A 72,089-nucleotide genomic window follows, 5' to 3' on the forward strand; every position below is an offset into this window, starting at 1 on the left:
ATTGAACTCGCCCTAAAAATAGGCCTCTACTTTAATCTTCTCATGTTCATGTGCGCTTTCTAACTGACATACAATCATTAGGTTAACCCTAAACCTGTTTAATCTATGTTGGTTGATTTAATGCACAAATAAATCTATTATCAGCGATCACTTGAATTAAAATCATATTAGCCTAAATCACATTATTAGGTATCTTATTAGGCGTGAATTTAAGTATAAATTCCCTTTAAACCTGCAGAAAAGGCGTGATCAAGCAATGACAATAATGTATCAAGCAACATATAATATATTGACACAACAATCATCATCATAATAATAATAATAAAGCATATTAATATTATTAGCAAGATCCTTTGCATGATACTAATGAGACTAATAACAAATCCTAGCATGTCACTAATAATAAAGATCAAAGCTTTAGCCCTAACATGATACTATCATGATAGAAAGAGTAGGAAGCAACCTAAACATGATACTACAAAGCAATAAAAGCATTTTAACATGATACTAGGAATTAATAAAATCTAAGCATGCTTTCTATATTAAAACAATAATTAAGAAGTAATCTAGTTACGTACTTTGATGCCTCGTATCTCTTTCTTTCACGTCGAGGACGAAAGCAACGTCGAACTTGGCTAGGTGTGTCTAAAACTCGTGAATGCGGCATTGTGTTTTGAAAAAGGTTAGGCTAGAAAGCATGAAAGACAAAGAATAAGCTTCGCTTAAGAGAGAGAAGAGAGATGAGAGTTGTTGGTGAATTGAAAACGGGGAATGACGCTCCTATTTATAGAGAAAATTGTCCGAAAACGATAGAATAGAGTCTGACATCGATTCAGAGTAAAACTGCTCCAATCGCGATGCGACAGAGCGGCTATCGCGACGTGATAGGCTTGTCGCAGCGTGATGTCTCTGTTATGATAAAATGCCATACAGAGTCCTTTTCCCAATATAAATAGGTAATTAGACTCCGTAATTATCACAGTTAAAGTCAGTTTTATCATTAAAACACTTGTTTTATTCATTATCTTTTCTAAACAAAATAAAAGTATAATTATTAATCACAATTCCACTAGAATTTAAAAGAACCTTCTAGATTATTCTAGAAGATTAAAGTCCGACTTTGGGAATAATAATTAATGGGCACTTCACATGATCATTGGGTCGTATATAAAAATCATTTTGGGTCATAAAAATATTTCTTTTCACACCCTATTTATGAAAAATGTCTAGTTCAGTTTATTTTGGTCAATGAAATGGGTCCTATAATAGTGTACTTAGATGGGGCTTGAAAAGAGCTTTCCAACGATATATTATAAGCCTAATTCCGATGAATAATGAGTAAGTTGTGCCCTAAATAAGATATACTTGCCCAAAATCGAAGGAGTATTATTAGAGAGAATAAGAGAATATATTTTTGATATTTTGTATGTATCTTATTGAAGTCAAGGAAGCATGAATATATGTGTGTATTTTTTTTACACAAAAGGGAGCATTCATTATATTATATCATAACGGCCATCGCCAAGTTTAACAAAAGCAGGTTAGAGAGGCAAATAGTAGTAAGCCAACTCAAAACCTGAATATTAGTTACATAGAAAGTAGTACTAGAAATAGAGCTAAATATAGTTTTTGTAGTTAACCAAAAGAACCCTGCATGACACATTGAAGCGCTTAAGATAAACAGGAGGTAGCTGAAGCATGATAGGAACTAGTTCTGGGCTTGATAATCTGGGATTTCAGCAGCATATTGTTCGAAAATGTCAGCAGAAGGGTAGAAATAAGTTTCTTTCTCCCCTTTCTTCACCCTGGTTCTGCCAATATGAGCTAGAGAATCTGCAATCTGATTGACAGACCTTCCAGCATGAAAGATAACCACATCCTAGTCATGAGAGAGAAGAGAGGCAACATCTCTAATAATATTACCAAGGTCATGATCTTTAAAAGCTTCTGGATTTTTCAGCATTTTAGATAGGGTGTCAGCATCAGTTTCAACATCAAGATGCCTAATTTTTCTCTTCCATGCCATAAGAAGACCTTCCCTAATAGCAAGAAGTTCTGAAGCTGTAGCAGACATGGCATTGAAGTTGATAGAGAATCCTTCCTGCCAAATGCCCTTAGCACACCTCAAAACAGCACCTCCACCAGCATTCTCCAGACCCACCCAAGATCCATCAGTATTTAGCTTGTAATGACCTGTCTGGGGGGGGGGGAGCCCAGGTTCTGCTAGCTTTGGTTGAAGTTGAACCAGAAGAAGAACTAGGAATATCCACCTATCCATCCTTTAATTTGAGAGTAAACATATAATCAACCAGAAAATTGTTAAAAGTTGATTGAATAAACAACATTTTTTTCTCGAAAATGGCCATATTTCTTGTTTTCCAAAGGTGCCAAATAGCCACAACAAAGATAGTTTTCCATTGAGAATCATTTGAAAAAACAAGCCAATCATAAAGATTAGTATTATAAAACTTGTTGAGATCAAAAGGAAGAGAAGGTAATTTATTAAAAATTAGAGACCAAAAAGCTGAGGAGTTAGGGCAATCTCTGAAAATGTGTATCGAATCTTCTAAGGGAGCCTCACATCGAATACAGATAGGATCAAAATAGTTAATTTTATTTTTTAGGATACTACCAGAGGGAAGAATATCCCTTATCAAGTTCCAAGTTAGCATCTTATATTTGTAAGGCACCTTGATTTTCCACATGCTTTTCCAAGAAAAAGTAGAGAGAAAGGAAGGTATACTATAAATAGGGGGATAAGTGGAATTGTAAGTAGATTTTATTGAAAATTTTCCAGACTTATCAAGGGTCCATTTCAATCTATCAGAAATTTGAACAAACTTGGGAAGGGGGTAGGCAAGAATTAAAGAACATATGGATGAAGGGATGATGTGTATAACATCATTAAGGTACCAAGTATTATCCTAATAATATTAAAGACACGCCAGTGACCTCTAGAGTTGGGGATGTTAATATTTGGAAGTTTGTAGAGAGGGCAATCACCAATCCAATGGTGGAACCAAAGGGAGGTGTCTTTCCCATCTCCGATATGAGTAATAATCCCAGCCTTTAGAATATCCCTGCCAGTTAAGATATCTTTCCAAATGATGGAATCAGTAGGTTTACCAATGTAATCCATAAGGTTACTATATTTCAAATATTTAGCAGATAAAATTTGAACCCATAATTTAGATGGTTGAGTCAAATTTTTCCAACCTAACTTAGCCATAAAAGAAAGATTCCATCTCCTTAAGTCTCTTAACCCGAGACCTCCTTTGGCCATAGGATCACAAACAACACTCCAATTTGTTCTCGAAATATACCTAGATTTATTGACACGATTCCATAAGAATTGTTTACAACTTTTCTGAAGTTGACTCAGCACACTAATAGGAAGAATATTGGTTTGCATAAGATAAACAGGGTAGGAATTAAGGACTGATTTAATTAAAGTGAACCTACCGGCCATATTCAAGAGTTTAGCTTGCCAACCTTTAATCCTAGCACAAGTCTTATTTAGAAGGGGAAAATGGTCAAAATGACTTAGCCGTTTGTGACTAATTATGATGCCTAAATACTTTCCAAAGTTGGTAGTGTTGGTAATATTACATATATCACAAATTGATTTCCTGACATTATAGTCCATTTTCCTAGGAAAGACAGCAGAAGACTTCTGAATATTAATAGCTAATCCAGAAATGCATTTAAAATGATTAAGAACTTCCATCATGACACTTATATTAGAAGAAGACGCTCTACCGAAAAGAAAAACATCATCGGCATAAAAAAGGTGAGAAATACTAACATTATTAGAAATTTTTAAAGGCAACCAAGAATCACTAACTTTAGCTTGAATCAGGCAAGAAAGACGAGCAAGACAAAGAACAAAAATATAGGGGGAGAGGGGATCTCCTTGGCGAATTCCTCTAGAAGGAGAGAAAGACTCCGTAATCTCACCATTCCAAAGGAGGGAGATGGAAGGAGTGCAAATACAACCTAAAATAAGATTAACGAAATTAGAAGGGAGATTTAATCCACATAGAGTATCCTTAATGAAACTCCATTCCAAACTATCAAAAGCTTTCGAAAGATCAATTTTTAGGGCCATTAAGTTAGCTTTCTTGGAAGCCTTATTAAAGTGATGAGCAACTTCCTTAATAATAATAATATTTTCCTCAATAGTTCTATTAGGAATAAAAGTAGATTGAAAAGGGATAATCAAACTATCCATAATAGGTTTTAAACGATTTGAGATACATTTAGTGATGATCTTATAGATAGTGTTACAAAGCCCTATAGGTCTAAAATCTTTCATAGAGGTAGGATGGTCGCATTTAGGAATTAAAGAAATATAAGAGTCATTAATGGCTTGAGGAATACATCCTTTAGTAAAACAGTCACTAACAAAAGAAGTAATAAAATACTTTACAGAATTCCAATTTTTTTGAAAAAAGATAGGTTGTAAACCATCCGGTCCCAGGGACTTAATAGGATCCATTTGGAAAAGAACATTTTTAATCTCCTCCAAAGTAGGAGGCAAATCAAAACCAATAAAAGAGGACTGATCAATATTTTTAGGAAAAACATAGTTGTTTAAGAGAGAATGGTTAATAGGCACACTTTAGAAAACATTAATGAAATAATCCCTGGCCATCTGTCGAATTAGAGACACATCAGAAATCCAGTTTCCACTAGAATCTTGTAAAGGTAAGACTTTGCTTCTGGTTTTTTTTATATTAGCCAAAAGGTGGAAATATTTAGTGTTACAATCAGCATTTTTTCTCCAATCAAGGCCTGCTTTTTGAGCCCAAATGATTCTTTCAATTTTATAAATATGATTGAGCTCAAAAAGCAAGTCTTTTTCCAAAGAAACAAGAAAATTCGAATAGTTTCTAGATAAAGCAATTTGGATACCATTTATCCTAGCAACTAACCTTTTTTCTGATTAGTAATATTGCCAAAAATGTTATGATTCCAACTTTTAATGTTAGTTAAAAATTCATCTCTTCCTTTAAGGAAATCAAATTGGTGAATATTCCAATTATGAACAAAAAAGGAACTAAAGTCAGGATGTTCCAACCAAGCTGCTTTACATCTAAAAGGAAAGGGGCCACCTTTGCATTTATTAAATAAAGAAATAATAATAGGGCAATGATCTGAATGAGTTTGAGCAAAGTGGATTACCTGAGTGTTTGGATAGGTATTCAACCAACTCGGATTTCCCAAAGCTCTGTCCAATCTTTCTTGTATTAGATCCAAACCCTCCCTTGCATTATGCCAAGTGAAGGGATTCCCAGAAAAGCCTAAATCCACCATACAAGTGGCGTCGGCTAATCGATTAAGATCAGAACACTGAGATTGCCTAAATCTCAGCCCTCCCAATTTTTCGGATTGATTAGTGACCTCATTTAAATCCCCAAGAAAGAGCCAAGGGGTATCATCAGGAGGAAGATTATTTCGAAGTTCATTCCATAGCCTGTGTCTTTCAGAGGGAGAGGAGGGAGCATGCACGGCAGTTAAAAGAACCTCCTTACTATCCGGAGAGAATTTGAAAAGGGCATGAAAATAATTTCTAGAAATACCCTCCTGATAATCAACAAGTTCAATCGAATTCTTAAACATCAACCAAATTCCCCTCTAAGGCCATTAGGATTTATAAATTTAAAATCATCAAAGCCAAGTAATTTAGAAACTTGATTAGCACGAGTACCATCACTTTTAGTTTCTAAAATAATAAAGATGCTAGGATTATGAGCGGCAATAACCTCCCATGCATGCGGAATAAAATCATTCCTAGTTGCCCCCCTCACATTCTAGAGAACAATTTTCATATTAAGATTTGGATAAGAAGGTACCGGGTTTCCCATAGAGAAGAGAGGATCAAGTTTGTCCCATTCCTTCCAAGACTCTTCCCGATTCATCAATACAACATCGTGCATCTTCAGAGGAACTACCATGGAATTCACTTCCCTGATAGTGTTCGTTGTTTCCCAAAAGTTCAGCTCGACTTGCAATCCCACCACTTCTTTTTTGATGGTGAAGATTTTCATATGGTGTTCAGGACTTTCGAGGTCGTGCTCGCTGTTTCCCGACGAGAGATGGATGATTTGCGGATTTCGAGGAGGAGGAACCAGGTCTTGGTGGCGGTAACTCGGCCACTAGACTTGTTGTTGGTGCCAAGGTCGAAGAGTAGGCTGAGGGATTGAGGGTTGTGGAGTCGGAGTTGATGGTTGGGGAAATTGATTCGACATCAGCTGGGTTATTTGGAGGAGAGTATTGTACATCATTGCAATTTTCTCCGGGGTAGGAGGCGTCTCTATCGACGACCATAGGAGTGGTGATGAGAGCGGTGGAGTTGAGACTAGAGATCTGATTTGAGACGGGGTCATTGTCGGAGTGGGGGAAGGGTTGAAAAGGAACAGGGGATACGGTGGAGGAGGTGTCGGAAATGGAGTGAAGGGGTGGTGCATCGATAGAGGTTGTGCTTGAGAAATTGGGGTTCCCTGAAGAAAATTCAGATGGTCGAGAGAGAGAGAGAGGGGGGTGGAGTCGGTGTTCGATTCGGTGGTGGGGGCATCGACGTCCGACGGTAGCTCCGTTCCGAACGTCGGGGAGGGCGAATTGGGGTAAGTTTTTCCTTGTTTTTCTCCATTGAAAGTAGTATTCAGTGTTAGGGTTTCTTTGGTTTTGTTATTCTGTGAGTTTGAAAGCTGAGAAAGGAGATTTAAAGGGATGGAATTAGAAGTAGAAGCTTCAATTGCCATTGAAGGGGTCGACTCCATGGCTGCCAGGTGTACGAAGTTAACTGAGGGTAAGCTAATGGAGGAAGAGGAGGAAGCGTGTGGAGTAGAAGATGAAAGATTTGTGGGATTTGGTTTTGTTTTTTCAAGGTCTTGCTTATCATTGTTTTCTGATTTTTTAATATTATTTTCAATGGTAGTGGTGTCTTGGGATGAATCCAACAAGGCAAAGCTGTTAGAAATTTGAGGAGAAGAAGATGAAACATCCAAAACTGGAGCTTTATTTTTTTGATGGTAAAACCGAATTGATTTTGGGCTGTGTTTGGTTTTTCGGTTTTGGGCTTGGGCTTTGTTGATTTTTAGAGGTAGATTTGGATGGATTTTTCCTAGAATTTTTGACTTGGTTATTTTTTCTTTTGTTAGAAACCATGGTCCATGGACCATAGTCAGCAGTTGAGATGGAGTGGGGAGCTAAGACCCTTGAATTAGGGGGGGTAGGAGGAATTGCCATTTTTGAGATAGTGGGATTATTTGACATATTTGAGGTAGTGGGATTGTTTGACAAAGTTAACTCCTCTTTTGAGGTAGTGGGAGGGGAAGGTAATTTCTCACTTTGGACAATAGCTAGAAAACAACGATCTTTAGTATGACCTATTTTACCACATGAGAAGCAAAGACATTGAATATTTTCATATTCAATATTTTGCCAACTATTACCTACCCAAACTTTTGAGACTAGAGGTAAGGTAAGATCAATATCCAAACAAACTCTAGGATACCTTGCTCTGGTGAGATGATCAGTGGCATAATCCACCCGGAGAGGACTCCCTGCTAGAGAAGCAATGTCAAAAAGAGCATCTTTGTCATAATATTCAACCGAAAGTTCCGGAAATCGAATCCAAACCGTCATACGATCAAAGGGGTTCATAGATGGTCGAAAGTTAGGTTTCCATTTAGAAATCATTATGTAATGATCCAGAATAAACCAAGGTCCTCCAAGAAGGGCTCTTTCATAATCATCTTGAATTGAAAATCGAAAAAGATAAACATCCTTTCTTAAATCAATAACTTCTAGAGATCCTTTAGGCCTCCACATAGCCCTAACACGTTGAGTTATAAAGGATGGCCGAACTGAAACGCCAAGACATTTTCCCATCAATGTAAGCTTCCAAGGCTGCCTTAGTTTATCAAGAGTTTGTTTTCCAAAAGCAACTGCTTTAGATGTATCAGGTGGAGAAATGATATCATTATCATCATCCCATTCCATAGAGGAAACACAAATTTTCCTAGCTTCCGAGAACCATTGAGAAGAGTGTTGGACTGCTTCTCTAAAAGATTGTTTATGAGTTATAGCTTGGTCATTCATTCCCCCCATGGCAACATCCTTAATGGAGTTAGGACCAACTAAGACTGGTGGTGACTTGGACACAACTGTATCCTCAGCATTAGTGTCAACTGAAGTAGATGAAACAACAGAATTTTCAACACAGATAGTAGAAGTATCACGGATAGCATTAGCAGTATCCTGGATAGCATTAGCAGTATCCTCATTTGAAATAATAGCAATATCCTCATCATGGATGATAATAGTACTAGAATCTATCATCGTAGTATCACAATGATCAGGAGTAAATTCCTTAGAAGAAGACTCCATGATCAAACAAAAGAAAATAAAAAAGAAAGAAAGACAAGAAAGAAAAGGACAAAACAAAGAGAAGGACCTCGAGGACTGAATACCTGTAAAATAAAAACAATTTGAGAAATAAAGCTTAATGCTTCCTAACAAGGATTCCCAAGGCCACCTTGCCTAAGCAAGGAGGTGAATCCTTGATGACCCTTGAAAGAAAACAAGAAAGCTAGAGAGAGAAGTCATGAGACTTTGTATGAATATATGTGTGTAGAGAAGAAGGAAACAACCAACATGTTTACAAAGGGAAACGACCAGCTTTAAAAAAAATAAAAATAAAAAAGGAGTAGCATGTTGCCATTGACCAAAATCAAGGAGGCAACGACTATGCATTAATAACTGACTATGAGCGTAACCTCCAAATTAATGACATTCTCAACAACTCAATTCAAAAGCATAAACCTTGAATATTATAACATGTAAAACATTCCAATAACAATGAACCGTCAAAGAATAACGGGAACCAAAAGATAAGAAACCTATAACCCACTTACGGCTTCTCAAACAAGTAGTACAAAACTACTCCAAACAATAAACGACGCTAAGCTTTGGTAATTATCAAAGTGGGAATCTATCATTCATTTTGTCTCAGCTTTCTTTGTGTTTTACTCGAGAACTTCTAGACTAAACAGATAAATATAAATAAATTATATCAAAATAATATAATTCCAAAATTACTAATATTATCCTGAGACAATGAACCATATTGTCCAGCTAATTAATCATATCATCAAGGCAAGGAATTATATCATCATGCCTTAGTATTGGGTGTTTTCGAACAGCGAAGCTTACACCCATTCGCATTAGTTCATCCAAAGTTTTGTACCCTTATGCATGAATTATTGAATAATCCATCTTTATATCAAGGTTAAGGATTCAACTGAGCACCTCAGCGGTGAGATTGAATACCCAGATCAAATCAGAGTTCACGCCGCCCGCCTTGAACAAATAGGAGGCGTGGGCCACAAGTCTCATATAAGCCACTGGGTTGCAAGACAGAAGAACACCCAACATGAAGATGCACACTCCCCCATGTGAAATATTATCTGATCTTCATGTTCACTTTTTGGTAGCAGTCGCGACCAACAGCCATCAATTGTCAGCTTGTTAGTGTAGGGAATATTTCAAGCATTATGATAACCCCAAACTTGAACCCCACTGTGATCATACACTAAAGTACGGTGGCGTTCCAAAGGGAAAGACAAAGAGCAAAAAGAGTCGCCAACAAGTTTTAAGGAACTTGTACCCAAAAGACAATCCAAAGGACCGTCAACTACTCCATAAGGTCTTGAACCAAACAGGGTCCGGGGATGAGGGTACGAATCCAATCTACAAAAGAAAGGACCCGCCCTATAAAATAGGCCTCTACTTTGTTCTGCTCGTATTCATGCGCGCTTTTCGAATAACATACATACATTATATTAAACCTACCCTGTTTATCTATGTTGGTCGAAATTAATGCACAAATAAACTATTATTGGCGATCACTTGAGTTAAAATCACATTAGCCTAAACCAAATTATTAATTATCTTATTAAGCGTGATTTCAAGTACAAATTCCCTTTAAACCTGCATAAAAGGCGTGATCAAGCAATAACAATAATATATATCAAGCAACATAATAAATAACAATAACGAGGATAATAGCATGATGAGGCACAATAAAGCTTAATAATGATAGCAAGATCCTAGACATGATACTAACAAGATTGATAACAAATCCTAGCATGTCACTAAGCAATAAAGATCGAAGCTTTAAACCTAACATGGTACTAACATGATATTAGAAAGCATAAAATAATCCTAACATGATACTAGGAATTAAACATTAATAAACATGCTATCTACATTGTGAAAGAAATAGGGAGTAAGCTAATCTACTTACTTTGAAGCCTCGTACCTCTTTCTAATAACAAAATACACAAGTTAGTAAACTTCAATGAAAACAATAAAGAACAATTAAAGAATTAAATTAAAATCAAGTTAAATAAAGTTTAGACTAGTTTTGGACCAAACCCTCAGAAAATATCAAACCTTTCACGTCTAGGGCGAAGACAACTTCGAAATTGGCTAAGAGATTCAAGATCTTGTGAATGCGGAATATTTTATGTAAAAAGGCTAGTTTAGAAAAAGAGGGAGAAAGAAAGAATATAGTGCTCAAGAGAGAAAAGAGAGAATCAGAATTAATTGTTGTTGATGATTGATGAGAGATCCGGACACTATTTATAATGAAAATAATCCGGAAAAACACGGAATTTGATAAGGAATAAAACTCCACGCTGTCGCCAAGACTGGACTCTGTCGCGAGGCGACAGGGTTTGTCGCGCGGCGACAGAGTCTGTCGCGTGGCGACAGACTTGTCGTCTGGCGACAGCCTGTATAAGCGCGTTTTTATCTTTATACAGAATCCGATCTTTAATCAACTTGATCTACGGAATCCGTACAAAAGATGAAATACGTTTTTTAGGATAACAAAAGAATATTTTATTCCAAATAAAAAACCTTTAAAGATAATTAACTATTAATCCTATCAATATTAGAACTAAGAAGAACTTTCTAGAAACTTCTAGAAAACTATAATTAATCCTAATAGCTTTAGGAATAATAATTAACATTGGGCCCTCCTCTAGATCATTGGGCCGCATTAAAATAGAACTCCGGGTCCAGTTTAGTATTTTGGCCATAACTTCCTCAATATTCATCGGAATTGGGCTTATAATATATCGTTGGAAAGGTCTTTTCAAGCCCCATCCAACTACACTATTATTGGACCTTAATCATGGACCAAAATAAACTGAAATGGACGTTTTTATAAAATAGAGTGGGTTTTCGAAAATAGAAAGAAGGATTTTAATAAAAACTAACCGCAACACTTGACTTTTCACACTTTTACCTCATTCGATTATGGTTCGACGTGATAGGTATTCATCACTGGGTTTGGTTTTGGGGAGACACAAATGGGTGTCTACAGTTAGTAATAAGGCGGGGGATTCAAGCCCTATTTTAGATAGCACACTCCCCATGCAAGCACCACCTAACGAAGGGAGGATGGGGAAAGCTACAGGCATGGGCACTTTTTGTTTTCATTTCGTTGTTGCTCAATCCCGTAGGCCGAAGTGTTTGGCCTTTTCTTCTCCGCGCCCGCTCACGGTTCGCTGACCTTTCACGTGATAAAGAGAAGAAAGTACGAAAGAATAGTAAACGGAGCACACCGCAAAAAGATTCTAAATAGGGTAAGTCCCCCTTGATTTCGAGACGAAGAAAATGAAGAATGGGAACGAAAAGAAATAAGGCGTTTCTAGCTCTAGTTTTGAATGAGCTTCTCCCAATTATGTCTGGTAATAAAATAGGGCAACTTGCTCTGACCAAGGCTCCACTTTTTACTTCATCCATAGAGCGTATGAATTTCCTGGGATGTAGATAAAACAAAAGGAGGAATGAAGGAATAAGAATAGGAATTAAAGTACCATTGGAAAAAGGGGCACCTGCGGGAACATCTCTACTGATGAACCATTTCAATAGTACGGGTGCTGCTGTGCCACAAGGCACGACCATGGAAGTAATGAAAAAGAAAAAGTTATGTAGTTGGACCATATTCCGCTCTATCCGTTCGAGTTTTGCTTCTCTAGAGAAGATGAAAGACTAAAAAAGAAAGTGTTCGCAAGGCATACCGAAAGGATACCAATTAAGCCGACCATTAATTACTAGTTTGAACACGAGGAGGGGTCAGATCCTTTATTTGATCAGACCGCTCTTAGAAAGAGAAAACAAAAGCAAACTCTCCTAGTTCCCAGCTTTAACTACTTCTTCGTAAGTGATGTAAGCTACTTTTTCGGTTTGAATAGGGGATCACCCATTTTTTATTGAAGTAGCCACGACTTTGGTCGTAGTCAGTTTAAACACATAAACTTAGTCCACTTGTAGCCATGTTGATAAAATTGAATGACTTTACTCGTCACTCGCCATCGTAAGATCATATTACCCTGTGGTCGACATTCTATTCTTTTTAGTTGTAGGTGCTCGTTCTAAGTTGATTTGAATGGGCTGAGTCTCCCATAATATTATCCATACAGTTAATCATATCATCTAGGCAATGAATGACATCATCCATTCAAAACAAGAATATAAAAAAATTAAAAATTTCAACAAACTTGTAAAATCTGATGTCATCATATAATTTATCATATCATCAAGGCAATAAATCATATCATCTAGCCTATTAATCATATCATCCTAGAAACGAATTATATCACTGAGCCTATAGAAAATATACTAAACAATATCATTCCACAGCTACTCATCCAGAATGATATCATCTAGCTAAAACAAGAATATAATGAAATACTAACGTAATATTAAAGATACCAATCATCAAGCGCGGCCCTTACAATTACTTATATCATGTAGTCATGTGTAGACAATTAATGATTATATCATCCAGGAAATTGATCATATCAATCAGTATATAGATGATATCATTCGGCTTTAAAAATGTGCGCGCATCTCACCAATGGTTCGGCGAGGCATGCTCACTCAATACTTTGTGAACGAGATATTAAAAAATTATTTATTTCATCAAAATCAATAATATTTTTTTGGAAAGATTCTAATTTAATTAAAAATACAATTTAATTTACTTCAGTTTTATTTATCTGGTTTTAGTGGTTTAATATTATCACAAAGTGTTTTATCAAATTTTATTTGTTAGATAAAATTATTTTTAAAAAAATTTAAATTTACTTATTTTTGTATGACATGGGCGTTAAGCTAGTTGTAAATTAAAACTGGACACTTTTGTCAAAAAATTAAAATTAAACAAAATAAAAAATAAAAAAACAAAACCTACACAATGCCAAGTATTGTTTACAAACAAGGGCAAAGCCAGAAATAAAAATCTAAGGAGGCCAAGACTCGGTAAAGTTAACCCAAAAAAAAAATTTAAAACCCAAAAAATGAAGGGAGAAATAAAAACGCTACGAATGGGAATCAAACTTGAGACCCCTCTTACCATATAATACTTATACTACCAACTGAGCTGTCATTGACATCACTATATTTAAGAGAAATATTTGCAACTTATTAAAAACTCCTAGGGCAAGACCACATATAGCATATATCGCCAGTTGGGCCACGGGGGGCGGGCCTCCACTAGCCACCCGTGGCTCCGCCCCTATGTACCTAGGACGGCCCCCCTTGGCTCCACCCCTGTTTACCAAGGAATGGTGGGAGTACATTTTTGTTGCAGTTGATTAGTTGATTCTATAATTGGATCACCAATAATTTGTTTTTTTCAGTAATATATATTTGATTTGAAATCATCAATAAATAAGAATGACTATGATAAAGAGCCCATGCTTATCAACTCACAAAAATAAAAATTGCCAATTAAATATTTTGTTACAAGTGGTACATGTCTAAACAATTTACAAGTGCATAACAAATTAACAAGATGCTCTACATTCTCCCCACATGTAAGTGTGTTTACAATTGAAAGTTAATTTGGAATTAGTCAATAATAATTCTCTTTGGGGCTAGACATATAATATGAGATAAATTTTAGCCCATAAAAATAGCTGTTTGATTACCTTACAAGTTCAATTGAAATTCTAACTCAAAACCAATTTATTATGAGAGTAGTTCCTCGAACTCATTTTATTATTCCTCTATCTTTTTTTTTTATTATTATTTTTTTTTTATTATGTACAACAACTTAAAAGTATATAATGAATTAATGACACATGGTTCAACTATTTTACAAAATTCAAATTTTTGCCATCTCTCCAATGATGGCAAAATTTTCGGGTTTAAATCCTCTGTCCCATTTTTCATGTTCCATTTGTGTTTTACTTAATATCATTGGTTGTAATAATTACAAGGTCTCACTTCTCAAATTTTAAAAGGCAAATAAATATTTTAAGAACCAATAATATTTAGTGGAACACCTGTGGGACACAAATTATGGGACATGATTTTCTCCCAAAATTTTCATGCGTGACACATTAAGACTTGGAAATCTATTAATTGACCTAGCATCAATTTGGGTATAAAATGATAAGATTTTATTATCTAAAAGACTAACATTCATATTGTTAGAGCAAATGGTTGATAATTAAAGTAATTAGCAAAGAACAATAAGGAAATTTGATAGTAAAAGAGACAAGAAATTGGAAGGTGGGAAAATCCTTCAAGCAATTACTTGAAGACTATAAAACCCACCCAAGAACAAGGAGAATGTTTGTATTGATTTCAATTAGTGTTTACAAGAGTAATCTCTCACTAATTTCCACTCTAAAGCACAAGGGTTTCAAGAACAAGAACCCTAGCTCTAATTGTGTTTCACTCAATTTGGGGATAATAAACAAAATAACCCTTAATGGGTATTTATACCCCCGACAGATCGGGACAGGGTACCAGGAAGGCACGGACGTGCCAAATATGGCACGGACGTGCTTCCCCTGTTCGCGTCAGCACAGACAGCCCGTAGTAAAACAGCTATAACTTCCTCGTTTCTTATCGGAATTAAGCTTATGACCTATCATTGGAAAGCTCTTGAAACAAGCTTTCACCTCCAACTTGAATCACCTCAAAACTCTAAGTAGTTTGAGAGATATTCCCATTTGAAGTTGACCCATCCAATGCTTCCTTGCTTAACACAAGCAATTCTTCCCCTTAGCTTATATGCCAAGCCTCGATTGATTCTCGAGTCACATTCCAACAATTCTCCACCTTGACAAGATAATCAATCATGTCAAGTATTCACAAAAAAAAACCATCCAAAAACAACGGATGTAACCAACATCTTCAACAAAGATGAAACCACCTACAAAAGGTGTAACCTCCCTTACAAGGGTGTCAAAAAACAACATAGCTAATAACAACCAACCAAGTTTGAGCAATGCTCAAACTTTGCAACCGGCAAAGGCTTAGTTAACATATCCGCCGGATTCTCTGAAGTATGCACCTTCCCTAGTGCAACCTTGCCACTAGCAATAGTATCTCGAATATAGTGATACTTTACATCGATGTGTTTTGTCCTCCTATGAAAAGAATTTTGATTTCTAGCCAAGTGTATAGCGCTTTGGCTATCACTATACATCATAGGAACACATCTCTCCGACCTCAACTCTCCAACAAAGCCACCAAGCCATTGGGCTTCTTTAAACCCCTCCGTTAAAGCCATGTATTCGGCTTCCGTTGTTGACAAGGCGGTCACTTCTTGCAATGCCGACCTCCAACTAATAGCCGAACCACCGAGGCAAAACACATACCCCGAAGTGGACTTCCGATCATTAAGGTCACCACCATAATCGGAATCCACATAACCAATCAAGTCATCTCCATTCCGCCCATACTCAATACAAGTGCTAGAAGTACCCTGCAAATACCGAAGAATCCACTTGACGGCTTGCCAATGTGCCTTTCCGGGATTTGCCATGTACCTACTTACCACGCTTACGGCTTGAGCAATGTCCGGTCGAGTACAAACCATTGCATACATAATACTCCCAACCGCATTGGCATAAGGAATGGATGACATGAACTCCTTGTCCTCCTTGGAATTTGGAGAATCCAAGGATGACAATTTGAAATGAGATGCTAAAGGAACGGAAACGGGCTTAGCATCCATCATATGAAATCTCTCCAAGACCTTTTCAATGTACTTTTGTTGGGATAAGTACAAACTCCGTCTCTCACGATTTCTTATGATCTCCATGCCGAGAATTTTCTTTGCCGGGCCCAAATCCTTCATTTCAAATTCCCCCTTCAACATTTCCTTCACCTTCTTGACCTCAAACATGTCTTTTGCCGCTACAAGCATATCATCAACATATAGCAAAAGATACAACAAAGAGCCATCACTCACCTTCTTCAAGTATACACAACTATCATAGTCACTTCGGGAGAAACCATGCCCCAACATACATTGGTCAAACCGTTTGTACCATTGCCGAGGTGATTGTTTCAAACCATACAAGGATTTCTTTAACAAGCATACATGCTCCTCCTTACCCTCAACAACAAAACCATCCGGTTGCCGCATGTAGATTTCCTCCTCAAGCTCTCCATGCAAGAATGCAGTTTTCACATCTAATTGCTCCAACTCCAAATCATGCATGGCAACAAGAGCAAGTAGTGAACGTATAGAAGTGTGCCTTACCACCGGTGAGAAAATTTCATTGTAGTCGATTCCTGGGACTTGGCTAAAACCACATGCTACAACACTTGCTTTGCACCTTGGCTCCTCAATTCCCGGGATTCCCTCTTTGTACTTGTAGACCCATTTGCAATCAACAATTTTCTTGCCCCGTGGTTTCTCTACAAGCTTCCATGTTTGATTCTTGTGAAGAGATTCCATCTCTTCTTCCATGGCCAATTGCCATCTTTTAGAGTCAACACACTCCATTGCTTCGGTATATGAAGATGGCTCAAGATCGACTACATCACTAGCAACATTCAATGCATAGGCCGCCATCTCCTCAAATCCGAACCGGACCGGAGGCTTTATAGGCCTCTTAGCCCGTCCATGTGCTAGGCTTGATTTTTGCACTTGGTGGGAAGATTGTTCCTTCCTAGGTGTGGTGGCCTTCCTAGGGGAGGAAGTGGAAGGAACATCTCCACCTTTTTGTGGTGTCTCTACACCAACATCATCATCAAGAACTTCATCAACCTTCTCATGAGTATCAACACCGTCATCATTCTCCACCTCCTTCTCGGCAAGCTCAAAAGAAGAAGTATCACCCTTTTGAAGAAATACAGACTCATTAAAGGTAACATCTCGGCTAGTGATGATTCTTGATGTGCTAGGGTCCTAAAGTCTATAACCCTTGACCCCATCCGTGTATCCTAAGAAGATACACTTCTTTGCTCTAGGCTCCAACTTCCCGTCATTCACATATGCATAAGCCGGGCAACCGAAAACTCTCAATCCGGAATAATCTCCCGGTGAACCCGACCACATCTCCTCCGCCGTCTTCAACCCAAGAGCGGTGTGTGGTGATCGGTTTGCCACATGAGCCGCCATTTTCACCGCTTCGGCCCAAAATCCCTTGCTTAGCCCCGCTTGGAACAACATACATCGAGCCTTTTCAAGCAAAGTCCTATTCATCCTTTCCGCCACTCCATTTTGTTGTGGTCTACCGGTACAAGTGCGATGACGAGCAATGCCAAGTTTCTTGCAAAACTTGGTGAATTCTTTCTCTACAAACTCGAGCCCATTATCCGTTCGCAACCTCTTTATTTGCCTTCCGGTTTGCTTCTCAATCAAGGTTTTCCAATCTTGGAACTCCTCAAAGACTTGATCTTTGCTTTTCAAGAAGAAAACCCACACCTTCCGTGAATAATCATCAATAAAGGTGAGCAAATAGCGGTGACCACCCAAGGATGGCTTTCTAGAAGGACCCCATAAATCCGAGTGAATATAATCAAGTGTACCCTTGGTTCTATGTGTGGCCGCCTTGAAGCTAACCCTTCTTTGTTTCCCGAACACACAATGCTCACAAAATTCCATAGAACCCGTAGCTTGATTTCCCAATAGACCTCTCTTGGACAATTCCGACAAACCTCTTTCACTCATGTGCCCAAGCCTCATATGCCACAACTTCGTATTATCGGACTCGGACATTGACGAAGACACCGCCGATGCCGAACCCTCAACCGTCGACCCGATTAACTCATAGAGTGAGCCAATCTTCTTGCCTTTCATCACAACTTGAGCCCCCAAAGCAACCTTAAGCTCACCCTTTTCAAGAGTGCACCGGCAACCATTGCTATCCAAAGTTCCCAATGAGATCAAGTTCTTAGTCATATCCGGAACATGACGCACATTTGATAGAGTGCGGACCATTCCATCAAACATCTTGATCCTAACCGCCCCAATCCCGGCAACCTTGCAAGCCGCACTATTGCCCATTAATACCACTCCACCTTGAACACTATCATAAGTAGAGAACCAATGTCGATTGGGAGTGATATGATGAGAACACCCCGAATCAAGTATCCATTTGTCATTGGACCTTGAATTCGATTCAACTGCAAGAAGAATTGAATCATCACTATCACTATGAGCCACCGCCGCCGAATCGTCATGGTAAGATGTGCTAGCAACACTCTTACCTTTATCCTTTTTCCCCTTCTCCGGGCAAAACTTCCGAATGTGGCCTTTCTTACGGCAAGCATGACAAACAACATTCTTAAGCTTAGATTTTGATCTAGACTTAGAAGTACCGGATTTAGCACCGAAATTGTTCCTCTCCTTTGGTCTACCTCTCGCAACAAGACCTTCACCACCATGAACAAGGTCATCATTTCTAGTTAATTGATTTTCAATTAACTCCCTTTGCAACAACGCACTCCTAACATCCTCAAGTGACAATTCATCTCTACCATACAAAACCGTCTCTCTAAAATGCTTATAATCGGGAGGCAATGAACACAACAAACGTATAGCTAAATCTTCATCATCTAAAGTAACATCTATATTATGCAAGTCCATAACTATAGAATCAAACTCATCAAGATGAGATTTCAAGGATTTACCTTCTTCAAGTTTGAGGTCATGTAGTTTGCTCTTCAACAAAAGTCGATTGGTTACCGATTTTGTCATGTAAAGCGACTCAAGCTTCAACCATAACCCCGCTGCCGTTGTTTCCTTCGCTACCTCCCTCAACACCTCATTAGAAACGCTCAATTGAATCAAGGAGAGAGCTTTCTTGTCTAACTTTAAGAACTCCTCCTCCGACATAGCCGAAGGCTTCTTCTTAATCCCAAGCATTGCCTCATCCAAGCCATTTTGAACCAAAATGGCATTCATCTTCAACTTCCATAACCCAAAGTTGATTGACCTATCAAATTTCTCAATATCAAATTTTGAACCTCCCATGGCCAAAATACCTTCAATTTTCAATCAACCAAGAACAAGCCCTAATTTTACCCAAGGATCTAACCTAGCTCTGATACCAATTTGTTAGAGCAAATGGTTGATAATTAAAGTAATTAGCAAAGAACAATAAGGAAATTTGATAGTAAAAGAGACAAGAAATTGGAAAGTGGGAAAATCCTTCAAGCAATTACTTGAAGACTATAAAACCCACCCAAGAACAAGGAGAATGTTTGTATTGATTTCAATTAGTGTTTACAAGAGTAATCTCTCACTAATTTCCACTCTAAAGCACAAGGGTTTCAAGAACAAGAACCCTAGCTCTAATTGTGTTTCACTCAATTTGGGGATAATAAACAAAATAACCCTTAATGGGTATTTATACCCCCGACAGATCGGGACAGGGTACCAGGAAGGCACGGACGTGCCAAATATGGCACGGACGTGCCAAATATGGCACGGACGTGCTTCCCCTGTTCGCGTCAGCACAGACAGCCCGTAGTAAAACAGCTATAACTTCCTCGTTTCTTATCGGAATTAAGCTTATGACCTATCATTGGAAAGCTCTTGAAACAAGCTTTCACCTCCAACTTGAATCACCTCAAAACTCTAAGTAGTTTGAGAGATATGCCCAGTTGAAGTTGACCCATCCAATGCTTCCTTGCTTAACACAAGCAATTCTTCCCCTTAGCTTATATGCCAAGCCTCGATTGATTCTCGAGTCACATTCCAACACATATAAGCTGATTGGTGGCGTAATTATTGATGAATCACAGACTAAGACGAGAGCTTACTTGAATAGATGATCACGCAATTGGTATAACCTATCACATTATGTAGGCAAAGCCAACAAATATTGCTACATCATGAAAGTCTCTTGATGTTGATGTTGCGGTGTAGAGCTTCTAAGAGATGAAAAAACTTTAAGCCTTGTAAACTCCGTATTTCCTAAGTTTCACGTTTCTGTTTTGACATTGCATGTTTGTTTGTCATGCACATCTTTGAACATTTAATATAATAAATATTTATCAGTAATAAAATTTTATACTCCCTCCGCTTTTTTATTTTATTTTTTGTTTTGCATTACTTTGGATTGCACAAAATTATAGAAAAATAATATAATATTATGAGTGGGTGAATAAATTATTATTATAGTATGAAGTTACCAAAAATAGAAGTGATGCATTTAAAATAACCCCAAAAAATAGAAAGTGATGCAAATAAAAAAAACCGAAGGGAGTATTGTTAAAGCATTCAATGAGACGAATCAAGCAAAATCCAGGCCATTAATACTATATTCTTTATTTCTAATGGAAATTATTAGAAATTAAGTTATAAATTGTTCCAAAATTACACAAAAACATAAAAAGAAACGATGGGTGTATTATTACTACTCCATCTTTTTTTTTAAGTGCCCAATTTGACTAGCATGTATGCCAACACAAATTTTTGGCTTATAAGAATAAATTATAAAAACTTGATATTCAGAAAACAACGTACACATTGAAACGATTCCAACCCGTATGACTATATATATAGAGCAGCGACATAAATCCAAGTGATGTATATATGTTGAGCCCATGAGAAAACCTACATGTGAGTGGTGTGTTATCCCACATTGGTTGAGTCTATAAGTGAGAGTTTTGTATTGGGATGTGTATCTCACATTGAAGAAATAAGAAAGTTGTGTCCACTTTATAAGGCTAAGGGGCTACTCCCCTTATTATCATATGGTTTTGAGGTGGAAGGTCATTGGTCGTATAAAGTGGACAGTTGTTACGGGTGTGACCCAGGCCCTTTATCAATGTACGTGAATAATGCTTTGTTGCCCTCTAAAGTAGAGGAAGAATCACTTGACAAATTGTCCAGGAATCCATAAAGTAAAAACCAATAAGCTAATTAAGCACTTCAATTCTTTGAAACTTGAAAGAGCAATCTACTCTAATGATTTCATTACGTGTTACTGGGGGTGAGCAAAAAATTAGGGTACCTTGATCTGGTACCGGATCCTGTTAGGAACCGTAAGTTTCGATTCACCTATACAAGAGGATTCGGTTCCGAGAAACAAAATGGGGAACCTGTTGTAGCAGGTTTTAGTTCTCAATTTTTTGGAACCGGAACCTGTAGGGTACAATTACAATTATAAATATATGTATTGAATTTTTCAACAATTATATTAGCTTGTTTTATTTGCGAATTATAAACATTATAAATTAGTAACTATCTAGGTTTTTATACGAAAATCTACAAAAAAAAAAAAAAATTATTAAATATATTACAAGACAGGGTATGTATCCTGAATCGAAATCGAAACCTGTAGGTTTCGGTTCCGGTTTCGATTCTCAATTTCCAGGACCCTGTTCAATAGGTTCCGGTTCCCAATTTGAAGAACGTGTTGCAACAAGTTTTGATTTCGGTTCTAATTTTAGAAATTTTAACAAGGTACCCTCTTATGCTCCCCCCTAGATGTTACTGTGTCACGTAGATAATGAACACATAGTTATTGAGGTTTGAGGCATATCTAGTGTAAATCTACTAGCTACTATGATTATATTTGATTCTCTTGGTCTGAATGACCGATGATAGCTTATTATTGTTAAATTGATGCACTTTTAAAAGCACAGTCATGAAATTCAAAAAAAGCACAGTCATGGTTTATTTATTTATTTTTTTTTTCAATGTTTGGTTTTAAAATATTATATTTTCATAATAATACAGATTTTCAACAATAAGCAAGATAGGTCTATATGGGATAGTTTGAAATTAGTCGAATTATTGCTTAAATATTCAATATTATTATATTCATCAATAATAGTATTATCAAAGTATGGTGTAGTGACCCACTGACCCTAAAAATTACTTGTATGTTATATGGAAATAATCTTAAGAAAACAAAGACTTAAATCTTATTCTTTCTATATGAAGTTCAACGGAATTTTTAATTGAAGTTAAACATTTTTTGTTTATTAAGATAAATTAGTTTCATGCTTAAAATTCATTATTTAATACAGTACTATATATGTGTTAGTAGTTTCTAACTGGCTAAATTAAGTAACTAATTGTGGTGTGTCTGTGTCGCATTAACATTTCGAAAGAAGGGACCGCTGCACGATACAACTCCACAATTATTATTGTTTTACGTACTCGTGGCTTTGAGAATTGTCCATAGGTAAAAGGCAAATTATTGACACAAATGGGTGAGCTTGTTGTGTTGCGTCAAATATTAATAATAACTTCAATTAACAATCCATGAACCATTAGCATGTTTTACAATTGAAATAATAATTATGGGCTAGCTCAACTTAGGCTATGCTAGTCCTATTGGCTAGTGTCACCTTTGCTAATGCCTATACCTATTGAATGCGACTTAATTGAACTTATTTTCATACGTAGTAATAACAAACCCTTGTGATTTCTATAATTATAACGGGGTTTAATTCAATTATAACAATATCAAATTACATATATATTCTTCATTATTTGGTAGGAGGTATATGTAAGTAAAAAAAAAAAAAAAATACATCCTATGTGTTAATTTTTTATTGGTTAACTTAAGGTGCATAACCAATAGGATCACTAGCTACTATAGGGAGATGCCACGTAGGCAAGAATTACATACAAAATGCAATTAAGGGACCCACTAATCACGTGAAGTAGAAATGTTAATATGTGCATGGCTTTACATTAGAGGACAAGCTAAAACAATTGATGAGCTACAAATCCTCTCTAATCCTTTCTCCACCAATTAACGTTCATCTCCCACGTGGGACATTTGGACCTACCTTTAAATTACCAATTTTTATGTTTTTCCGTGTAATTTTATGTTGCTATTTATTCGTATTTGGAAATTGTATCTTACCAACTTTCCTTCTTTTCAAAATCTTTTGGTTTCTACTTACTCTTGTTTTTATTCTTGTTTTCTACAAACAAATAATAGTAATAAAGATTATTATCATGGATGATGATTCCTCTGCTTCTTACATCCACATGGTTAGTACAATTCCTTACCTTGATCGATCTTATGTTCGGGGTTTATTAGTTATCACGTTACTAGTTTAGATCACACAGTTTAATCTGATGACGTGATATCTAATCTTGGATGAAGGGAGTAACATTTTTTTTTTTTTTTATTTCTGCTCGTCAATCTTTTGATGATGAACGACTAACATAGAAGGTTGTGGATTTATGCAGGTGCAACACTTGATAGAAAAATGCATGATATTCAATATGACGAAAGATGAGTGCATGGAAGCCTTGTCTAAACATGCTAACATCAAACCTGTTATTACTTCAACTGGTTTGTTTTCTTTCTTTAGTTTTTGCATGCATGGCTATTTTAGTCTTTTTGGGGGGTTGTTAAATATATGGTGTTAAGCTTCTTACCTATTTCTAATTTTGGTATGTTGTATACTTCGTATGAGAATCACTTTTGATGATAACTATTATGTGTAGCTAGTTCTTGATATATAAATGAGGTCTTACATACCTTGGTTTGTTTTAAGCAATAATTGAATAGATTTTTCCTTCATAAATAAAACGAATAATGGACCTTAAGTGCATATGTGTACTCGGAACAATAAGGTTTTCTATATGTCTTGGGAGAAGACGGTCCTAAAAATATTGCATCCTTGCAATTACAAAATTATTTGTTTTGAGTTTTGATCAAATTACTCCATTCATAATCACTTAGAATTTGTTCTTTTCGATCAGCTTGTTTATTATTGTGTACTCCATAATATTATGTACAATTTTGAACATACAAGTTGATTGGTGTAGCTCATAATTTCTTCAAAAATATCAACTAAAATTTGTGTTGATATATTCGCATAAAATTACAATAAATTAGGTTTTTTTTATTATTAGTTAATTGAAATGATTTTCAATTTGCACTATATGAAATTAATTTATTATAATTACGTTAACAATGTAATAACAATAATAATATTAATAATAATAGTAGTAGTAATAATAATAATAATAATAATAATAATAATAATAATAATAATAATAATAATAATAATAATAATAATAATAATAATAATAACAGTACAACTTGGTATAGGTAAAAGATGTTTTATTTTGGCTTTTTATATACGAGTAGTTTTTAATAATTTTTTAGAGCATAAACATTTTTAAATATGTCATAAATGTTTTGAATTGATATTTTAAAATTAAATATTAAGACAAATCAAATACAATCTCACGCAATTATAACTTTATGAAAATAATAAATAAATAAAAAATGGGAATGCAGCATGGACCTACTTATTCTTTCTTGTCATTTTGTTGGCCCTAAATATAATGTCGAATGATCATAATTCAACCAAAAAATTAAATAAATGATTAGAGCATCATCGTTTATTAGAAATAAGGGTTAGCAACATAATTCATGGCTTTGAAATATATGGCTACCCAACTATTGTAGTTGGGTTCGTTAGTAACATAATTCATAACGTAAACATATTTTGGTTATATTCCAAGGGGATTGTATATATAAACATCAATAACACCATTAGACATGGATCATAAATATAAATAAGTCAAAAATTGACACTTTCCGACTTTGTGGTGACCCTGAAATTGAGAAGGCCATCTATAGATTGCCGGAATTAATAATGGAAGTATACTCATTTTGTATCTAGAAGATAGTCCTATTTGTTTGTTTTTTTTGTTTTGTACTACGTTTTTTGTGTAGTATTTTCCTTGAGGTCTCAATGCATTATTTGAGGAAATTGTTGTATCTCAATTCTCTTTAAGTTGTAATATTACTTTGAATTTTAATTTTTTTATACCATCTTCTTTGCCATAGTTTGTGATATTATGTAACCAAACATATACTTTAGTCATATCTTGGTGAAAACTTTCAAAATATTACAGATAGCTTTATTTTTATATTTTACTACGAGTAATAATAAATATTCTCTCTTCATATATATCTAAATAAAAGCCAAATTTCTACAAACAAAATTGTGTGTTGTGTCCCTTATTGAATGGTCATTTTATTTTCACTTGGTGGAGCCACCTCTAATTCCACGATTTTTTTTTTTATTTAATTTTATAAATAACACCACTGATATAGTATATATAATCAATCATAGGTTTCAATCATCAGTTCAAATATTTGGTTGAATTGATCAACTCCTTATATTAAGTCCAAAGGGTGATCTTTCCTGATGCGTGTAATAGAGTTAAACCGACTTCAATCATGAATTTAAGCATTTGGTTAAGTTGGTTTTCTGACATTCATACACAATTTTTTCTAGTACATTAGGTTGAATTGATTTACTCATTACAATCAAGTCCAAAGGGTGATCTTTTCCGATGTGTGTAATAGAGTTAAATTGACTTCAATCATGAATTTAAGCATTTGGTTAAGTTGGTTTTCTGACATATACAATTTTTTCTAGTATTTATTAATCTTATTATTATTACTTACATTCAACTTTAATCAGATGTACTACACGTCTACACTGCAACTATTTAGATCTCTTAAACATGTGAACCTTGTAGAATTGAGTAGTAAATTAAAACACTAGGAGTTACAGTACTCCATTAAGTAAGTTGTGATTCTATGAAGCTAGCACTACGAGATGTATCATGATTCATGTATATGTAATATTGTAATAAGACTCCAAAGTAAGTACGTTTAAGATTATACGAAGTACATCCATCTATTTGACTCTCTAAACTTAAAATGAAATTCACATCTTAATATAAAGCATACGAACTTCTTTGAGCTCCAATTGCATTGTTATTACCGAACCTCTTTTTTTTTTCTTTTCTTTTTTTTTTTTTTTTTTTTTTGGCAATGCTATGATATAAATTGTTCAACCATGGGTCCATGGTACTATGGAGTACATCTGTTTTTGTTGTTGGTTATACTTTCTAGCTGTTTTCATTTTTTTCCATTTAATTGGTCATACTTTTATTTCCATTATTTTATAAAAAAAAAAAATTCTGTGCAAACCTCTTTAAATTTATTATCAATATTCATTACTTCTTCCATTCCTATTTGATAGTTTCATTTGAAATCTTTGATTTGAAGATAATTAAATTTAAATTACAAATATTTTTGGCAACTAAAAGAAAAATAATAATAATAATAATAATAATAATAATAATAATAATAATAATAATAATAATAATAATAATAATAATAATAATAATAATAATGTAGGTTACTATTGCTGATAGTGTTTAAAACTCACAAAAATAAATATATTTTGGATCTAAACCATTAATTTGGGCTTGTTTCACATTGTTTTTTGTTTTCAGTTTCCATTTTTTTTAAAGCAAAAAACCAAAAGCGTGAAACATTGCATGAAAAATGTGTTTTTACCTTTTTGTTGTTAAGTTTCAAAATTATCATGAATTTAATAAGTTTGAATAATTTTTGATTCATTATATGACATATATCATATGATTTCAAAAAAACAAGAAACCAAAAAAAACAAAAATTCACAATGATGCCTAACATGATATCAATAAATTTGACTAATTTTTTATTTATTATATGATATATATCATATGATTTTGAAAAACAAAAAACCAAAATATAAAACCACAGCAATGTCAAACGATGAGCATTAACATGGTATCAATAATGAGCTAACATGGTATCAATAATGAGCTAACATGATACGAGTAGTATATAAATCAATCTTGAACTTCAACCATAAGTTATATAAGTTTAAGTTGTTGGTTGAGTTAGTCTTTTGATAGTTACTCTGGTATACTTGGTATTAGTTTGTGTCAATAATTTTTTTTTTTTAAAAAAAAAAAATTTAGAATATCAACTTTATGTAGCACAATTTGAAATTAATACATTATTAAAAGCCATCAAAAATACAAATGGGAGAACAAAAAAAAAAAGGGAAGGAATGTGGAGATCAATTAATGGATGATTAATAAATAAATTATATCATTATTATTTGATAAAAGCACCACTTGCAAGAGTTGCAAGTTTGCTACTTGCCCACTTATCTATCCTTATCTCTCGCTTTCCTACCTTTACTCAAGTGTCTATAAATTGCCACAAAATTTAATACGCGTACGAATAATATATCATTCTCCGTATATATTAATCTATACTCGAGCAACTCGAGTATGACGTCCCTTTTTAGTTTTAACTCATAAAACATGTTTTCTATATTTTTATTTCTTGCTATTCTTCATTTGATGGCAACCGAATTGATATGAATGCTTCATGTTCTATACTTCACTAATTAATTACCCTCAACATCTAATTATTAGTTGTCACAACACACTAGCTTAGATTTTTAACCTTTTACAACTCTCAAATTATTATATCAAATTACATATCAAACTCACTATTAATTCCAACAACGGCAACAAGAGGAATGCCGAAATAAAAGTGTTTTCAAGGCTACAAAATTACTATTCGCAATGGGCTACATTAGTTACAATAATTTGTTACAATAATTTGTCTATACTTGCCAGTTACGAATAGCATTTTCTATCATTAACCTCCGTTTTTTCAATCAATTTTGTGTAGTGTGGAAGGAATTAGAGAAAGAAAACAAGGAATTCTTCGAGGCGTATTCATCCAAATCGAAAAATGATCGAATGAGTGAAGCAGAGACAAGTGAAATGATACAGAAGATGATTTCCGATTCATCAAAGGATTCCAAAGATTAAAGACATTTCAATTGTAATTTGAACATATGCAACACATGCATTATTGAAAGTGATAGATCTTTAATTCCTTTGATGCATTTAATTTCTAATGCCATAGTACCTTGTTTGTGTCGTTCTTCACGTAAAGCCAAATGCATCATATATTTGAAGATCGATGGACCAATTTATATATATTTTGTGGTCCATTTATTCTAGGCACTCTACTACTCGGTCATTATCCAATTATCCTATCATATTTTGCCTAATCACATTTTTTTCCCTTTGTGTTCTCTCTTGCTAATCTTTATTTTGTCCTTGGACCATATAGTATAAGGGCTAATTAATAAAGTTATTACGTATGGAATGAATTCTCATTTCCTATATATTCAAAACCACACATTATTATTGTTGCTTTGGTAATTTAATCATATTATTGAAAGCATTAAACTCTTATAAGGGTAGAAATAATGTAAGAGCGTTCAAGGCAATTCAAAATTTACACACCTAATCGTTTAATGGTTTAAGTATATTTGGTTAACCTAATGGTTGAGACCAACAAATAGATTTTTTACTCTATCATACTTAGCCTATTTAAGAGAGTGAGAGATAACTCAAGTGATTAGAGCTTCCCTTTCAACTTCAGGAGATCCTGTGATTGATTCTCATCATTCGTCTTTGTGGCTCTCTAAACACCAAAAATATTTAACCTATACCTATTCCAATTTTAAGATGACCAACACGAATTAAATTATTCAGCTCTTTACAAATTGTATACAAATACCAAAAGAGCGTGTACACCTTTTTAAAATGCCCATACAATTTTATAATCCGTTTATATAGCACAAAACGTTTTTCTTATTATTTTTGACAGAATAGTTTAAGTTGAATAAGTATTCTCCTTCCTTTCCCAAAAAATTGAAGCAATTTGACTTTTAATTTAACTGTTTATACTTTATATACTAACTTTAGCTTTACCTTTTTTACTCATGTATTACTAAAATTATTATCATGTACAATGCTTTTTTAATAACTATAAATGTAAAGTTTCATAATATATATATTAACTTTTTGTATTAATATTAATAGAATTATTATCATGTACACTGCTCTTTTGAATAGATATTAATTTGAAGTTTTATGCGAAGTATAATATTACTGTAACTTTTTTTACTTTTTTTTATAGTATGCATGTGTACGTTATCATGTACAACTATTTAAATTAGTTGTTTAGTTGTAAGACTCATGCATTGACATGTGTGTTAAGTTTGACTGTCTCAATCAATATACTTATACTAAAGGCGAAACCAGAAATGACACTTGTCATAATCTGGTTAAAAATTTTCCCTCCAAAAGTTCTTTTTTTTTTTTTTTTTTTTTTCAAAGCTTCTTAGGGAAGTATTTAATACTTACTTTACAATATTTTTTTCTATTTGGCAAGTATATTCATTTTTACATATTATATTTATTTATTTTATGACGGGAACAAAGTCATATAATACAATAATGTAATATTATCTATAACAATTTGATATTATTTTTTATAGTAAAATAATTGTATTAAACTAATGATAAATATTGAAATTACCGTGCATGGCACGGGATCTAACCTAGTTATTTTAAAAGGTAATGAGTATTATTAATCTTGCAAATTTGTTTTTAGGTCCAAGTAGCAATCTTTTTTGGTTTGTATGCCTAGAGTCACCATCATAATGGTATATCAGGCCAAAAGTTTTAAGTTTTCTTGCTAGCAATGCTTTACATACAACACATTGCAACAATATTCCATTTAATACAACCTTGATGCCTTATGTCACTTGTCAATATCTGCTGAATGCCTAGTTGTCAACAGGATCCGTTGGTTAAAATTTTAGAAGATGATATATAAAACCTATATTAAATCTCGTTTTCATTAGATTTGTCCTTTATGACTTTCTAACACTTATAAATATTAAATTCACCTATTACATATAAATATAACACTTATAAATATTAAATTCACCTATTACATATAAATAGATCAAGTTGTACACTTCATTGAAAGGCATGGTAGTTTCACGACTTACCCTTATCAAAAGTGTCCTTACAATATTAGTAGGGTAGGTAAGAGACAATACAAAGAATGAGAATAAGATTAAGCCTCCACAAATAATAGCTGCGATAGGCTAGGCCGATTCTTTTGAGATAGGAATTGAATTTTCATCATCTCGTCAACTAATGCATGCAAATTAAAACAAGTCAAAGAATGTAAGAACTAATAGTTCTAAATTAAATACAAGAAGAAAGCAATACAAACTAATCAACTATTTAACCTAGCAGGGTACGAGTTCTTATATATAAGAAAAACTAATCATACATGTGAGTTGAAACAAAATTGATGGAATGATAGATTACTCCACTTATTGATCACTATTTAACTTTAAAATTATAACATACATTTTGGGTTTGTGTCAAACCTTTTTTCTTCAATTTAATTTGGTACATTGGTTTGTGTTTAGTCCATGCAATGACTTTCAATCATCACAAACATATTAAACATCTTTATTTGGCAAGTTAACTATTCAAGGGAAATTAATAAATTATTATGTAAATAAATGAATGGAGGGATGAACCTTAAAATTTTTTACTATAAAATACCATAAATCTACAAGACATAATAAAGTCATGTGGGTGTTGTTTGATTCGTCTTTTCTCATGTAATTAATATCTAATTTTTATAATTTTTACACGTATGAAAATGAAAACACAACTATTTTGAAACGAGACTTGGACACCGCGCGTGAAAAGTCAAATGGGGCAAAATAATATGTACAGAGGGAGTAGCTAGTAGAAAGTAGTGTTTTCAAAAAAATAAAATAATAAAAAAAAATATAAAAAAAAAACCTAGTAGAAAGTAGTAGTTGTTTTGTTTTATTTTTCTTAACCATTTTTTAAATATAAATTTTTGTATTCACCCATAGCTAGACCATGTTTTCTTCATCTTAAATAAATAATATTCTTTACTAATAAATAAATAAATAATATCCAGTAAAAGTAATTTTAGTTTAGTAAAAATAGTTTTAGTTAATTAATAATAATAATTTTTAATCAATAAAAAATTAGTAACTTCAATGAACAAATATAATAGAGAATCGGTGTAAAAAAAAAATCAAGAAATCTTAATTCCACAAATAAAAATCAAATTGTGTTCCTAATTTACAAAATCAGTGCAGATTATATGTTGGTATTATTCAATTATATAAGGTCTAATATTGAAATATGGAGTTTGTTATTTAGTGATCAATTTGCAAAAGTAGGGCTAATTTGCAATTAACTAATTTATTGTATCTTTGATTTATACTAAAATCAAAATAAATAAATAAATACATATACATATATATACATATACATATACATATACATATACATATATATATATATACATATACATATATACATATATATATATATATATATATATATATATATATATATATATATATATATACATATACATATATATACATATACATATACATATACATATATATATATATATATATATATATATATATATATATATATATATATATTGTTGTTATGAAGAATTATCTAGGGTACGGTTCATAATATATTTGGGGATTTATTAAATCCATTTTTTCTAATTATGAGTAATAATCATATATCTTTGCATATAAATTAGTACAATATTAAAATAACTAATGTAAATTGAGTTTAATTCGAATTTTTTTCCCAAATTTAGGATATAATCTACAAAAGAAAAAGGTAATGCCCTCATGGGTTCGGAAGGCCGTTTTATGCGTATCTTCCGGCTTAACTCGAATTTGATGATAGCCCGATTTAAGATCAAGCTTCGAGAACACCGTAGCCCCATGTAGCTCGTCTAGTAACTCATCAATAACGGGAATCAGATATTTATCCGGCACCGTTTCCTTGTTCAAGGCCCGGTAATCAACACAAAACCGCCAAGACCCGTCTTTTTTCTTCACTAGCAGTACCGGACTTGAGAAAGGGCTCATCGAAGGCTTTATAATTCCGGTCTCGAGCATCTCGTGAATAAGCCTTTCGATCTCGTCTTTTTGGGCTTGAGGATACCGGTAAGGACGGACACTAACCGGGTCGGATCCCCCTTTGAGATTAATGGAGTGCTCATGATCTCTTTTAGGAGGTAGTCCATTGGGCATTTCAAACACCCCTTGAAACTGGCCCAACAACTTCTCCAAGTAAGGAGGTGGGCTTGCTGGACTTGGGCCTGATTTGGTGGACTCTGCCAAATTTAATTCCACCAAAAGGCCTTGTTTTTCCTTCTTTAAAATTCTAAGCATGGACTTCAACGTCACTTGAGTTTTCTCAAGTGTAGGGTCGTCGGTCAAAGTGACCGGTGTTCCGGCAATCGAGAATTTCATGACATGGGTCCGCCAATTTGTGACCACCAAGCCCAACTTCGCAAGCCATTGAATACCAAGGATGACTTCGGCACTTCCTAGTGAGAGTGGTAAGAAATCCTCCGTGATGGTCACCCCACCACTCAACTCCACCTTAACTCCCTTGCACACCCCACTCCCATGAACCAAGTCCCCGTTGCCTAATGAGACCGAGAATTCTCCCCCTTGCACCACCTCAATCGCCACTTGTTCTATCACCGAAAGAGCCAAAAAATTGTGAGTAGCCCCGGGGTCTATCATCACCACAACCTCTTGACCTCGAATCACACCTCGTAATTTCATTGTTTTCGGGTTGTGAATCCCAATCACGGCACAAAGTGAGGCTTGCTCCTCGGAAGTAGTATCATCTACCACCTCCGGCCCTTCGATCTCAATCTCCTCTTCTCCTTCCGCTACTAGAAGTACACTAAGCTCTTTCCTCTTACATCGATGACCTACACCCCATCTCTCATCACACCGAAAACACAAGCCTCTTGCCCTCCTCTCTTGTAATTCAAACTCGGTAAGCCTTCTTGTCCCTCCCGTTGACCCTTGACGTTGACCTTGAGTAGCACGATTCATGTTCACTGATCCTTGAGACTCAGGGGCCTTGGGCCAAGATTTGGGCGGCCCACTTCAAGAGCCTTAATTCTGACTTCACCTCTTCCCTCAATCCTTTGATAAACTGTCCCAACATCAAACTTTCCGGCACATCCTCAAGTGGCGCCGCCATCTCTATGAAGCGACGACGATACTCTGCCACCGTCCCCACCTGTTCAACGGCCAACCATTGTTCGTGTAAGGTTCCGACGTGAGAGGGTCGGAACTCATTGAGGACTCGCTGTTTGAGATCCGGCCATCCATAAAACGGCTGTCTCTTTTGTTCCCATTGAAACCATTTCAAAGCCGCCCCATCCATAGCCACCACCGTGGCTTCCATTTTCTCTCTCTCCGACAATCGGTAAAACTCAAAGAACATCTCTACCCGAGCGGTCCAACTATCCGGGTCAGTACCTTCGAAAACGGGCATATCCAATTTGCGGTGTTTCCACTGTGCTCCGCCGCCTCCTCCGCCGCCGTCGCGCCACCCGTTATCAGGTGGATGCCACCCTCGTTCGTCAAAGGTTCTCGGCCCTAGGGGGTTCGGACCCTTTCCATCTCCGGGTGAGAGGTATTCTCCCCCACCACCGGCTGCTCTAGGGGAGGTAACACTGGTTGCGACGGATGTTGGTTTTGGGGTTGCACGAACTTCAATTTCTCCGGTTCCTCCTGAAGTTTCGTAAATTTGCCACGGTCTAAGGTGGCCTGGGTGTTCACGGTGGCGCGGAATTGCTCTAGGCGTTCCTCTAGGCGATTGACGGTGTTCGCCACCACCTCCTCCGTTTTCTTCCTTTCCTTCTCGATTTCCCTGCGTTCTTCTTCCATGGCCGCCTTAATGGCCGCTGCTACGGTGCGCGTGAGGTTGTCTTCTTGGGGCTGCAGCTTCTCTTGTATGAGAGTTAGGGCTCCTTCTATGGCGGTGAGGCGTTGCGGTAAGTCTCCTTCCATGGCTGGTCTGATTCGATATTTTTTTTTTTTTTTTTTTTATAAAAAAAAAAAAACTGGGTGGTGGTTTCCGGCACCGGCGGTCGCAGGACCACCGCTCTGATACCAACTGTTATGTACTGAATTCAAGTAATGTAAATTGCACAATTGAAATGAGAATTGAGAATGAAAGCTTGAGTACTTTGATTGATTGAAGGATGATTACAAATGGATAAACATAACTTTAGGTTATGACTCTCTCTAGTAGCTTGAGGCTACAAGTCTCTCTAAGATTAACTCACAAATTTCTGGATAGTTCATACTACTGCTAATACTAACATACATATACTCAAGGCTTAAATCAAACATGTGACAATTCATTAACGAAAATAGAAACCCATAGAAGGCATGATTAAAGATGGCTGCTTCCTTTCCCAAACTTCCTTTTAATTATCTTTGTCATGTTGCTCCTTGGTGCTGACCCCCTGCTGCCCCAACTTAGCGCGCCTCGTATACACCAAAAGTGGTGGTTGACTTGCGGTGTTGACCTCATTGAACCAATCCATAACACTCCCTCCGTATTTTTTTAAGTGTTACATTTTTCATTTCCGGTTATTTTTTTATTATATCTTTCTCCTCTCATGATTCCCTCCCAAACCCACTACTTTTTTATTATATCTTTCCTCACATTCATTACTTTTCAATAAAGTATTAACCTCACTATCTTTCTTTTACAATATTTTAATCTTCCAACTATCCCACTTCTTATTGTGTTTAAGTCAATTAAATTGCCTAAAACTATGTGCCGGTCAAACTGTAACACTTCAAAAAACACGGAGGGAGTATATGAAAATTGATTTAAAATTTAGAACATGTGAATAAAAATTTAGAATATACGAGTTAAAATTTAGAACATGTGACTGAAATTATCTACCTACATTTATTTAGAACATATTAAGGATTATCTACCTACATTTATATACATTTTATTTTGCATATTAAGGATTATCAACCTACATTTTATTTTGCATTTCTCCTTGCTCTAAAGATAATGTTGAAGCATGAAGCGTCACGTGACATTACATATGCGGGACCTTGGGGAGCGAGCAGTGACATTGCAGACTGGTAAAGAGATTTGATTATTATTCTTGTTGAGTTTTTATGTTCTTGGATATATTCATTGCTACTATTTAGTTGCCCTAAATAGTTTGGTTGTTTTAGCTGGTAAAACCCTTTATTTAAGAGAAAATCATGATTGGAAATATGGCATATTATTCAAATATGCTTTGACAAATTTGTCCCCTTTTGTGAGTATCCTGTTTCTCCCTCTCTTGCTTGAAAGCTGACACTGGATTTGCCGATCTCTTGCAATTAAGCTAAGTAACTTGAGAGCTAATAAGATAAGTTGTGGCTACCTAGCTCAAAGCAGTTGGGTCTTGTCAAACTGTCTAACAGACTAGCATGATGATATCCTCTCATCTAACAAGAAATTGCACTATTAGGCAAACTAAACTGTGTTGAATAATGGTAGAGAATATCACAAGAGCTTTTGTAACCCAAACTAAAGTGTGTGAATGTCTTATCCAAACTAAAGTGTGTGAATGTCTTATCCAAACTTGATGTAGAGAATATTAGTGTTGCAATTATTATGAAACGACTCGAAGATGAATAAGTGTTGCATTTAAAATTTTAAAACTGAAACAGAGAGAGTACAGAATATAAATTTATTTTCATCAAGATTTGGCAACAAAAATAAAAGTAAAAATGGTAGGAAAATATATAATAAATTTAAATAACCAATATAACCAGATCTGCTTTTGCCTTTAGTATATAGTTGTTGAATCTATTGTTTGAAAACATATTTTACCATCTTATCCCTCTACCCCACTGCAGTTGCACTTTTTACCCGACCTCACTCTTATCCTTTCATTTCGTACACCCACTCACCCCTCTTAAAAATACTCCATGTTATACCTTTTTGTTTGCCCCATTTCCTTTTTGGGGTTTCCCAAAAGATTGCCCCATTTTCCATTTTGGGATTTCCTAAAAGATTGCCCCATTTTATAGGAACCACAACTTTACTCTCACATAAAATCATTTGGTCCCACCACCTTTGTCTTGTCAACTTCACTTATCAGAAAATTAAAAAAAGTAACACTACCGCATTTGTGCAAACAAAAAAGAGGACAGTGGGTGAAATAGTTTAAGATAAATGGGTAAATAAATAAAAGAGGGAGTATGTGACTTATTTGATATATTATAGAGTTTATACATATTGGTAAACTCTACATCTGAGCCATAACCCAAATTGAACTCGATCCAAAAGACACCTTTACTGCTTTGAGGATGGGAATTTGAATTTTGGAGTGTGTTTCTCTTGGCAATATTGCATTCTACACATTTGACGAATAGCTACTCATCGAAACAAAGAAAAAATCTTTTATTCAATAAACTTAATAGCATTAGCCTTATTGATGAAGGAATTTGAATTTGAGGGATAAACTTTGGTAAATATTACATATTTACATGGTAGTTCTCCTATACATTGTTGGCTAATAAAGGTAGTTAAGCATTCTAGTCACTCTTTTGATACAAAATATAAATAATTAGGACATAGGCTGTATAAGGGGAGTAATACTGCAATTAAATCTTCAGTTCTTTGTCATTTAGATTTTGTGTGCTCAAATTGCTGTAGTCTAATTTTAAATTGATCAGCCAATCTGACATAGTGGGTAACTTGTGCACTTTGTTTGTGAATATGATGCTGCATTGTGGATTGGTCAAGTTTGCTTCTCAAGCTCACCTCTGAGTCTGAAGGTATGTACCTTTGTCCACTACCTTTTCCAAACAACCTGTTATAAGTTGTGAGATATGAAACAAAATTCATAAATAATCTCTCATCTAATGCAATAGCTTTTGTTTTGTTAGTGTTGTCAAGGAAGATATTTTCTAAGAAGCAAATGCTTTCTGGATCAACTTCACACTCTTATGTTGGGGTAAAGATTCAAATTGGCCCATTTAATAGCATGTTTTTTATTTATTTTTTATTTTTTTTTTGAAAAAAAAAAGAAAAATCACTCCCCTATCATCCTGGGTTATGCATTTGGGAATTTAGTTGATTTTCCTCTTTCTTTGAATTTCACACTTGCTACTTTTGGCTAACCTTTAAAGGACTAGTTAATTTTAACTTCTAGTAAATAAGTTTTTGAAATTCAATTTTGTTTAAGTGGTCTGATGATGTTCTTCCCATCACTCATTCACTGGTCGGTGAAAATAACTTCACCTCAAATGGGATGTTTATGTACTGTACACTAATCTGTTGGGGCTGCAATATCCTTTCAGGTGCAGAAGCCTGCATTTGGTACTGGGTTTCAATTTTCGCTACAAATGTCAGTTCCTCCAACACATACATCTCCTAATCGGCTAGCTATCTACCATGACATCGTCAATCAGAAATCTAATACCACACCGATGAAGTCATCATCGCGTAATGTTTTCACAATAGCAAGAGCTCATGCGCCTCTACTTCGGATTGTCAAGAGGATTATCAAGTAGGTGTGGGAAGTTAACTAAGTTACCAGCAAGCACCTAGAAGGCCTTTCACTGGAATCTCGGCCATCTTAGTCGACTTGCTTACTATGAACTTTCCTTTGTTGTTTGTTTTGATTTTAGTTGTACTGTTGGTATTTTGGTAATGCTGGACTTTTATCCCCCATTAACTTTTGGAATGATGCTCCTTGGACTCCCAAAGGCCTGTTATGTAATTCTTTATCCTGTAGGATTCATGACTCAAAAGGTGTATGTATCATGGGCTTTCATTGGCCATAATTCATCATGCTCCTTCTTGATGAGATAAGTAGATAATGAGGTGAACTGAGATTGAACCTGATTTGGCTCAACTGGAACTCGGGCAAGGCTAAGCTCAAGTCAGTTTGTTAAACTTTTAACTTTGGGCTAATTTGCTGCGATTCTTGGGCTGCTGCTGTTAGAGGTTGTTGCTGGCAGTTTGTGGTTGAATGGCGAGGTAATGGTGGCGGTTTTTTGTTGGGAAATTGCCGGATGCGCTGTTGTTGGGAATTGATACGAGGATGGCAAGGGGTGATTCAATGGGGTTTGTTGCGGGTGTATTGCAGAATGTTGTCTTGGTGGTGCAAATTTGGTTGAGGCAGCGATGTTTGGCAGAGGTGGTGCGCGCAGTTCTGTGGTAGGAGGAGGTTGAGATTGTTGATTCAGGGTGAAGGGAGACACGTGGCTGTTTGGAGGGGAAGCACTGAAGCAGGGAGGTTGTTTTGGTTAGTAGTTTTTTGGTGGGGAATAGGGAGCAGGGGAATGTTGAAGGAGATGCTGCTATTTTGGTGTGGTGGAGGATAGGTGAGGGAGTGGTGATGGTTAATGGGCAGCAAGTAGAAGTTTTGTTGAACTTGATTGACTCGAGTCCCGAGCAACCATTTTATCTTAAAATCCGTGACCTGAACACATACACACCAATAAAATCGAGGAGAGAAGTGAGAATGCTAAACTAAAATATAAAATAAAATCAAGTGCTAAACTAAATAGATATGAAATAAACAGAGGTGAGAATTTATTTACTAATACTATGAAATTAAATTAAAAACTATTAAAAGCTAAAAAATATATTCAAGAGTCTATGTATACCCTAAAAGAGAGAAATTATTAGGGAAGATGGAGAAAGAGAGAGAAACGCAAAAACTAGAGAAATTATTAGAAAACAAAGCTAATAACGAGCCTATGTATACCCTAAAAGTGATATACGAGTAAAAGTCACTAATCACCTATCATACTCTCAAAACATGCACGCCATTACCATTTAGGAAAAAAAGCATTCAAGAACACAAATCCAAAAGTTTTATGTCCAAAGCAAGAACAAAATATAAAATTACAAATTTGCCTTGATGGAAACAAAAATCTTTTTTAGAGTTTTCTTTTTTTCAAAATAAAGAACATGGAAATGTATATAAAAATGTGCATGGCATATAAGAATTAAAATTCCACTAAACATGATAGAATACCCTACCCCAAGTTTAAATTAGATAACTTGCTCAAACCATAAACCAATGAATCCATGGGAGTGGAAAGAAAGAAATCAATTCAACAAACCAATATATATCCAACAAGTCACCAACTATTAGAGAAAAAGCAAGGAAATATAATACCGAATATAGGTGGGTGTAAATACCCGCAAATGACCCTATTCAACCTTTTCAAAGCCAATTTCCTCCAATACGATGTCTCTGATGCCATATGCTAAGAAAGCGGAGTGTCACGTGCTTTAACTTCCTTGATGCTTGATCCGATACCAATGCAAAACAGTATAAGAAGTCATGTACCTAGCAAAAGGCACACAAACATTCCCATGAGAGAAAATCTATACTAAAAAGAAAAGAAAATGAAAGTAATAAAACACGTGTTACTTTCCGAGAAAGGCTTGCTTATGGTCTAAGCGTGACCTCTCTAGTAAACAATTTTGCAACAAACGCAAGAGCTTGTCAAATGCAATACTAAACATGTCGTAAAGAAGAAGGTAGGCAAATGACAGGTTGAGAACGTGGAATAAAGATAGTGCACGCAAATGAGGAGAGATGCAAGAAAAAGAAGAATCAAAAGCAAATTCAACATAAGAAGAAGAAGAAAACTAAGGCAAACTCTACTCAAAATGTTTTAAGGTGGCAAAATCACCCTTTTTCTCAATAATTGATTAGTGATGAGCTTGAATATCACAAATGGAAGGAGGGTCCCCAATAGGATCTTTGACATAAGAAGAGAGGGACATGTGGTATTAAAATAAGTCAAACAAATCTCACAAGCCTCCCAAAGACTACAACAGTTATAGTCAACAAATTCCTCAAGTCTATTAAAATATTCACAAAAAGACTCATTATCATATTGAGGAAATAAGAGACATGGCTTTTTTTTTCTCAAAATAAACAAGAGTCAAATAAAAGAAAAGTATATACAAACACTCAGACTCAATCAATCAAAAATACTAAAACATAGACACCGTTCTCCGGCAACGACACTATTTTAACGTGGGGAAAAGTAGGTCGTTGACTAATCCTCCCTAAGGTCAAACAAATTTTATAATCACTTAACAAGCCTAAAGACAAGTATAGAGGTATAGAGAATATTTCAAACACCCAACTTTGAGCCCTACTGTGATCATGCACTTAAGCATTATGGCGTCCAAAGGGAAGGAAGCTAGAGCAAAAGAGTCGCCAATAAGTTTTAGGAACTTGTAAACCGTTCACAGGTGTGAAGATTACACCCCACTCACGATCACAAAGATAGCTAACTCCATAGTGGTCCGGAACTATGACTGAATATTCGGGGATGATGGTACGAATGCAACCTAAAAGATATTGAGCCGTCCTAAATATTCCTCTACTTTATTTTTCTTTTATTCATGTGCGCTTTCCGATCAAGATACAATCATTTGGTTAGCCCTAAACCTATTTAATCTATATTGGTTGATTAATAATGCACAAATAAATCTATTATTGGCGATCACTTGAATCAAAATCATATTAAGCCTAAATCAATTATTAATTATTTTATTAGGTGTGATTTAAGTACAAATTCCCTTGAAACCCGCAGAAAAGGCATGATCAAGCAATAACAATAATATATTAAGCACCATAATAATATTGTTGACACAACAATCATCATCATCATATAATATTCTCATCAGAGCATAATAATAATGTTAGCAAGATCCTAAGCATGATACTAACATGATTAATAACAAATCCTAGCATGTCACTAATAAAAATTTGACTCTGACCAATATCAACACTTTGACTGTCAGTTTGTCCTTGTTGCTCGTCCTCTCGAACTTCATCGAGTTTGATTTTCCTCCCACTTGTCATTTTGGAAAGATGTTCCTTCTCCAAAGAGACACCATCGCGAGCAACAAACACTTTGTTCTTGGATTTGTTGTAGAAACAATACCCTTTGGTTTCTTTTGGATATCCCACAAAGAAACACTTGTCAGATTTTGGGTGAAGTTTGTCAGAAATCAATCTTTTGACATATGCCTCGCAACCCCGTTCCAAATCTTGAGAAGAGACAACCTAGGAGGTTTGTTTCGTCCATAATTCATATAGAGTCTTTTCCACAACTTTTGACGGAGTGCGGTTTAATGTTAGTGCCGTAGTTAGAAGTGCATGTCCCCAGATGAAAGAGATTAAAAGATCGTTAAGACCCATCGTTGATCGTACCATGTTTAACAAGCTTCGATTTCTCCTTTCGGATACTCCGTTCCATTATTGTGGAGTTCATGGAGGTGTCACTTCTGAAAGTATACCATGTTCTTTTAGATGATCATCGAATTCATGGCTTAAGTATTCACCGCCTTAATTCACATGTCAACCACGTATAGGGCAGCCAATCTTCCTAGGTTATGAAACCCTAGGAGCATGATCTCCCACTTCCCTATAAATACCCCATCATTTCATGATGGAAGGGAACACACACACAATATTCCAAAAGGCACAATGCCCAAAATATGCTCTTACTTCTCTCTACTTTCTCTCTCTAAAAATCCGTTTTCCGGTCACTAACTTGATCGTCGGAGGCGGAACTCCGGTAAACCGGAGTTCCGTTGTTTTGTAGGTGTTCGGGTCGTACGAGTGTTGCATCCCGGATCTGTCTCCCGCGGGAATCCATACCCCCCTTTCGAGTTATCACAAAAATGCCCGAAACAATAGTTGATTACATATTTTCTCTTATTGTTTTTTTTAGGAAAAATTTCTCTTATTGTTAATTTAACTAATTTTGTGATTTAAAAGCCAAACCAAAAAAACCTTCAAGATATGGCTAGCTATGGCGCGCGTATCGCGCTCGTTACCTGCCCTAGTTAAATTAAAATTAATAAGAGTAAAAATCTTACTACATAGTATTAGGAAGACCAATAATAGTGACCCTCCATTCAAACAAATTGTTTTCCTCTGATAAACCTGTTGAAAACCCATCAACTGGATGTTTGCAAAGATCTGAAAAATCACCAAACAAAAAAAAAATTTCATAAAACAAATTCAATAGAATAATTGAAGAAATTCGATTTTATTTATCGAATTAATTGATACCTTTAAGCTGGATGTTTGCAAAGATTTGAAAAACACCTAACAAAAAACAAATCGCTTAAAAATTCAGAAAAATACAAATTCAACAAAATAATTGAAGAATAATCGAACACTAAATCGCTAAATTCACACATTTAGCCGCCGATTTCTGATTCTCCTCCACAAATTTCTTGATTGTTTGGGCATTCATAATTTCATACATGCCTCACCCTACTACAACCCGAAATTCCAGATCAAAACCCAGAATTTCAAATCAAAAACCCAGAAACAAGTATTTGCAAACCTTGCATGTAGATTCAACGACTAATTGGGATGTTTTTATGAGCGAAGAGAGAGAAGATTAGAAATAAATAAATAAAAAAAAATCACAAAGAGAGGTGAAAGATGGAGCTTAGACATTGAGAGTGATGGATGGAGCTTAGACCTTTAAAAAAGCAACTTAAACCCTAAAATCTTCCAAATTAAATAAATCAATCACAACCCTTCCTAAAAATTATCCCAAATACAAAATTTCAGAACCAAAATAAAAAAACCCAAAGATCCCATCAACTAATCTCATGAAAATCTGTGAATTGGGTGAAAGTAGGATACTCCAATTTCAAAATAATCTCAATTAGCAGCAATAGAAAATACAGTCAAAGAAACTCCCAAATAACAAATTATCAAAGTTAGAAAACATTAGAAAAATTCTTTGTTAGAAAACTTGAAAGACGATCAAGGTTTGCATGGAAAAGAGACGCAAAAGTCAATAATTTAAAAATAAATTACCTCACAAACTGCATCAATGGAGGGGATGGAAAATGTGATATTCATCTTCTTCATCAATTTCTTCATCATCACTATTCATCCTTATCGAAGAAGATGAAAAACTACATGCATGGATCTGAATACCAATTTACTTTATCTCCTTGACAACAAATCTAAAATCGACCGCGGATAATACAACAGATACATTTCATTATTTCGCCGCAAGTACCGACTTCAAATCTGCTCAACACAATTATTACTCAAAGCAAGGAAAAAAAAAGAATTGACGATAATCAAATTATGATTGTAAACCGCTTCCATGGAGAATGAACGCTGGAGCAGGAAAAGGGGGAAAAAGAAAGATGAGTCAGTAAAAGCAAGGGAAATTTCAAGGGCAAATTCGGCACATCACTATTCCTTTCACTAATTTTTGCCAAAACTCCTAATCTTCTCAACTTTCCACTTTTAAAGGTTGTAGATGTGTAGTAATAGTGTAATACCTAAACTAAATTGATGGCAAATTTTAAGATGCACCATGGTGCACCTATTTCTAGGTGTACCACGCCTATACTTTTGAACAATTAGTAAAAAAATTTGAACAATTGCAAATTTTGAACATGTAATAAAAACATCTGAACATCGCAAATTTTGAAAATTTAGTTAAAAAATCTGAACAATTGCAATGCATCATGCATATACTTTTGAACATTTAGTAAAAGAAATCTGAACAATAAAGAATTTTGAACATTTAGTTAAAAAATCTGAACATCAAAAATTTTGAACATTTAGTAAAAAAATCTGAACAATCGCAATGCACCACGCCTATAATTTTGAACTTTTAGTAAAAAAATATGAACAATAACAAATTTTGAACATTTAGTAAAAAAATCTGAACAATCGCAAATTTTGAATTATTACGAGTCAGGCAAATTTTGAGCTGACTCGTAATAATTCAATAGTTTTGTAATAGAAACTGAACATTTAATATATACAAAATGGACATTTCTTGATAAAATATGAACGTAAAAATTGCATGTTTATGTTCAATTTTTGTGACGTGTTCATATTGTTTTTACTAAATGTTCATTTTTGTAGAATGTTCAATTTTTTTTACTAAATGTTCAAAGTATAGTCGTGGTGCACCTATTTCTAGGTGCACCATGGTGCACATAATACTACAGTAATTGCTAAATTGATTGGAAATAAACCGAACAGGCCTTAAAATAAGAGTTACTTTCGGCCCATTTTAATTTCTAAGCCCAATTGCTAATAAAACACTCAACCCCTCGTCAGGCATATTCTTAGGTGTAACCTCCTGCACCTAGAAATAGGTGTCACTATCAAGACGCAGGAGAAACTACATGAAACGCAGCCACACATTTTTAATGTTCTCTAATGTTTCTTCCCGCATCAGATTCTTAGTTTCCTTTTTCAAATTTTTTGGTTTCCTCTTTTCCAATTCTCTCTCTTCTCCTATCTTTCCTAATTCTCATCAAAGTTTTCCATTAAAATTTTCATTACTATATTTTGTTCTTTGTTTTATATTCTGGAAAAATTATTCCCTGTTTTTTCTCCTTCTTTAATTCCTTTTTCCTCTGTTTTTTCTGGAAAAATTATTCTCTGTTTTTGCGATTGCATCTGTTTCGATTGGATAATATGATAAAAAATATCATTATGATTTTCTTTTCCTCTGTTTTTTCTCCTTCCTTCTTTAATTTCTCTCTCCTCTGTTTTTTTTTTAATTTTTTATTTATCTTTTGTTTCAATTTTTTGATTCAATTTTTCAATTGAATTTATTATGTGGTGAATTTGTGCTTAATTTCGATTGATTAAGTTTATCTAACTTTTGAATTCATATGAATCGATTTTTTTTAGCTTCGATCGATTTCATTTGTGTATGAATTGCATCTGATTTTTTGCATTTTTTTTATCGATGAACATAATTCTGCAAAATATGAACACACTAGTAGAATAAACAAAATGGCAAGCGGTTCAAACCCCACAATGGCAAGCGGTTTTGAACCGCTCCCTATTGGGGGGCTTGCCAATGTCCATTTAAATGGCAAGCGGTTCAGAACCGCTTGCCATTTGAAGAGAAAGGGCAGCGGTTTTGGCGCCAAACCGCTGCCCATTAAGACTATAAAAAATTAAAAAAAAAAAAATTTTTTTTGTTTTTTTTTTCGCTGAAATTGGTAAACAAATAAAATACATATAAAAACAATAATATTTTTATTAATTAATTGATGTAAGTAATACATTTTCATTAAAAAAAATAAAAAAAAATTAATACAAGTAATAAAATTAATACAAGTTCTGTCAAACAAAAAAAATACAAGTCTGAAAAAAAAATATATACGAGGCAGCTCTTGTTCCACCACCAGGCACAACCGCCGTCCACGTGCACCACCACCGTCACCACCGTCCACGCGCACCACCACGAGGCTCTTGTTCCAGATCCCAGCCTTTTTCGCCCACTACGACCCCCACCAACACCAAATCGACCTGAAACAAACCAATTATAACCACACATCACCATTAAATTAAAAAAAAAAACTTAAAAATTAAAAAAATAAATAAATAAATAAGAGAACAAACCATGAATTCCACCATAACCTCGAAATTTGCTAGAAATTTGGGTTTTAAGGGTCAAATTCGACCATAAAAACTCTAGATCTAGAGTTTTTATGGTCGAATTTGACCTAAAAAACTTGAAAACTCCAACAAATTAAAATCAAAACCCAAAAAAAAAAAATTGAAACCCACAAATCGGAACCCACAAATCGAAACCCACAATTCAAAATTTGCTCGAAAATTTACTCAAAATTCGCTCTTGATTTTTGGGGGTTTAGGTTCAATTTTTTTTGGGGGGTTTTGGTTAAAAATTTTACTTGAATTTTCTGGAACTTTTTGGGGGTTTTGGTCGAGGAGATTAAGAGTGAGAAAGAGATCAAGGAGGAGAAGTGCGAGAAATGGAGGGAGGAGTGAGAAAAGGGAGGAGCGAGAAAGAGATTGAGAAAAATGGAGGAGGGAGGAGTGAGAAAAGGGAGGAGCGAGAAAGAGATCGAGAAATGGGAGGAGGAGTGAGAAAAGCGAGAGAGGAGACGTGAGGAGGAGAGAGAATGGGTGAGGGCTGAGCTGAGTGGGTTATAATTAAAATGGGTAGGGTTTTTTTTTTTTTTTTTTTAAAGGGCAAGCGGTTTATGGTATGAACCGCTTGCCATTTGGGGATTTTGCAAGCGGCTCACACAAAACCGCTTGCCATTTACAATTTGGCAAGCGGTTCACCCAAAACCGCTTGCCATTTACAATTTTGGAAGCGGAATTTCAAAACCGCTTGCCATTTGGGGCTTCCCATTTACTATTTTCTACTAGTGACATATGCATAGGTTCCCTTAAATGTGAACATTAGCTTTTTATAAAGTGAACATAGGCATAAAAAAATATGAACATATGCATTTCATAAAGTAAACATAACAATTCAAAATATGAACGTAAACATTGGTTTCCTTAAAGTGAATATAAGCATTGTGAACATATGCGTAAAAAAATATGAACATATGCATTCAAGAAAGAGAACATATGCATAAACAGGCTTAATGAGAATATTTCATGAACAAGAAATATTTACTATGAATATTTACATTATGAACATATGCATAGGTTCCTTTAAATGTGAACATTAGCTTTTCAGAAAGTGAACATAGGCAAAAAAATGAACCTATGCATTTCAGAAAGTGAACATAACATTTCAAATATGAACATAAGCATTGGTTTTCTTAACGTGAATATAAGCATTTAAAATGTGAACATATATGTAAAAAAAATATGAACATAAACATTTAAGAAAGACAACATATGCATAAACATATTTAATTAATATTTCATGAACAACACATATTTACATTACAAATATTTGAAATTATATATGAACATGTAAAATATTATTATGAATATAATGCTTTTAATTATGAACATAAAAATTTGAAGAAATAAAAAATAATATGATTATGAAACATATGCATTATAAGTAATAAATGTTTATTTTTTTACGTGTTCATTTTTTATTATTAAATGTTCATTTTTTTTCATGTTCATATTTTTTTTACTATATGTTCCTTGTTGCACCTATCTTAGGTGCATGAGGATGCACCTAAGACCTGTAAATTCTTGGCTGCATTCTAATGCAGCCAAGATGGCTGCAACAAGCCAAAACACAGGTGTTTATTAATGAAACGCAATTAGCTATTTTCTCCTTCAACTTCCCTTTTTCCTGCTAGAACTTTACTGAATATCCCCCTTTCCTTATTTCATTTACTTAATGTATGGATTGATTCCTTTCTTCATTCAAATTACAAATTTAGTTGCAATTTCTCTCTCCTTTTTTCCATTTGATATTTTCTCTCTCCTCTTCTTCTCTTTTAATCAAGATTTTCTCTCCTCTGTTCTTCACTTAATAATGGAGGTGGTTGCTATTCCTTATGAAATCATCAATGGAGGTTAGTTTTTGTGTTATTTATAATTAATTAGTTTATATTTCGTTGAATTTGTAATTGTTTATGATTTTATAATTTTATGAATTTCAATATACTATTGATTAATTGATTTTGATGAATTGAATGAATTTGATGAATTTTTTGATTCATCTTGGTTTTTCTGATTTTGTAACTTGATGAATGTTGTTCTGCGTTTTTCTGATTCATTTTGTGATTTTATAATTATGAATTTCATGAATTCGTTGAAAAACTATCTACATTTTGATGAATTGCACTATTTCAATTTACAATTGCTATTGATTTCTTCAATAAGTTATGAAATCTTGAATTGCATAAATTTTTATTTTTTTTTAATTGAATTTGTTTTTGAGTTCATTTTATGAACATTTTATACATTTACCATTGTACTCGTTTATGATTTGTATTTTGAACACATGTATATATATTCAATATGAACATTCCATTTCTATACTATGAACATTCATTCTCCAGAAGTGAGCAATGTACATTCACCAAACAATGAACACTGTTATTTCACTAAATATAATCATTGTGAACATTCGTAGTCCACTTTATGAACATTTATTGTGCAGGTCATGAACACTTTGTTATTTTTATTATTTCAGAGAGTACAAGCCGAAGTATCCAGATGAAAGAAGTTGGAAGAGAGCAGTATCTTTGTTATTTACATTTTTATTTTTGGACGTGTTCATTTAAGTTTATTTTTTTTGAAAGGTTATATTCAATTGTAATTGTATTTTGTTAAATTTCTACCAATTTGATCTATGTATGAACTTCGATTATATTATGTGGTGATTTTGTAATGAATTTTGGTCGAAGGTTTGTGAACATATAATTCATATGAATTGAATTTACGACCTTTAATTATGAACATAAGAAAATTGAAGAATATGATTATCAAAGGTACGCATCATAAGTTATACAAAATATGAACATGCATTAAAAATATGAATATATGCATTTTAGAAATGAACATACGCATTCAATATATGAACATGTGCATTGGTTCATTTTTTGAATGTGTATGAAAATAAGAATTTCAAAAGGTGAACATATACATAAAAAATTATGAACATATGAATTCAGAAAGTTAACATATACATTTCAGAAAGTTTACTTAAGCATTCAAATATATGAATATAAGCATTTAAAAAATTGAACATATGAATAAAAAAATATGAACATATGCTTTTTCCGAAAGTGAACATAAGCATAAATAAACAAAACGAGAACATTATATGAACATTAAAAATAATTTATCATATGAACAACAAATTTTTATATTATGAACATTTCAAAACATTTTATGAACATACTGTATCCGTTTGATTTCACAAACATTAGGTTTGTAAACATATAATTCATATGAATTGAATTTACGACCTTTAATTATGAACATAAGAAAATTGAAAAAAATGATTATGAAATATACGCATTATAAGTTTTACGAAATATGAACATGCATTAAAAATATGAATATATGCATTTTAGAAAATGAATATACGCATTCAAATATGAACATATGCATTGGTTCATTTTTTGAATGTGTATGAACTTAAGAATTTCAAAAGGCGAACATATACATACAAAAATCTGAACATATGAATTTCAAAAAGTGAACATATTCATTTCAGAAAGTTTACTTAAGCATTCAAATATATGAATATAAGCATTTAAGAAATTGAATATATGCATAAAAATATGAACATATGCATTTTCAGAAAGTGAACATAGCATTAAAATTTGAACATAAGCATAAACAAACAAATTAAGAACATTTTATGAACATTAACAATATTTAATCATATGAACAACAAATATTTAAATTATGAACATTTCAAAACATTTTATGAACATACTGTATCCGTTTAATTTCATTTTTTTTAACAATTCCAATAAAATTTCGAACAAAAGAGTAATTAACAATACTCAAAGGAATTTAAGTGATATTCATAAAAATTCAAACAATATTAAGTGAAATTAACATAAAATTGCCTTTTTTTTTTGGAAGGATTCATTTTTTTTTGGAAAAATTGCTCCCATTAATTTGAACTTTGCCTCATTCGCCGAAATTAATCCCAACTTTCGTTTATTATCTATTGCACCCAACTTTAGGGGGTATTAATTTCTATTGCACCCAAATGACTTGCAACCGGTTGAAGAGGTCAATTTTGCCGAGTTGTGAATAGTTGCACACGTGTCGCAACCCGATTGGTTCAAAAATAAAAAATAAAAAAATTTTAAAGATAAAAATAAATAAATAAATTTAAAGATTAAAAGAAAACAAAAAAAAAAAAATATCCCGCACCCACCCACCCACAGCCAGCCAACACTCCCGGAGCTCCGACCACCGCCCAGATCCCTTCCCCTAGAGCGCCGGTCACCGCCTAGCCATGCTTCCCTTCTCCTAGTGTCAGCGACGCCCGACCACCCTCCCTTTTCCCTTTAAAATTGGCCGCTGAAAACAACCACCACGAAAACGCCGCAACCCCTATTTCTCCATGAATACGACCACCGAAATCGGCCGAATTTCAGGCTGGATGGTTGGGTTTAGCCCAAAATCGACCGATTTCGGCCGTTCTTGGCTAATTTCATCAACGGTGGTTGGGCGGTGGCTAATTTCGAGATTTGGGGAAGGGAAGGGGTAGAAGAGGGGTTTCGGGGGTGGGGGAAGGGAAGGGGTGGCTGGGCGGCGGTTTCCGGGAGCGGGGGAGGGGTTTTCGGGGGTGGGCGTGAATTTCCGGCGGGGTGGGGGTGGTGATGGAGTGTTTTCCGGAAATGGGGGTGGTGGCTGGGTTTGGTTTTTTTTTAATTTTAATTTTATTTATTTTTTCTTTTTTTATTTAATTTTTTTTAGACCTATCACGTGGTGACACGTGTCTAGGTAACCTGTTATATCAGGTTGGGTGACCTGTTGGGTGCAATAGAAATTAATACCCCCTAAAGTTGGGTGCAATAGATAATAATCAAAAGTAGGGATTAATTTGGGCGGACGAGGCAAAGTTGGGATTTATGGGAGCAATTTTTCCTTTTTTTTTTTATCTCATTTCAAATATCCATAGTTGTTTTTATTGGAGAGAGTGAATTGTGTGATTGATTGTTAGAGAGAGAAAATCAAATAGAGAAGTAATAAATATTAGAAATTTAAGTTTGAGAGCGAGTGACAGTTTCAAAAAAAAAAAAGCAAGATTCTTTGCTTATATATGGAGTTCTTGTTGAATATCCATGGTGGTTTTTGCATTTTTTTAGAGAGAGAAAAAATTGCAGAGAAGAGAGAAAAAATTGCAGAGAAGAGAGAGAGATTTGGGTTGAAGCTTACTTTCCATGGAATTTGCAATTTTTTAGAGAGAGAAAACTAGAGAAAGGAGAGAGAAAGCAAATTGAAGTTGGGAAGTAAATTATTTTTTGGAGGAGAAGTTGAAATTAATGTTGATGATGGTGGTTTAAAAAAAAACCGTTTTTTCTAAAAGATTGAGAGAGTTTGTTGGGTGGGCCGTTTTTAGTGGCTTGATCCGCATTTGTGTTTGGGCTGTTGGGCCTTGTTGTAGCCATCTTAGCTGCACTAGAGTGCAGCCAAGACCTATTGCCTAAGACCAATTGCCCTCGTCAAACAAAACCTTGAAACTCTCAGCCTCCTAACCTTTCATTCTATTTCTTACGCCACCCTCATCCTTCCTCTAACCCTCTTTTACAGTACATTCTTTCTCTCTCTTTAATCTCCTAGCTCTTAATTCTCTATCAAGTAAAGGTTGACAGATCTCCTTAGAGTCGATATTTTAAGAGATAATTCTTATTTTGTGAAGCATAATTCAAGAATTGCAAAGACAAGTTGTAATTTATGGCTGAAGACGATGTTTACAAGGTAAGTTCCAGATCTGGATATAACTTTATGTTGTCTTGATTATTTGAATCAATAATTAGCGGAATTTTGGAATCGGGATTAAATCTGAATAAGAATGGACGGATTTCGATCGTTAATGGTATGGTGTTTGTTTGTGTGTTACAGAAGGATGATGAAGAATTCAAGGCTGAAACTTTGTTATACTTGAAGGAACACCATCACTACAAGGATCCATGTTATGCTTTAGTATTGGCTGGATCTGCTGGCTGTCTTACTGAATTGTTTGAATTAGAAGAGACTGCTTACCTTGCCGAATACGACTCTCTCTCAAAACAAATTTCTAAGCAAATTGAAATTAATGACAAGGATCAATTTGCATCTTTCATAGTTCAAAATTATTACAAACTTAAGGCTTTCCCTGCATCCGAAGTGTTGGAGCGCCTTTGCGAAAAGTGTGCTACTGCTTGTGTTACTGCATTTCTTGATTCTCAACTCCACATTTATGTTGATTTAAATGAAAAATATAAGGGTATATGCCTGCCATTGGAACTCGCTGCTCATGGGTTGTCTTATAGCCTTACTCACCTTCTTTTATGCCGCGGAGCTATCGCCAAAGACGTAGTGCTCAAGAAAGCACTTTTCGCATTTAGGTAAAACTAGCATTTTTATATAGTTTATAATTATGAGTTTGAATATCAATTATAAATTAAAGGTAAATTTAACGCATGCAAATTTGTTATATAATTCAATAAGAATGCCAAGGAATATAGTTAATTAACAAAATGAGTATATTTTATAAGCATACTATGTTTTATCCTGATATTGAATGTATAAATATTAACGAAAATCACAAGTCTTTTCATAACTTTTTCGAAGCATTCGCACTATATTTTCAAATACTATGTTACCTGCTAACTTTAAATGCAGTTTATATATTTGTCTAAATAATGGCTAAATTGGGTGTACAATGATTATAGTATAAAGAAAGCCTAAAGTGATGAATAAAAGTAACCTAATACAAATAAAAATTATATACACTTTACTAGTAAAGAATCACATTTTAAAGGACTAAAAATCAATCATTAGTGATTGAATGTAATTAAATTACCTTTATAAAACTTTTCTTGTTGTATATTTATATAAAAATTGTAGTATTATGTTTAAAGTTACCCCAAGAAAGACAAAAAGTTACCCTAAAATTAGCTATAAGTTACCCTTATACTGCTTAATGTACACTCTTATTGGTGTAAACCGGGTGTATACAAAAGTTTTTCTAGATAAATATCATCTCTCTAACTAATTTAAATTTTTTTATAAGCATTTGATTTATTATTACACAATTTTTTTTTATTTTTTTTTTTTTTTTTTTTTTTGTATACATTCACCCACCGACCCATCTCCTTATTTATACGTAGTATAATGATTCATGTTTGCTACTGTATATTATCAATGATATACATTTTTTGGTATATATTAGGCGAACTGGTACATAGTGCCAAATGTAAAACCATACGTTGGATAAATTTAAATCTTGAATTATAGAAAGCATTATTATATAATGAAACAATAGGAAATAGTTAGATTCTAGCTATACATAAAATTGCTTAAGTGAAGGTAAAAAAAAGAGGTTTTGGAGGGAAAAGGTTGGTGTCTATTTTGATATTATGTTATTGATTTTATTATGTAAATTAGAAAGTAAATATTCTATTTAACAATATTATAATGTATAGGAATAGAACAATATAATATTATTGCACGTATTTTTTTATTTTATTATATCTAGTAAACCACATTCTTCAATCCTAATATTAAGTAATACATTTTGATCCTATCTTTTCCTGCCTAAAGTCTAATTTAACATTTATTCTACCTATTAAGACTGATTTTTGCTTCATTTTTTTTTTGTTATGTATAAAAAAGAAAGGGTTTTTTTCTATATAGTAAACCTTTAACTTTCGTTTTCTACGAAGTGCCCCCCTTTTTTGAGAAATCCAAAATACATTTAGTTAAAACACAAATTCCAGACATTTCTTAAAACGCAAAAAGAGGCGTTTACGTGTTTTTTTTTTTCAAAATTTGAGCTTAATTTGGACCCCAAGCCACGTGGAATTTGTTGTGGGGAAACAGAAGAGTGAAGAGTTTCATGGTAGGGGAAGGGGTGGGGGTGGAAATTGTGGTGAGAAGTAGGAGGGAGGTGGTAATCGTGGCGGGGGAACGAGTGGGGATTAGATTGAATTTTGTAGTGGGGGAATGGGAGGGGTGGTTTTTGCGGTGGGGGATGGAAAAGGGAACGAGATTCACGGTGAGGGAGCTGTCGGATGTAGTAAGAAGGCTTGGAGGTGGTGTGGCGGTGCAAGGGTTTATCTAACTAATAAAGGTTTAAAAGCTATTAATTACAATATTAACGGATAATGATGTCATTAAATGATTAAGTAGGCTGATTAGGGAAAAAGGTAGTAGTTATTAGAATTAATTGGTTTAGGGGTAGTAATTCACAACTTTTTTGTTTAGGGGTAGTAATTCACAAAGGCTTTATTTTTAAGGTAATAATTTACAAAATTTCTTAATAAGTATTATCATAATATATGATTTTTATATTTTTTTACTTGTGGAGAATTAAAACTATTACTCCCTCCGTTTTTAAATACTTGCTCTATTTCTCCATGCGCGGAGTTTTAGGAGAAATTAGAGAAAGCAATAAAACATGGAGGTAGTGGAGTGGGTGGAAGAATAAAAAAAAATGTATAAAGTAAAAGTAGTGGAGAGAATCGGAGGAAAGATAATATGAAATTAATAAAATATTTTATGTTGGGTCCACTAGGTGAGAGAAATTAATTAAATATTGTAAAAAGCTTTCTAAATAAGGTAATGGATCAAGTATGTAAAAACGGCTGGAAAAGAAAAGTGGAGCAAGTATTTTAAAACGAAGGGAGTAATTGTTAAATTTTGAGGTAAAGTAAAAAAAAAAAAACAGGAAAAAGTATATATTTTTTTACGTAGTATTAAAAATAAAATCAACACTTTTGGTAGGAAATTATGAAGATCATCAATTCTATGTATAGAAGCTTGCTTGTTATGGATAGATTTAAGTTTAAAGTTTTACTATAATAATTGTGCTTAACTATGTAGATAAAAAAATATGGACAATATTCTATATAAGACAAGTGAATGAGAGTGTCATCCTCACATTGATTTACTTGTCTTATAGTATATTACATAAATAGATAGATACTATATTTAACCTATGTTTCTTATTAGTTACAACAAAGGAATATTATTTGTCATTCGTAAAAAAAAATGCAAACTAATAAAGGAGGTAGAAACTACTATAGAAAGTTGTTGTAGCTTGTGACCAACTCTTTTTTCTTCATTGTTACCAGATTTCATGACTATGTTATACGTTGGATCAATCGTCAACAAACATACTACAAATTGATTGAATTATTGGGATCGCCGGAATTGGTGATGATTATTGTCCCTGAATCAATAATACCGACTACTGTACATTTTTATGGCTTTTAAAGACTGATTTATGTTTATTGTTTCGACAGGAGGAACCTCTTAACGTTATCAAATTGTTGGCTTCACGTATTGAACAACTGAAGATATTTGATCTTTGCCTAAGTTATATTGAGTTAGGAGATATCATTAAGCTAGGCGCCTTACTCTTTGTGTCTTGGGATAGGCTGCTGGTTCCGTCTTCTGATCTAGAGAATACCCCAATTGTGCAGTTTATATTGAGGGAGTTGGCACCACAATTAGAGCTTTACATGAAGTATGAGGAGAATTTTGTGAATGCATTTAATGTCATTGGAATTTTAAGGCATCAGGTACAACTTCTTAATATTCACCACCTATGGTATTAATTCTTTTTTTTTTATAAATGCAACAGTTTAATTGACACATTTGCACTTTGACCATTAATGTCCGTAATTGTATATTACTAGGAATTATTAAAAAAATAAAATTAATACTCCCTCCGTTCCACAATGATGTTCCTGTTTTCCATTTTGGGTGTTTCAAAATGATATTCTTGTTTTGGAAACTTTCCTTTTTTGGATAATATTTTTTTTCCATGTCTACCCTTACAGAAAAATTAAAATGCCTAATATATCCTCATTTTAGTCTGACTCATTAATTACTTCAACGTTTATTAATTCTGAAAAATGGTTTTACTTAACTAGGAAATTCCAGACAGTTTCCAAAACAAACAGGAACATGGGGTACTTAAACAGCTGGACAAAATCTTTATCCACAATTAATGATATTCTCAGAATCTCCATCTTCCTTAATTTTCACAAAAATTTCAAAACAGGAACATCATTGTGGAACGGAGGGAGTATAAAATTATACATTGTAATTAATCCAACAACTTATTTTATAATACCTTTTTTTAAGTAAAAATTTAAAGTTAAAGTTAATATATAAAAAGTGCAAAAAACGAAGGGAGTGCATCGATTAAAAATGATTCCTTCACCTTCGCCTGAGATTCCGTGATGGTAGCCCATCCAGCACATAGAGTAAGGTTGGCTCTATGCGAGAGAGGAAAACCGCATGGACACAGCTCCTAAGAGCCATGGGTGGTTTGTGGGTGGGTTAACATAAATGGGACTTTGTTATTAGCATAGTTGAAAGCACTCGATAACCCACTAGACCATAATTATTAATAACCGTGCCTTGAGGAATTGAAAAAACTAAACTGTAGACATGGTTTGACATGAGTGATGATGTCATTTTGGATTCAAATACTATATTTGGCACATATATTCCAAGTTTTTGGGTCGTCCAATTTGTAAATAGTTCCGTAAGTTTGGCGCAAGATAAAGTGTTGAATGGTCCATATTTATACGCACTTGTGCAACCCAGGTACTTAGTCAATAGTAAGTTAGCGTACAAGTGATTTATGTGGTATGTATTGTATTTGATTTCCCTTAAAAAAGAGATGTGTACCGACATGTATTTAAATTTGCAATTTTATTTTATATATATATTTCATTGAATGTGCATATTTTTTCCACTAAATTTAGAACATATGAATAAAAATTTAGAACATAAAGAGGGTTCTCACTTAAGAAAAATTCTCACTAGAGCCTTCCCCTATATATACATGTTAAGGATTATCTACCTACATATATATACATTTTATTTTGCATATTAAGTATTATCAACCTACATTTTATTTTGCATTTTTCCTTGCTCTAAAGAGAATGTTGAAGCATGAAGCGCCACGTGACATTACATATGCGGGACCTTGGGGAGTGAGCAGTGACATTGCAGACTGGTAAAGAGATTTTTTTTTTTTTTTTTTTTTTTTTTTTTTTTTTTTTTTTTTTTAAAACCAAGAGATTTTGATTTTTATTCTTGTTGAATTTTGATGTTCTTGGACATATTCATTGCTACTATTTAGTTGTCCTAAATAGTTTGGTTGTTTTAGCTAGTAAAATTCTTTATTTAATAGAAAATCATGATTGGAAATATGGCATATTATTCAAAAATGCTTTGACAAATTTGTCCCCTTTTGTGAATATCCTGTTACTCCCTCTCTTGCTTGAAAGCTGACATTGGATTTGCCGATCTCCTGCAATTAAGCTAAGTAACTTGAGAGCTAATGAGATCGAAAGCAGTTGGGTCTTGTCAAACTGTCTAACAGACTAGCATGTTGAAATAGCATGTTGAAATTGCACTGAAGCTATGAGGCAAACTAAACGGTGTTGAATAATGGTAGTGAATATCACAAGAGCTTGTGTAACCCAAACTAAAGTGTGTGAAATGTCTAACCCAAACTCGATGTTTTCTATAATTGATATGACCAATTATCTAATATTCCCATATTTTATTTTGACTAGTTAACTAATATTCCCGTATTTTATTTTGACTGGTTAACTAATATTCCCGTATTTTATTTTTTTAAATGTACCTACTTTCCACTAAGGAGTTTTTTTTTAATTTTTTTTTTTATTATTTTTATTTTATTTTATTTTTTTTGTATACTTTACTAGCTTAACTCTAGTGTAATGCAGGATTTTACTTAATCTAATTATGACTTACAATGTTAATTAACAATAATTTGCAAAAAAATATCTATATTCTTTAATTGAAACAATGCAAAAAGAAAGAAAATTTCTTTTATTCAATAAACTTAGTAGCATTAGCCTTACTGATGAAGGAATTTTAATTTGAGGGATAAATTTGCCTTTGGTAAATATTACTTCATTTTTACATGGTAGTTTTCCTGTTCATTGTTGGCTAATAAAGGTAGTTAAGCATTCTAGTCACTCTTTTGATACAAAATATAAATAATTAGGACATTAGCTGTATAAGGGGAGTAATACTGCAATAAAATCTTCAGTTCTTTGTCATTTAGATTTTGCGTGCTCAAATTGCTGTAGTCTAAATTTAAATTGATCAGCCAATCTGACATAGTGGGTAACTTCTGCACTTTGTTTGTGAATATGATGCTCCATTGTGGATTGATCAAGTTTGCTTCTCAAGCTCACCTATGAGTCTGAAGGTATGTAACTTTGTCCAGTACCTTTTCCAAACAACTTGTTATATAACTCTTATAAGTTGTGAGATATGAAACAAAATATATAAATAATCTGTCATCTAATGCAATAGCTTTTGTTTTGTTAGTGTTGTCAAGGAAGATATTTTCTAAGAAGCAAATGCTTTCTGGATCAACTTCACACTCTTATGTTGGGGTAAAGATTCCAAATTGGTTCATTATATAGCATGGGTTTTTTTTGTTTGTTTTTTTAATCACTCCCCTATCATCCTGGGTTATGCATTTGGGAATTTAGTTGATTTTCCTTTTTCTTTGAATTTCACACTTGCTGCTTTTGGCTAACCTTTAAAGGACTTATTAATTTTAACTTCTAGTAAATAAGTTTTTGAAATTCAATTTTGTTTTAGTGGTCTGATGATGTTCTTCCCATCACTCGAAGGTCGGTGAAAATAACTTCACCTCAATTGGGATGTTTATGTACTTTACACTAATCTGTTGGGGTTGCAATATCTTTTTAGGTGCAGAAGCCTGCATTTGGTTCTAGGTTTCAATTTTCGATACAAATGTCAGTTCCTCCAACACATACATCTCCTAACCGGCTAGCTATCTACCATGACATCGTCAATCAGAAATCTAATACCACACCGATGAAGTCATCATCGCGTAATGTTTTCACATTAGCAAGAGCTCATGCGCCTCTACTTCGGATTGTCAAGAGGATTATCAAGTAGGTGTGGGAAGGTAACTAAGTTACCAGCAAGCACCTAGAAGGCCTTTCATAGGAATCTCGGCCATCTTAGTTGACTTGCTTAATATAACTTTCCTTTGTTGTTTCTTTTGATTTTAGTTGTACTGTTGGTAATGCTGGACTTTAATCCCCCATTAACCTTGGACTCCCAAAGGCCTGTTATGTAATTCTTTATCCTGTAGGATTCATGACTCAAAAGATGTATGTATCATGGGCTTTCATTGGCCAACGATTCATGATGCTCCTTGATGAGATAAGTAGATAATGAGGTGAACTGAGATTGAACCTGATTTGGCTCAACTGGAATTCGGCCAAGGCTCAGCTCAGTCAGTTTGTTAAACTTTTAACCTTCGGGCTAATTTGCTGCGATTCTTGGGCTGCTGCTGTTCGAGGTTGTTGCCGGCAGTTTGTGGTTGAATGGCGAGGTAATGGTGGCGGGTTTGGTTGGGAAATTGCCAGATGTGCTGTTGTTGGGAATTGATACGAGGATGGTAAAAGGTGGTTTAATGGGGTTTGTTGCGGGTGTATTGCTGAATCTTGACTTGGTGGTGTAAATTTGGTTGCGGCAGCGATGTTTGGCAGAGTGGTGGGAGGAGGTTGAGATTGTTGATGTAGGGTGAAGGGAGACACGTGGCTGTTTGGAGAACTTAAGCAGGGAGGTTGTTTTGGTTTGTAGTTTTTTGGTGGGGAATAGAGAGCAGGGGAATTTTGAAGGAGATGCTGCTATTTTGGTGTGGTGGAGGATAAGTGAGGGAGTGGGGATGGTTAGGGCAACAACAGGGGCAGCAAGTAGAAATTTTGTTGAACTTGATTGACTAGAGTCCCGAACTTCCAATGCAACCATTCGATCTTGAAATCCGTGCTTCGATCTGAACACATACCTACACACACCAATAAAACCGAGGAGAGAAGTTAGAATGCTAAACTAAAATACAATATAAAAATAAATAAAATAAAAATGCTCAACTAAAAAAAATAAAATAAAAATGCTCAACTAAATTAAATAAGTAAAAATTATTATATTAAGTTAGACTAAAAATAATTAAAAATTACAAAAATACTCAAATTAAGAGACAAACTAAGGAAAAATTAGGGAAATTATTAGAAAACAAACCTAATAACGAGCCTATATATACCCTAAATGTTTACAAGTATACAAATCCAAAAGTTTTATTTCCAAAGCAAGAACAAAAGATAGAATTGCAAATTTGCTTGATAGGAATTAAAATCTTTTTGAGTTTTTTTTTTTTTTTTTTTTTTTTTTTTTTTTTCTTAAAATAAAGAACATGAAAATGTAAATAAAAATGTGCATGGCATATAAGAATCAAAATTCCACTAAACATGATAGAATACCTTACCCCAAGCTTGATTGAGACAACATGCTCAAACCATAAACCAATGAATCCTTGGGAGTAGAAAAGAAATAAATCAATATAATAAACTAACATGTATCCAACAAGTCACCAACTATTAGAGAAAGAGAAAGGAAAGATAATATCGAATATAGGTGGGTGTAAATACCCGCAAATGACCCTATTCAACCTTTTAAAGCTAGTTTCCTCCAAAACGATGTCTCTTATGCCATATGCTAAGAAAGCGGAGAGTCACGTGCTTTAACTTCCTCGATGCTTGATCCGATACCAATGCAAAAGAGTATATGAAATCATGCACCTAGCAAAAGTCGCACAAACATTTCCATGAAAGAAAAAATCTATACTAAAAAGAAAAGAAAATGAAAGTAATAAAAAACGTGTTACTTCTCGAGAAAGCCTTACCTATGGTCCACGCGTGACCTCTCTTGTAACACCCTAGAAATTCCTTTCCTTTATAAAATACACTTTACTCTTTTTTTAAAATACGATTTAGGAATATCTAAGACATTACCGCCACCGTGAAAACGGCTAAGGCAATTATCAAAGACACACAGCGGAAGACTTAACTCAAACCATTCAAAAACGAGTCAACTTAAAAGTCAACCAAACGAAAGTAAATATTAAAACCAAAGTCAAACGAAGTCAAATAAAACCAACCTACAACTTGGAACCATTGAAGGCCCTTATCAAAACCAATTAAATTATGAAAACCTTTGCGTTAGTCTCATAAGTATAACATAATATAATATTTGAAAGAAATAAACCACATCTCAACTAATATAAACTAGCATGATTCGCTCTTCACTCATGCCCCGTCATGAATTTGTTTCAACACCTGAAAAGATTATCTCCACTTGTCCCCACTACTCTCCATTAAAATGGATCATCGTAGGGCCAAGATAAAGACATAGCCAGACACAAACAACACACACAATCAACAAAGCTGAGTACATAAGCGTATTTAAACACACTAACATGCAACTGCTAGCATCACACATACTTACCTCATTGCACCTGTTTACAAGCACACACAACAAACAACAAGACTCTTTAACTGGACACTAAATAATTTATTTAGCGTTGATTACGCATCGAACGGGTTTCCAACTAAACCTTCCTCAATAAATTGAGGACCACTGACACGGGAGCTAACCGTGCCAGCATCACCTATGCCACACATTGGTGGCGGAATTCCAGCGCATAATAATAATAATAAAAGGGAATATACAGCGTCCTGTACTCCATTAGAAGTTATGGTTAAATATAAAACCCCATAACTCCCCCCCATATGTTCATACTCAAGGTATATACGTTCCAAGAGTTTTGGTGCGTAATCTCTTTCACTTTACGTTGTTTACATATTATTAGACTTGGTGATGACTCTCAAAGCATAACAATTCAATCATCGATAATAATTCAACCATTCAAACATACCAATTTAATTCTTGAATATTTAGTGACCACATAATATTTAATGTTGAACCCTTTTTAATTCTACCTCAGTGTCATAGACACTGTAAACGCATAAAGCGCCAACAATCCTATCCCTCGATGTTAAAAACACCTTAAGTGCACAAAGACACCAACATACAATTTATTCCTTGTGTACATAGACACTTATATATATAGCTCCTTCTTCATGCTTAAAGCATCAATAAAAATTATATGAACCATAATAAAATTCCTTTTCAATATTCCAAACATAATTAAACAATTAGTTTAATTAAACATGCTCTCTAACATGCCATAAATAAATATGTAGTCCATATAATCATGCCAAAATATAATTTTCCAATCCATAGATCATCACAAATAATTCATGCTTCACAATTCAATCACCAACACCAATAATTCACAATTCTATATATGAACCTTAGCATGATACTACTTGTATTTGATTGAATCTAAGCCTAGCATGATTCAACATCATCAAAATATGCTAAGTACGCGAACGTACCTCAATTAAGCCCTTTTAAATGGCCGAGAACACTACAACAATTCCCGAATCAAGTCTCCTACAATAAGGGACAATAATACTAAATTAATTACTTTAAACTATTTAGAATAATCTGAAAATTATTTAAAAACCCTTAATTAAACTCCTTTTTAATAGGTTATCACACCCTTTTATTAAAATCACAATTATACTACTTTAAATAAAATTCCAGCATTTTAAACTAATCAAAAACCCCTTTAAAACTTCATCAAAATATATTTTCATACTTAAATTATCCATAGAAAAATTAAATTATATCTTACCCTTTAACTCAAGGATTAAATTTAAAAAAAAACTTCGTTAAAAATCAAAAACTGCCCGAAAATCATACTTAGAGGCTGAATTTGGCCACAAGAGGGTGGTGCTCAATACCAAAGGTAGTGAGTCTTTCTTAAAACGTTGTTTCCACATGGAAAACACTACTTTTTTGTCAAAATCGGATGAGTTTAGAACCTGATCGGGATTAAAACGGGATTAATATTAACGAACGGGAAATCTATAATTAAAGCACGAATTTATGAGTTCAAAATAATCTGGAATTAAGTTAAACTAATTAGTAGTTATAATCACCAAAATTTCCAAAATATCATTACTATAAAAGCCCTAAATCAATTGTTCATAAAAACCCTAAAAATCAAGTCTTTAATAATAAAAACCCTAGCTTTTAATACTTTATAAAATCTGAAATTAAAACACTCTATACTCTAAAATTTACAATCTTTAATCATCAAAACATAATTATAAAGTATACTAATCATGTTTAGACAATTAAAATCAATACCCAAAATATGTAAAGTATAGGGATAATAATTAAAACAAAATAAAGAAGGAGAGAAGAGGGAGAAATAATTACCTTGACCAATTGACTTTTTGTGTGGGAAATTTTGGGGATTGAAAGAGTATTTATAGAGTAGAGTAGGTTAGGGTAAGTTTTGGGCTTCATAAAAAATTATGGAGTTGGATAATAAAATAGTTGGCCCAAATTATAAAAATAGGATGGTTGGGTTTATAATGAAGATGGGCTACATTTGGATTAAATACTTGTTGGCCCAAATAGAAATACTTGATTAATCTATAATCCAATAATTAAAATAGTTTTACCCAAAATATATTTTATAAATAAATAAATAAAATATAAAATACGTTAAAAATACGGGGTATTACATCTCTAGTAAACAATTTTGCAACAAACACAAGAGCTTGTCAAATGCACTACTACACATTTCGTAAGGAATAAGGTAGGCAAATGACGGGAAGAGAACGTGGAACAAAGATAGTGCACACAAATGAGGAGAGAAATGCCAAGAAAAAGAAGAATCAAAAGCAAATTAAAAAAAAAAAAAAATAAATAAAAAAAGAGAAGAAGAAGAAGAAGAAGAAGATGAAGAAGAAGAAGAAGAAGAAGAAGAAGAAGAAAAGGAGAAGAAAAATAAGGTAAACTCTACTCAAACTGTTTTAAGGTGGCAAAATCATCCCTTTTTTCAATAATCGATGAGTGAGGAGCTTGAATAAAATAAAAGTATATACAAACTCTCAGACTCAATCAATAAAAAACACTCAAACATAGACACCGTTCCCCGGCAACGACGCCGTTTTAACGTGGGGAAAAGTAGGTTGTTGACTAATCCTCCCTAAGGTTAAACAAATTTTATAATCACTTAAAAATCTAAATACAAGTATAGAGGTGTAGAGAATATTTCAAATACCCAACTTTGAGTCCTACTGTGATTATGCACTTAAGCATGGTGGCGTCCAAAGAGAAGGAAGCTAGAGAAAAAGAGTCGATAACAAGTTTTAAAAACTTGTAAACCGTTCACGGGTGTGAAGTTACACCCCATTCACGATCATAGATAGAGATCACTAACTCCATAGTGGTCCGAAACCATGACTGGATATTCGGGGATGATGGTACGAATCCAACCTAAAAGAGATTGGACCCGTCCTAGGCATTTACTTTATTCTTCTTATATTCATGTGCACTTTCCGATCAAGATACAATCATTTCATTAGCCCTAAGCCTGTTTAAGCTATATTAGTTGATTAATAAAGCATAAATAAATCTATTATTGGTGATCACTTGAATCAAAATCATATTAAGCTTAAATCAATTATTAATTATCGTATTAGGTGTGATTTTAAGTACAAATTCCCTTGAAACCCGAATAAAAGGCGTGATCAAGCAATATCAATAATATATCAAGCACCATAATAATATTGTTGACACAAGTCACACAACAATCATCATCATCATAATAATATTCTCATCAAAGCATAATAATAATGTTAGCAAGAGATAGTAACATGATTAATAACAAATCCTAATATATAACTAATAAAATTTAAAGCTTTAGCCCTAAACATGATACTAACATGATATAAGAAATAGGAGACACCCTAAATATGATACTAGAAAACAATAAAGAACATCCTTACATGATACTAGAAAGCAATAAAGAACATCCTAACATGATACAAGGAATAAATAAAATATAAACATGCATTCTAAAAGAATAGAACAATTAAATTACTCACTTTGTTGCGTCGTATCTCTTTCTATCAAAGAATAAACACGTTAGTAAACTTCAATCAAATATTAAATCAAACAGTCAAATAATATTAATTGAAATGGAGATTTGGGACCAAACCCTCATAACTATCAACCTTTCACGTCTAAGGTGAAGATAACTTCGAGCTTGGCTAGGTGTATTAGTGTCTCGAAAGGACGTATGATGTGTGTTTAGGAAAAAGGTTTAGAAAAGAGAGAGAAGAAGCTTAAAGCTTATAGAGAAGATTAGATGATTGTTGGTGAATGAAAAGAAGGAAATCGCTCTATTTATAGGAAAAAACAATCGAAAAAAATCAGAATTTGATCTGAATTTAATCTGGAATAAAACAGATGTCATCGCGGCTCAATAGATTTATCGCGACGCTATGACTTTATCGCATCGCGATATACCCATCGCGGCGTGATAAACTCCGTATGATAAGATTTCGTACGAAATCCAACTTCCAATTAAATTGGGTTAGCTAAAGTTTGTACTTATCTTTATTAAATCAGGTTAAATCTATCAAAAACAATTATTCTATCCGACATAAAAATCTTAATCCTTATCTTTTCGAAAATAGAATAATTATCAATCTTAATGCCTTTAAACTTAAAATAACTTTCTAGATATTTCTAGGAATTTAAGATAAATCCCAATGATTTTAAAAATATAATTTAAAAGATAATTGGACCCTCCACATGATCATTGGACCCGTACATAAAACTCAAATAAGGCCCAGTTTAGTATTTTGGCCATAACTTCCTCGTTATAACTCGGAATTAGGATTATAATATATCGTTGGAAAGTTTTTTCGAGCCTATCCAAGTACACAATTATGGGACCGAGATTATGGACCAAAATAAACGTGATTGAATGCTTTTTATAATAGGACACGAAATGAATAATTAAAAACATTTTAAGAAAAGGGATTAGAAAAGAAGAAATTCACGAGACTTTTCCGCATTTCACTTATTCGATAATCAATGACGTGAAAGATACTCATCACCGTGTTTGATTTTTAGGGAGACACAATCAGGTGTCTACAGAAGCTTCCACTTTGACTGAGTTTGGAGAAACATATGTTTTGAAAACAAAAGTCAAAGTAGTCGATAGGGATGGAGAATGATTCAGAACGCTATGCAATCCTAAATCATCCTTTGCAACGCCAATACCTGCAAACTAGCATTAGTTATACAAATAAAGGAGTTAGAAACACGTATCTTGCACCGTCGAGTACTCGCCTCTAGAGTAACTAATTTTGCTGTATTTTGTTTTGACAACCTCAACAGTGCTTCGTGAACGTCGCCTGAAGGTAACAGTGTAAGAGTTTATAGGTACTACGCAGCGGAAATAATATATATGAATCATATTCAATAGAGTACCTAATCCAAGGATCGCATGCATAACACACAAGACACATAATCATACCTTTGAAGCGTGAATTCCACGAAGCTATTCGACAGACAAATCAGGGAGAGAATAGAGCCCCAAGTGTTGCTCCTCTACTTAGTCCACGAGATTCGAACGAGCCGTCCACCAATACTAGATTGGTCGAGTGATTGAGGAAAACCGCGATCACCACCTTTTCGGACAACCGACCACCGCACGAACCACCACCACCACGAGACACCACCGCGCCTAGGAGGAGGAGAGAGCCGTGAGAGAGGGAGTATGAGAGGGGGTTGGTTTCGTGTTTTCTAATTAGGGTTTGATCTAAATGATCAGTTAATTCCTTTCATGCAAACCTAGGCACCTAGTCTATTTATAATCTCATTATAATTAGACTAGGGCACGAAGCCCAATAGCCTCTCAAAGCCCCATATGGCCGGCCACCTAGAGTGATGAGGCCCATGATGGGCCTCGTCCTCTAATGATCGATCTAGCCCCTTTGTGTGACCTTATAGGATCCGTCCAATTGGGCTTTGGCCTATTTTACTAGTCCAAAGATCGTTAGTACCTCTAGCTATGGCAAAACGACGACCCAAATGTCCGGACTTAATTATCTCCATAATTTGATCCAATTATATATCTAGTAATTGCACACGACGAAGACATAACTCCTTCAATCACCCACTTGTCTGAGACAAGGGTGCAATATTCAAATTCCTTAAGTCAATGTATATGTCGATTTGATAATATGATTGCATCACATGTCGAGATCATATTAATCTACAAATCGTTTCTTGAAATCTGAGTTAGAATTACAAAACCAAATGATTACTGAGTAATGCATTTGAACGCGGCCACGTATTTTCTGAATTCTCCCTCTTCAAGCGGCCATGACACATTTCCTAATTTAATAGGTAGACTCTATCCAATCTTGTGGCAACCAAAGCTCCCACTCAGCTCATGAAGTAACCGGGAAACATCCTTTATAATCTCCATTTACGGCCAGACGTTTGAATGTACCACAGTTAAAACAATCATTGAATGAGATCAATGTTCCACTCATGTCAAAGGAATCCACTAATATATCCGGAAGCTCTATACTTGAACTTCAAAGTAGGTCAATAGTTCGATCATGCATCATTCATGCATATCCAAGTGATTGACCGAGCATCACTATGCCCCTATAGCCCATGAAACTGCGCTATCCAATCAATCTTACATGCTAGTCCATTTATTGAAATCATTTATGTCCATTTTAATGATTTCGAACTAGGAACTTAAATAATATATGAATTTTGTTCACCTGTGGGGTTTCATTCAAAAGGTCATCAACCTAGTGAGCCCATCAATTTATAATTATTTTGGACATTTTATTTAATTTCAAACCATAATTAAATAAGAGAAATAACAATTTCTATTTTAAACATAATTCTGCAAATTGATGTATTTTCTTATGTACTATGTTTCCACAAACATACACAACTTAAATTTACATAATTTGCTTCAATCCAAGACTTCAATATGACTTTCATATATTTGTCTATGGAAGGGGTTTGGTGATTTCTCACTCATAATAAAACTTTGCAGAACGTGACCTTCCGATGGTCAATGATCTCATAACTGAGGCGATATCTCATATCCATTTGTTTGGATTTGTGATGTGACACTGGCTCCTTTGTTCTTGGGCAAAGGTGACCCTTTAGTCATATGACATTTTAATCCGAACTTTCTCTAAAACTATCCGACTATAGCTTAATACACATATTCTGACATTGAGCATGCAATAGTGCTCTGCTTTGAACTCTTCAAGCTCTCTGTACTTCCCCATATTGACAAAATTGTGCGTCTAGATCAAAATCTAGAGTCATCTTGCCTGTTTGGAAAGAACTTGCATTCGTAAAACTTTTGACAACTTGTTTATCTTTAACACCATAAACTAGAAAAATTTCTTTAGCGCTTCTCAAGTACTCAAGGATTTGTTCTTGGTAACTTTCCGTATGCTTATTCTGTATTTGCTTGAAACTTGCTACACATGCACAAGTCATATGTAACAACTTGCTTTGTACATTTCATGGCACATGTAATGGACCCTTTTGCGAAAGCATTAGGTATACTACCTTTACAACTCAACTCTACTAGCCTTTAAAGGCATAGAGTTTCACTGAGTGTAAAACCATGAGGCATGGAAAAAATCCTCTCTTAGAGTCTTGCATCTTGAACTTGTCAAGAGTCTTATCAATATAAATCTCTTGATTAGATCCAGTCATCCTTCAAGATTCACTTTATGGATTTTGATTCCAATATGTACTCAACATCTCCTAAGTCTCCCATATAGAAACAATCTTTCTATCATTTCATATGAACTGTATGTCAACTACATACTAGACTAAGAAGACCAATTGCTCCCACTAAACTTCTTGTCTCTACAAGATTCCTTTTCATTCTTCCAAGGTAATCAAACTGTTTGATTTCCTAATGAATATTTCAACTCCTTAATGCTTACTTCAATCCATAAATGAATTTCTTAAGTTTGCAAAACTTTCTAAGAATTTCTGGATTTCAAAACTCTTAGGTTGTATCATATACATCCCATCCATCAAGAACATTTCATGAAGGTGATTTTGATTTCCATAACTAGAAATAATCCGAATAGGCTTACATGACTAATAGGTTTGACCCCATTTGCAAGACTATCACGGACTAGCACATCTTTACAGACATGGAGTCCATTCTGGATTTCTTGACTTTAAGCCACTTCCTGAGTTGGCACTTGTCCAAAGCTTGCTTGTAGGTATGGATTCCAACCATTCCAATAGGAAAATTTTAGAATCCACCTTATAATAGAATTCCAACAAACTGTTTGTTTTAATCCTAAGTAACCTACGATAGGTGTGAGCGACAATAGAATTATTCTCTTCAACTCTTTGAAGTATTTCATTCTAGTAGGACGATAGAAGTCTCGCTACTTGAATTAGCTTGCTTCGACACATGTTTTATCAAATTAGCTGATTTCATGTGCATTCGTCTCTGATGTAGTGTTATCTACATCCCTTTGTTGCTCGTCTCGAATCTCATTGAGATCTAACTTTACTCCCACTTGGCTTTGTAGGAAGACATTTCTTTCTATAAAGACACTATCGCGAGCAACAAACATTTTGTTTTTACGCGATTGTAGGAATAATACCTCTGATTTAGGGTTTATTATGTCATCTTTGTAAACATTTTACATAAATTTCATACTCCCTCAATCCTGTTTAGAAAAGATTACTTTGGAACATTTCTAGTCTATAACATTTATGACATCTTTTCTACTGCTTTGGTTAAGTTCTGTTTAGTATATTCGCAATTGTTGTTGTTCTAATGCATATCCTCAAAACGATATTTGTAAATCATTAAATCTTGGATCGAACCATGGCAAGCAAAGTTTGATTCCTGCTTTATACATACATTTTAATTGTAATGTTCCTGGATTGTGAACAAATTCAACAATTCCTTTAGATGATCATTTGTTTTGAGTTAAATATTTATTACAACAATCATATTGTGGTGCTAAATTGTTTATCTCAAACTTGATTTTACATTTCATTTTGGAATTTTGAACATTTCAATGATTCCAACTTTTATTTCATTAAGTAATTATCGACATATTTACTTAAATCGTTAATAAAAGTAATGAAATAGTTAAATCTCTTGCTAATTTTGAATTTATGGTACACTCACATCATATGTTTGTGTTCCAAAAGGTCATTTTAGCTCCTTTACCCTTTCAACTAAAAGGTAACTTGGTCATTTTATCAAGCATGACTTCTAATTCTCAAGTGATTCATAATCATATAAGAGTAAGAGTCCATCCATAACCTTGGATGTGCAAATGGTTTATGTGACCTAACCTTACTTTGTAGTAAGTAAGTTTTGAATCATCTAAATTTACTTTTGTGATTTACTTATATCAATGTTATAAATAAAATCAACTCATATCTAGCAAAATGAAAACAATTTATTACCTTGGTCATGGATCAACATTTGTCCAAGCCAAGTAAAACCAAATCAGTATTCAAAATAAGAAAACCGAAATATTGTCTCATCAAAACTGGAAATAGTTCTAAATGTCATGATAAACTAATCAGAAATTAAAACTATGAAGCTATCTCTGGCCACTCAAATACTTCTAGTGCACCTTCAAGCTCCATCTCCATGCTAGCTTCACTTGTTTGCAGTTCCTGCGCAACATCATAATGTTAAGCTCTGCAACTTGGTATCACATACCTTAGTGAAAGTTAAAATGTTTATAACATAATACCTGAGGTTGATGCTCCATTCTTCCTCTTGAGGAAATCAAGGTATTTCTGGCAATTTCGTTTCCAATGCCCCTTCTTCTTGCAGTAAAAGCATTCACTCTCACTTGCAGCTTTGGGTTTTGGATTCGCCTTAGGCTTTTCAGGAGCCTTGGCAACTTGCTTGCCTTTGCTCTTGGCACTAGCCTTTTGCCCCTTCTTCTTGAACCCCTTTCCCTTTTGAATCATAAGAACTTCCTTCTTAGGTTCTTTAGGAATTTGTTTCTCAGCACTAACCAGCATTGCATGCAATTGATTCATAGTCTTTGCATTCGCAGTCATGTTAAAGTTCATGATAAACTTGTTGAAACTTTCTGGAAGTGAGTGGAGAATGATGTCTGTTGCCAAATCATCACTAATTGGGTACCTCAGTTTCTCCATACTTTGAATTAGGCCGATCATTTTGAAAACATGATCATGAACTGTGGCACCCTTCTCCATCCTACAATCCAGAATCTCACGATGAAGCTCATACCTTTCAACTCTAGCTTGTTTCTTAAACAAAGCTTTGAGCTCTTCCATGATTGAGTAGGCATCCTGGTCCTCAAAACGCTTTTGAAGACTAGGTTCCATGGTAGCAATCATTAAGCAAGTGATAGGCATAGCTCTATCATGAGCTTCCTTGTGCTTCTTGAGCACTGCCGCAGTTGGATTTTCTGGCAGAGGTCCTGGTAATGGGGTATCAATGACATCCTCCTTACCTTCAGATTTCAGAACAAGCCTTAGCATTCTTTCCCAATTGGAAAAGTTTTCCCCTGTCAACCTATCCTTCTCAAGGAATGGTCGTAAATTGTAAACGTTGTTGTCATTGTTATTACGGCTACCCATCTATGTCAAAATAAGGCAAAGTTTAAAATATGTTTAATTAAAATTAAAGTACCATAAAAGGCATTTATTTGGTAACTTTAAAACACTTTATTCAATAATTAAATGATCCCAATTGAATTTTAAGTGATTCCAAGATCCTTTATTTGTGCAATAATTAACCAGAGTGAGGCCCTGCAATCAACCATTACATTTTCAAGGTGAGTAAACTCTTTACTGATTACAACTCTTGTAATTCTTGGTTGAATAATTAACCATCGCATGTTTAATTATTACTCTTAGCTTCAAGGTTCTAAACGGTTTAGGTAACCTTGTTGAATATAACCAATTAAAAGTGTAGATATGCGGTCCTACCCCCACTTCCCCAAGATATATTATGATGCTCTGCTGAGGGCTGACCCATCATAAACGATCAAGGTTTTCGTCGGGTTTTTAATTGGAAAAGCTGCATCAATATTACTAGGATCTAGATTTATTATGTTGTGATTATTTAGTGAACTCTAGCGCATCATCAATCAACATAAATAAACCTAAACATGCATAATCTACTAATGCAATAAAATATGACATAGTATGGCCCCTTAGTCCTAAGAAAAACTAGAAATGAAAAATGCTCCCACTTGAATCATCATGGATCTTCATCCACCTTGCTCCTTTGGGCCTTCACTTCATGGGCTTCTTTTGGGCTAACACCATTTAAATGACTATTCTATTTACATTAAATAAAAGTTATAAAAATACTCAACGGTACGCAGACCGTATTTAGATTACAAAAATACATCACGATGCGCAGATCGTATTTGAGAATCTATGGGCCATACTAGTCTATATATAGCAATATAATATCATATATTAGAAAAGTGCCATATAATAATTCACTCAACATGCTTGTCTAAACTACAACATCGAATGTTCATAATAAAGTCAACGCATTTCCTAAAATATCTTATATTTTGATCATAATTAGATAATATCATATATTATTCATGACGGTTCATAAAATATCATATATTTAATTTAGTCATGAGATAGAATCAAATCATATTTTAATCTAGAAAGATAAATTATATTTAATCTTCCATGATTATCCTAACTAATTTAGGAGATTCTATCCTAATTACTAGCCAATCAAATAATTTTAAAATCAATTACATCCTAATCTAATTATGGGATAATCACATTATTTAAATCAATTATTATCCTTTTGGAATATGCTCAGAATATCCTCATCAATCTTATCCTTAATTAACCACTTTAATTTAGGATAATTATCAAAATAACAAACTA

The 72,089-nt window shown here is 34.1% G+C and overlaps 3 protein-coding genes, 1 long non-coding RNA gene and 1 pseudogene across 5 annotated transcripts; 3 read left to right on the plus strand and 2 right to left on the minus strand.

The window, feature by feature from the left end:
• Positions 1-9,303: 9,303 nt before the first annotated feature.
• On the minus strand, positions 9,304-12,021 carry LOC145595998 (cytochrome c biogenesis CcmF C-terminal-like mitochondrial protein; annotated as a pseudogene).
• An 11,128-nt stretch (positions 12,022-23,149) lies between these two features.
• On the plus strand, positions 23,150-28,124 carry LOC145595288 (uncharacterized). The gene is made up of 3 exons (XM_081651672.1): positions 23,150-23,293; positions 23,495-23,600; positions 27,819-28,124. Exons 1-3 carry the CDS (start codon positions 23,258-23,260, stop codon positions 27,959-27,961), a joined length of 285 nt encoding a protein of 94 aa, XP_081507798.1. The 5' UTR covers positions 23,150-23,257; the 3' UTR covers positions 27,962-28,124.
• A 6,017-nt stretch (positions 28,125-34,141) lies between these two features.
• LOC145594946 (uncharacterized) lies at positions 34,142-37,784 on the plus strand. Of its 2 annotated transcripts, XM_081651295.1 has the most exons (4): positions 34,143-35,010; positions 36,671-36,702; positions 36,814-36,881; positions 37,228-37,784. In XM_081651295.1, the coding sequence occupies exons 1-4, from the start codon at positions 34,937-34,939 to the stop codon at positions 37,438-37,440; spliced, it is 387 nt and encodes a 128-aa protein (XP_081507421.1). In that variant the 5' UTR covers positions 34,143-34,936; the 3' UTR covers positions 37,441-37,784. The 2 variants fall into 2 exon arrangements, with proteins under 2 accessions (XP_081507422.1, XP_081507421.1); XM_081651296.1 differs by lacking the exon at positions 36,814-36,881 and having other exon boundaries at positions 34,142-35,010.
• A 7,159-nt stretch (positions 37,785-44,943) lies between these two features.
• On the minus strand, positions 44,944-45,803 carry LOC145595755 (uncharacterized). The gene is made up of 2 exons (XR_014103006.1): positions 45,327-45,803; positions 44,944-45,233 (listed from the first exon to the last, which is right to left on the minus strand). It is a non-coding gene; the product is annotated as an uncharacterized LOC145595755 (long non-coding RNA).
• Positions 45,804-51,083: 5,280 nt separating this feature from the next.
• On the plus strand, positions 51,084-58,568 carry LOC145594179 (uncharacterized). Its single transcript, XM_081650513.1, has 8 exons — positions 51,084-51,107; positions 51,252-51,736; positions 54,467-54,548; positions 54,638-54,916; positions 56,291-56,367; positions 57,566-57,597; positions 57,720-57,787; positions 58,110-58,568. The coding sequence occupies exons 1-8, from the start codon at positions 51,084-51,086 to the stop codon at positions 58,320-58,322; spliced, it is 1,260 nt and encodes a 419-aa protein (XP_081506639.1). The 3' UTR covers positions 58,323-58,568.
• Positions 58,569-72,089: the final 13,521 nt, after the last annotated feature.

The sequence above is a fragment of the Chenopodium album genome, chromosome 19 (genome assembly GCF_948465745.1).
Source record: "Chenopodium album chromosome 19, dcCheAlbu1.1, whole genome shotgun sequence".
In the NCBI taxonomy this organism is placed as follows: Eukaryota; Viridiplantae; Streptophyta; class Magnoliopsida; order Caryophyllales; family Amaranthaceae; genus Chenopodium; species Chenopodium album.

Bases quoted from the DNA above. Each gene is read 5' to 3' on its own strand.
- LOC145595288 (XM_081651672.1), top strand. From the start codon at position 23,258: ATGGATGATGATTCCTCTGCTTCTTACATCCACATG. The intron at 23,294-23,494 runs GTTAGTACAATT...GGATTTATGCAG, and splicing joins CTGCTTCTTACATCCACATG to GTGCAACACTTGATAGAAAA. The intron at 23,601-27,818 runs GTTTGTTTTCTT...AATTTTGTGTAG, and splicing joins ACCTGTTATTACTTCAACTG to TGTGGAAGGAATTAGAGAAA.
- LOC145594946 (XM_081651295.1), top strand. From the start codon at position 34,937: ATGTTGAAGCATGAAGCGTCACGTGACATTACATATGCGGGACCTTGG. The intron at 35,011-36,670 runs GTAAAGAGATTT...GGATTGGTCAAG, and splicing joins AGCAGTGACATTGCAGACTG to TTTGCTTCTCAAGCTCACCT. The intron at 36,703-36,813 runs GTATGTACCTTT...TTGTTTTGTTAG, and splicing joins GCTCACCTCTGAGTCTGAAG to TGTTGTCAAGGAAGATATTT.
- LOC145594179 (XM_081650513.1), top strand. From the start codon at position 51,084: ATGGCTGAAGACGATGTTTACAAG. The intron at 51,108-51,251 runs GTAAGTTCCAGA...TGTGTGTTACAG, and splicing joins CTGAAGACGATGTTTACAAG to AAGGATGATGAAGAATTCAA. The intron at 57,788-58,109 runs GTAAAGATTCCA...ATATCTTTTTAG, and splicing joins CTTCACACTCTTATGTTGGG to GTGCAGAAGCCTGCATTTGG.